General features: G+C 41.7%; 4 protein-coding genes across 4 annotated transcripts; 3 read left to right on the top strand and 1 right to left on the bottom strand.

Moving 5' to 3' along the window:
- Positions 1-19505: 19505 nt before the first annotated feature.
- On the bottom strand, positions 19506-31918 carry prodhb (proline dehydrogenase (oxidase) 1b). The gene is made up of 14 exons (XM_073467279.1): positions 31544-31918; positions 29644-29852; positions 27297-27331; positions 27055-27204; positions 26825-26889; positions 26606-26722; positions 26349-26422; positions 25870-25951; positions 25259-25351; positions 24129-24275; positions 22812-22987; positions 21809-21907; positions 21604-21692; positions 19506-20609 (listed from the first exon to the last, which is right to left on the bottom strand). The coding sequence occupies exons 1-14, from the start codon at positions 31916-31918 to the stop codon at positions 20419-20421; spliced, it is 1902 nt and encodes a 633-aa protein (XP_073323380.1). The 3' UTR covers positions 19506-20418.
- Positions 31919-35359: 3441 nt separating this feature from the next.
- On the top strand, positions 35360-54747 carry scarf2 (scavenger receptor class F, member 2). Its single transcript, XM_073467278.1, has 11 exons — positions 35360-35700; positions 37867-37925; positions 38025-38126; positions 39208-39727; positions 40240-40458; positions 40704-40832; positions 41171-41274; positions 42629-42743; positions 43074-43171; positions 49444-49599; positions 50968-54747. The coding sequence occupies exons 1-11, from the start codon at positions 35591-35593 to the stop codon at positions 52203-52205; spliced, it is 2850 nt and encodes a 949-aa protein (XP_073323379.1). The 5' UTR covers positions 35360-35590; the 3' UTR covers positions 52206-54747.
- Positions 54748-64959: 10212 nt separating this feature from the next.
- selenoe (selenoprotein e) lies at positions 64960-67412 on the top strand. Its single transcript, XM_073467145.1, has 4 exons — positions 64960-65127; positions 65760-65836; positions 66077-66155; positions 67053-67412. Exons 1-4 carry the CDS (start codon positions 65020-65022, stop codon positions 67194-67196), a joined length of 408 nt encoding a protein of 135 aa, XP_073323246.1. The 5' UTR covers positions 64960-65019; the 3' UTR covers positions 67197-67412.
- A 429-nt stretch (positions 67413-67841) lies between these two features.
- On the top strand, positions 67842-70469 carry LOC140995638 (transmembrane protein 17A). Its single transcript, XM_073465718.1, has 4 exons — positions 67842-68115; positions 68997-69103; positions 69756-69869; positions 70152-70469. The coding sequence occupies exons 1-4, from the start codon at positions 67989-67991 to the stop codon at positions 70467-70469; spliced, it is 666 nt and encodes a 221-aa protein (XP_073321819.1). The 5' UTR covers positions 67842-67988.
- Positions 70470-71905: the final 1436 nt, after the last annotated feature.

Genomic DNA, 71905 nt, shown 5'->3' with positions numbered 1-71905 from the left:
GCTTCCTTAGCTGCTACTGTAAATAGTAATGTGGTCGTTACCTAGTGGCTAACTTTGTCGTTCTGCTGTTTGGTGCTAAGCAGAAAGTATACAGCAAGTTAATGAGAGCTTTTCCGCTTGAAACAGATGCCTGTTTATTCTGGAAACAAGATTAATGAGAGCAGTCATTGAACTTAACCAATACAGTTGCTGGCTGCTGGAAGATGGCAAATTCTCTCCAAAGTTGGGTAGCTGGGTGATAATTATTTTTGGGTTTGTGACCCCTTTCACTTCACACAAAGATTTTTTAATTAATTGTTTTATAAACATTTTTGATTAGCACAGCTTTAATGGTGCACTATGCAATGTTTTTACGGGCCTTTAAACAACCAGAGACAGAGCTCTTGATACAAGGAATAGCAGTTTGCAAGAGCTAAGCCAGGCTCAGACTGCAGAAGTTCAATTACTATACAGATTATCTGGTAATGTGAAGGAGTTACAGATCAAGTCTTAAACCCTCGAAACGTTCCAAGAGTTCCTAGATGTACTTGAAAGTCATACATTCACATTGTATGTGTAAACATCAGAGAAAAACAGGCATGTATTTTACGTTTTGGTGAGGTTAGATCAAAAGAAGCCAACTGCCCATCTGGAGGTCGGACAGTTCAAGAATATAGGTCGATAAAAAGTTACAAAGTGCCCCTTTAAGGCAGTAACTTTAATATGTACTTATACTTATATACTTGCTTAAGTTTAGGAAATGATCATAACTTTAACTTAGTCAATGCTCACTTAAAGCTCGATGTAGTGTATGCACCTGACCTACCTCCTCCCAGTAACCTTTTATGCAGTAGATAAGGATAACACACTTCTATGATTGCAGAAAATATTGCCATTGACTGTAATTCAGGCTCCAATTATATAAACTACTTAATGAAAAAAGAAAATCATTAGCATTTTACCATGTTTTGCAGGATGTCAGGTTGTTTTGGGAATTATGACGTAATAATAAAGATGGACAAATGTGTGGAATTTGTATGAACAGGTAAATAGGTGACAGACCATTTGTGCTAAAACAGCTTGAAATGTCAAACACGTCTGCAGAACATCAGTGCCTCTGAACTATCAGCAGTAGGATCGACATCCATTAAGTCCTGGTGCGTGTAATTTTTTTTTTTTTTTCGATCACCATTTCGTTTGTCAATCAGGTACTTCATTTGCTGGCCACTGGTGGTGGCTGGGAGGCAGGGCACTGTGTGTTAATCAATCCGAAATGAACAAATCGTTGCTCTCAGGCTCCTGCCGCTGTCCCCTGGACCAGAGGAGCCCTTCTGCCTTGGCGTACTGATTCTTATTAGACAGAGAGAGGGGAGCTTGTGGGAGTCAGTTTGAGAAAGAAGTGGAGGAAGTAGAGGACGGAGGAGAGAGGAGATGTCTTCCAAGTGTTACAGAGGGGGGAAGGTAAATTCTACTGTTGAGAAAAGAGAGATGAAAAATACAGAAAAAGAAATAGAGGAAGGAGGATGATAATTATAATGAGACCAAGATGATGAAAGGAAGGAAAGCGAGGAATGACCACAGGGTGAAGTTTTGATAGAGCAGGAGAATATTGCAGCAGTGGCCACATGTAATCTGACTCACACTGATGCATATCAGATGGTGGTAAAGTGCAATTTAGTGGGTTAATCAGTTTGGTTATTATGTTGTAATGTGGTTGTAATATAGATAGATTTGATCACATTTTACAGGGTCAATTAAAGAGTCCCTGAGATTTTGCCCGCCTCATAGCAAAAGAAATGAACAATTTATCTGCAGGGGTGCAGCAGATTGCTGATCAGTGCCGATGACTCGACTACTTTATGAAATTACAATTATACTTAACATGGATAGCTTTTAAAACTCACTTTTAGCCTCTGTTGTGGTTAAGAAGAGAATGGCCTCCGAGCTAACTGTCCTCTCAGGCCAAAAAACACAAAAAAACTCAGCAATTGTGATGTGTTTCTGTTGGATTTTTTGCCCTAATTAGGCAGATGACTCATCTCGAGTTAAAACATGACTTTATCTTGCCAATGTTAAAACATGACTTAATTAAGGCTTAAAGGATCAATAGGATTTTGTAATGTAATCACCATTAGATTGGGCTTCACTATGGAACCCAGACAGCAACAGTAGAATAATCATAGTCTCATTCAGTGTCTAACTGTGATGAATTAAGACATTGCTAAATTAAAAGCAGCACTTACATTTGCATTTAAATAATGCATTAAAAACTAAAGGATATACAGTATGTAATTAAATCTGCCAACTAATTATTCATTTTAATCATTTTGTTTCTGAAATGATTAATTGATTTATTTTTAAAACATCATTGTTGAAATAATTAAAAAATGAATGTATATATATATATATATATATATATATATATATATATATATATATATATATATATATATATATATATACATATATATATATACATATATATATATATATACATACATATTATTATTATTCATTCATTTTGCTTTTGAATGCTCTAACTAATTGAATGCTTTTCCTTCCTCACAAAACATTTGCAAAGCCATTTTTACAATTACTTTGAAACCTGCATTGTTTACAGGGCCTACAGCAGGGCTATTCAATTACAAATCTAATTGCTACAAATGAGTTTACGAACTGAAAGCCTGGTGCATCAGATACAGACATTAAAGACTACCTTGTGTAACAAAAAGTCTGTATTGAATTGGGTCACATTTTTTTTTAAACCCAGGAGATGTAGATGAGCCACATATCTTCATGAGATTATTTAAAACGTTCTTGTTTGTTTTTTTTAAAGGCACATTTTAAACAAAGGCAAATCAAAACGTGAGATGCAGCCACTGTTTTTTGGGCGGTTTCTTAATACAGTGTCTCAAAAGTTACTGCAACTCAAATTAAACACATTTGGAGATGGCTGTAAAATAAGCAAGAACTTGCCGGTCCAGGCAGGGTTAAGCTGACAGTCTTCATTGTCTGTTTTGTGTTTCAGGGTTGACAGAGTTATGTTTTCAGTGGAGCTCTTCCCTGCGTGTGACTATCAATAGCCAGATGCTTTGAAAATCCACTAAGTGTTGTCAGAACCACTTCGCATGAGAAAACATTAATTTGTCAGATACCCAATCTGCACATCCGGCCTGATCGGTTCTGTGCGTCTGCAGTTCTCAGCAGAGACAGCTCACTCAGTAGCTCCTGCCATCATCAGCTCCAGAAATGACAATGGTTTTGATTACCTCCACTAATAAGATTTCGTTTTTGCCTTGGTCCATTTATTGGTTGGTTGGTTTGCCAGCAGGAATTCACAAAAACTACTCAATGGATTTCCACAAAACTTGGATGGAGGATGAGTTTTGGCCATCCATCCAGGGTTTTTTTCACTAACCTCTAACCCAAAGCCCTAACCCTTATCACTAACCCTAACATTGTGAGATAGGGTGTTACTAATGAGTGCAACTCTCGTTCAGAATGTTATTGATGAAGACTTCTTCTTGGTGCAGATGAGTATGGTGACTGTTATTTACATGACTTCAATAAAGCATATTTGTGTGAGGCATACATGGAAATGTGCACTCTACATGTTGATTACATATATTGTCATATATTGGATTTATGTATGCTGGGACACTCAAAGGGGCTGCCAATTGGCAGGGTTAGGAGGATTCTCTTTCTTCTTCTTCTTCTTCTTCTTCTTCTTCCTCTTCTTCTTGGAATCAAATATTGCCACCAACTGTTGATCATCAGAACAGCCAACCAGGTGCTCAGCGTACATGTGTGTTCACATCATGGATACAAAACGTGGGCCCACTCGTAAAGGTCAATGAAAGCTAAATGTGACATCTTAAATGTCGCCTGAACTAATCTAATGGAAGAAGCCCTTAATTTACAGCCGTCCCGCTACACATAGAAATCAGCTTAAGCCAGCTGAGCCATGGACTGCATCCAGAGACAGAGACAGTATTTCTCGCCATGACATTACTTCTGACTGTTAGAGCTGATTACAATCATACACCAGACATACTGAAAATGCCACCGATGTGTCAAGAACAGGCCACAGTAGAATACTTTTAAAACATGGAAGTAATGATGAAAATTGGCCCCAGGCTACCCTGTAGGCAGGGACATGAGAAGCTGCCTCTGTACAGTACTTCTCCCATCTCGTTTCTCTGTTGAGATGGGAGAAGGGCAGAATGGTGTCAGGAGGCTCTTGTTGGATCAACAGTGATTGACTTACTCATATTTGGTTGATTGATTGGATGGTTAATTTATGGGAAAATTAAATAATTGATTTGAGAAGTAATTGGTTCATACATTCATTAATGGCGTGAATTTTTTTCCCCCTGCCACCACTATGGAGTCAAGGATGTTATTCAAAACTACAGGGAAACGTGTTTTTGTGATGTTCACTCAGACATGAAGGAATAATGCTGAAATAGCTCCACTGTGTGTGATTTATGAGATGATATGAAAGCGAGGTTTGTCAGCAACATCGCACCTCGACACTCAACACCTCTGTTAGAAATAGCTACAATATCTGACAAACCCTTTTTTTCATCCTACACCTAACCCCTCTCCTCCACTGTGTGATGAGCAATGCAAGATGATGATACATGACTTTGACACCTCACAGCCTGTACTTTCACCAAGCTAAACTTTGCCACAAAACGTGGCCTGGCACTGTGCCATTTGTGCCATTTGTGCTGTATACATACAAATGTTCACAATTTAGCCCGAAGCTGGTAATGAGTTAGTAAGCAGCGGAATCCTCAATGGAGAGTGAGACAGAGATGGATTCCCGGACTTGAGCACGGCTGCTGGATAAACCTGGCCTTGCTGAGACTGAGAACACCCACTCACATCTGCACCATCTGCTGTGCAGCTCAGTGGAAATCCCTCCCACACCCCACACCACCACCACCACTGCCAGCCCACACAAACACTTGCACACCCTTTTCCTCCACCCTCCTCCACCTCCTCCTCCTCCTCCTCTCGCCCACACTTGCACACCCACACACTCCTGACACTCACTCACACACCAGTGATAGTGTCAAACGCTTAAATGCCAGACCACCTTCCACCTACCGGCTGCATCCCACATGCACAGAGGAAGTGAACGGGATACAGATATGCCATCGCTAAACACACATACACACACAAACATGCACACGTAGTCGTGCAGACAGACACGCACGGCAGCCTGCTGTCCTGGAGGAGAGGGTTAATCCCTTTTTCTCCCTCGCTGTCTCCGACTGTTCTCCGGCTCAGCTGCTTCTACTTCACTGAAGTTGAGGCAATGGATGACCTTTTAATCCATATTAACTTTTTGTAAGGTTACTCCGACATGCCACAGCTTGGTTATCTTTTTAGACCTGTTGTTAACATTTCACCAATGCTGGATTTTCATGAATGCTTTGGGCACTTTTTTTTGTATTTGCAAGGATGTTTTTAATTAGGGAGCTTCATCACTGCATAGTTTGAAGTTTTTGTTTTGGGTTGAGGTTAAAATCTCAGCAAATTCAGCGGAGCATCATCTGGAAAAATGGTGTCTACCCCATTTCCATATTTTGTTCCTTGTGGTCAGGCAGACCAACACATTCTCTTCCAAGGTCATTAAATACCAATGCCGCTTTGTCACACTCCTCTATTAACCCTATTAACCCTCCAAGGAACCCTTTAGTATTTGTGTGCAATGCACAAAGTCTTCCTCCCAGAAAGCTTTGTAACGTGGTTATCCTGGGGATATGGTGGCAGTCTGCTTAGATTTAGGAAAAATTCACTGACATTTGGATTCAGACAAGACTCAAACCACTGTCTCCTGGGTGAAGGCCCCATGTGTGACCTATAACTCTACCGCTGTTGGGACATTTGTCACGCTCTAACCTACATCAGGTGGAGCAGTTGCTCAGAACATGTCATCTTGATGCCGATGGGTTTCCATTGGCAGCCTAGTCGCCAGGATAAAATGTTAGCAGTTAAACTTTCTGCAAACCATTGATACGTCCACATTTGTGCATGTCATGGACGACATTCCGTATTGACACTGTTCAAAGTACATGATATGATATGTAGAAAGTAAGTTTATTACCTGACTTTTACATTGGGAGGTGGAGGGACAGTGGTTAAGTGACAGTACAGGCGACAAGGTGTGTGTTTCGGTGTGAAACCACTTGATATTTATAAGGAGGCCTAGGGCCATCTCCAGCCGTGTTTATGGCGACCAAAACAGGTATTTTTTAGCAAACATGATGTTATCGTAACCCTAACCAAGTGGTTTCTGAGCCTACACCTAATCAGAGCATGAGCACAGCGTTGTGACTAGATAAAACATGAAAATTTCACCAAAAGAACAGTAAAGTTGCAACATAACATGTATTTTGACAATGGGGTTGACATTGGACTTAGTTGAAAGCCTACCTTGTGCCTCTGTATGAACACTGATATCAAGTCAGCAGTTGAAGACCTAGGAGTGCAACTGGGTTGGACAGACCACTGGAAAAAAAATGTGATTATTTCCAAGAACTTAAAGCAACATTATGTAGAAATTGCCATTTTGTGCAATTTGGCGCCCCCCACAGTTTCTGAATAGATACAAATCCCAGGTATGTAAACTAACTACAAACAAAAGTCATTACGTCATAACAATGTTATGTGTTGAAAACTTGTATGTTGAAGTCAACATGTATGTAACGCTGTGATCCTACCCTCTAACTGAAGCTACATAGTGCGGAAACAAGTGATGGGGGGCCGAGTGGCTGAGACAGAGACACCATTCACCCTGTTACAAGACACTGTACCATTAACATGATCTTAAGCTGTTATTTTAAGGTGAACAAGTTACATAATCTTGCTTTAAATGCAAATAGGCATCAGCAACAAAACAGCTAAAACATTAATATTTATGTAAAACAAAGATGTTATTGTCTGTGCACAACTTAAAAGAATGAACGTTATGTAAATATACCAAAAATATGTGTTGTATGAATTTGCAGCAAACATTAATGAAACATCAATGTCCTTTTATGCATTTTACTGTATAGGAACGAGAGGGATCTGCAAATAAAAAGAGAACAAATGTGTGAATTTAAAACATACTGTGTGTAGGATGTCCTAGAAGTGAGACAAATAAATATTAAATACACATACGTATGAAAGGCAAACAGCTCAAAACTCTAATTTCTGCTGTTAAGTCCCTGTTACAACCTTTTCAAACATGGTGACATCTGTGAATTATGGAAGCAACGTATATTTTTTAGCATTGACGCACAAAAGAGAAATATGGGTTGCCATCTTTCGTTGGAATGAATGAGATCCATCTTGTTTCAGTACCCAGTTCTCATTACACATCCAGAGCTGTCAGATACCAAGGCCTGTTTGAGAAGCAGGTTTATTGAGGTATCTGAATAAATTTCCTGGCTGAAACCCAGAAAACCTTGTTGTACATCAGTCTACAGTATGTTCCGAATGTGACGGGTACTGTTTTCTTTTTTTCTTTATAAGTTAGACCCAGCTCCCAGGTGTACGGAGCAGAAAAGATATAAAAAACTATCCTGAACTGGGTTGAACCACTGTTATGCATATCAACTGACAATAGAGAGAAGCAAAATAACTGTTCATTTATAATCAAGAAACGTCTACCTGTAATAGATTCTGGTACATGTGGCAGCTGGTAATGGCAGGGAGGGACTCATTTCCGCTAGGTGTTACAATTGATGAGATTAGTCTGGTGTGTGTGTACGAGTGTGTGTGGCAGAGAGAGAGGGAGAGACGGCGGCATAAGAGGTGGACGGATTAGAGAAAACACTGTATGCTTTTATGTGCGACCGAGTTAAGAGAGTGAAATTGAAAAAGCAAGCAGGTGAGAGGAAGTGTGTGAGGATGTGTGTTTGAAAGGGAGAGGGCGGGGGGGGGGGGGGGGGGTGGCTTGCTGAGCCAGACATGCAGACAGCTTTCTATATCTCTAATACCACCTCAAGGTCGGCTCAGGTTGGGACTGCTGAGACTGGAATCTGCGTCGACTCTACTGCCTAGCCAATATCTTCTCTCTCACTATCTATTATTTCCCCCTCCTCTATCAGCTCTGTTTCCCACAATCCTCTGCAGTGATTAAACAACTGAAAGGTAGCGTGAATTGGGATGATGGGATAGAAAAAGGAGATGAATTTATGTGAGAGCGTGCGTGTCGGTAAATATTTTTGAAAAAAGACAGCGAGGCAGCTTGGCAGACAGAGACAGATGCGACTGGATGGTCGCGAATGCCTCTGTTTACATTTAGAAATAGTCTCTCGTGCACTTCGGCCACACCTCATCGCTCCTTTGCACTGGAGCTGCACCAGCATCGGGAGAGATTTCAAGCACAGGTTCTTTGTCAAGGAGAAGTACAAAAAAAGGGGGGGGCCAGCCAGAAAAGTGCTTAAACACATTCCTTTTAGGATTGTCTCTATATGTCATTGTCAAATGAACTGAGATAATAACCACTGTTGCCGCGTTCTTCATGCCCTTTGGGTTCTTTTCAATTCTTATGTGCCACACAACACAGCAAATCAGCATTTAAAGACCCAATAAGGCTTCTTTTTTTCTTTTTGTTTTTCCACATTTAAAAGGAGAGCAGGATTAGCTCCAAGAACGTATCCCCTGGAGCGTGTGTTTCTGTGCTGCTGTTATTGAATGAGTGATTGAAGTTCATCCATCAGATTCGGTGCATTACAGCACAAGGAGGTCTAAAAGTCCCATCGGCTATGGGCCCGGCTGTAAAAACAGTATGTTTAACAACTCGAGATCTCATTAAACTATGTTGAAAGCACATGAAAAGCAGTGGTAGTATTTCTCTGTCTTGGATCTGGGTCTTATTCTCCGGGCTTGCAGCAATAATCCGAACTTCAGCAGTTTGAGATGAAGTAATTCAATCATAACCCGCCACTTTTCCTCAGTCAACACTAAAATGTAGGTGAGATGTGATTGGATGTCACTCATGAATAATAATATAGTTGTACTCTTAAAGACTATATTTCAACTTGCAACGAGAACTAGATGACAGCTTTCAGCTTTTCAAGATTACTTTTTGACAAATAGAGAAAAAACGATGGGGGAAAAAAGGTTCACTTTGTCGGCGTGACAAAAGTCATGCTCTGCCACTGTGTGGCATATTTCATGATTTCATAGCATTTTTCCTCTTCAGTGCTTCCGATGTGAAACTTTCCAGTCTCAAACTGAACAGTAGGGAGGTTGTTTTTTTTTTTTTTAACAAAACTGAGCCTAAGAACTCGGTAATGGTGTGGTGGAAATAAAAATAGGAAGCAGATCACGACACTGGCATTAGTCATAGATAAAATTGGAAGATGATATGTGCACTGTAGCCTCACCAACACTGAGTTCATGCTTCAATGCATTTGTGCTACAGCAAAGTGAAGTTCTTCACACAAAACATCTTCATCCGACTTTCCGCCTGTAAACCTCTGAATCACTGTTGCAGAGGTTTCACTGCCAGAAATGCTTGACAATAATAAAGCTGAATTCACATTACCGTTATTAATATATATGTGCAGTCGATCCAGCACAGCATTTACATCACAAAGCAACAGTCGGGTAACAATGCATTCGATGCACGAGGTGAGAGATCACGGGGTGAGCTGGCTCTATTGCTCACATGGGAAACAGAAGACTGAGAACAATGGGTGTGAGGGAGGTCTGTGAAAGTGAAATTGTTTTCCAGAGACAGATTTGTAAACCGCTGGAGCAGCTTGTAAGCAGCTTTCACTCAGATGAAACAACAGCAGCATACGTCCGCCTGCTTTCGAGACTCGTGTTTTCTATGCTGAACATGTTTCACAGTTAATATTTTTGTGTCATCTTAAGCGAAGCATCCCTGCTAGTCAGCCTCATTTTATGTACAGTATGTGCCCTTTGCTGCTCTCTGCAGCCTACAGTGTGTCTCAGAGCATTGTGGGTATTAGGATTGAGTTACTGGAGGGAGGTGGAGGAGCCGTGCGGGGCTGGAGAGGCTACAATGATGATCTTCACCATGAGTGATAATGAGTGCCAAGGTAATCCTCGCCTGGGACCACGCACAAACACACCAACTAGCACACACATGGAACAAAATGCCACCACAACACCTCACACACACACACATATCGAGGAGCCCCCCCGCGCTTTCCCTGTGTCTTATCAGTCTGGGCACAGAGCATGCAGGGAAATCAGAGGAGCACAATCCTGCCCCCAGGAGCCAAACTTGTGGGCCCCCCCAAAAGGCTGTTATGATGATACCCCTACTCCACCTCCTCCTCTTCCTCTCCTAACAGCTTTATTCTTTTATCGCACAGGCAATCAGACAGATAGCGGGGCTCTGAAACCCTTCCTCCAGCTCGGTGATGGGGTGTGCGGACCGAGGACCTCGCTAATGCAACCCCCGAGCCCCGGGCTTGTTAGCTGGAGCCATCTCTGAAAGAAAAAGAAGGGGAGACAGAGGGAGAGTGGGGGGAGAGAGGAGAGATGAGTGCGTGTGTGTGTGTGTGTGTGTGTGTGTGTGTGTGTGTGTGTGTGTGTGTGTGTGTGTGTGTGTGTGTGTGTGTGTGTGTGTGTTGTGTGTGAAGAGCGAGAGGAGAGCAGAGTGAAAGGGTGTTTTTACAACCCTGTGTGTGTGTGTGTGCGTTGTGCGTGGAGAAGAGACACTGTAGTACTTCCGTAGATAAAAGGGAGGAAAAGCGAATCTCTCTCCCATGTGTCATAAGTCTGTCCCTTTGAATGAGAGTTAAATCCATCAAGTCAAAGTGGAAGAGCTCTCTCTCTCTCCCTCTCTCCCCTCCCCTCACTTATTCTCCCTCTTACTTCCTCTTCCTCTTTGATCTGATTGTTTCTCTCTTTCTCTCTCTCTCGCGCTGGACCAAATCAATCTGCCACCCACAGATCATGTCATCACGGAAAGAAGACCAGGACACGTGTGCTTGAGCCGGCCCGCATGACACTTAATGGTAATTCGCCCATGCCAGTCTGTGTGTGTGTGTGTGCGTGTGTGTGTGTGTCCTCAGAAGCACGACAGCAGTCTTCCTGCTATGCTTATGAATAAAGATGATATTAATCCTTAAAACATGGAGGAGGGGATTACTGTGTTTACTACGGTGCATGTCTGTGGAAATGGAGTGCTCTCACCCAGCGACGGTGGCATGTTTGGTCTTCCAAGAAGCTTTATGAAATGGCAGAGAAGACAGGGAAAAAGAAGAAAGAGAAAATAAGTGTTTCTCGCTGGCTGTGTGTGGGTGCACAGCTGCCATATGTTCTTTAGGTAATTCATGGAAAATAAAAGACATATCGAGCATTATGGCTCTATTTTTAGCGCCGACGGACGCAAACCATTGCCAGTGCCTCCACGTCTTTAAATCTGTCCCAGCAACTTGCCAATATTTCTTCTGTCTTCTCAAAATCCTCATCACGATAAGAGAGAATATAGGAGGGGTGGATTGGGGGGGGGGTGGAAAATTCAGAGAAGCAAAGCAACCAATCTCCCAAAATAGGTCAGTTTGAAAGCACGATTTTCATACAGCCTTTTAAAGGGCTTTTTAGGACTGAGGATTGTGGAGGAGAAGATGCTGCTGAGGATCTCTTTCTTACACACAGCTGGGTCGAGGTTCATGGAAGGGCCTTGAAGACTACTACTGCCCCCTGGTGTTTGCCACCAAAATAACATGTTTTTCTCCCCCCCTAACGTGGGCTTGCATCCAGAGGCTCTCCTGTGCTGAGCATTTGGCGAGGCAAAAACGTGTGGGTTCAGTTTCCTCATATAGGCATCATGATGGCGGCTTCAATGAAGATGTGGGTGTCCAGAAACGGTGAAGGAGAACGGATGAGATGTCCATTTTCTTACCCCCCTCTCCCTTCACACGCCCTCTTTCTGTATAGCTCTCAGAGTCGGAGCCTACACAAGCACAAGGGAGAGGGAGGAATCAATGAAGATTTGCCAGACTTGGCTCTCTTCTCCAGAAAATCCAGTGCTCTTATAGGCTGCCGCCTCACGTTCGAGCTTAGGTTGTGTAAGAATAGGGAGGTGCTCTCTGAGTCATCATCGTCCCGGAATAAAACAAGCAATTATTCATATCCTGTTGGAGAAGAATCAAATTAGATAATTCTGTTTCGTGGCTGTCAACTCACCTCCAACTGCTCTCCTTTTCAACTCTGTTTAATGTATCGAATCCATCTTCTACCATAGCGTGTTTCCTCATCCTTTAATCTGTTCACAATGGGAAAATGGACTTGTGATTGAGTGTCCTGTGTCAAATTAGTCCCATTCATTCAAGACAGCCATTTAATCAATTCATTTGTTCATCGTGTTCTGAAAAGAACTCTGTCCAATTGTATTTTTACTAAGCTATCCCTTTTTAAGCTATTTTGTTGAACAAGTCTGCCCAGTAAAGAATGTAGAGTGGAAAAATGTAAGAAAATGTGGGGAAACAACTGTTAGAGCAATTGTATCGTACAGTGGATTACATGGTCATCATGTTGTCATTATAAAATAATGTGTTGTATCACTTTAAGGTCCAGTGTGTAGGATTGAGTGGCATTTAACGATCAGGTTTCAGATCACCACCAGCTGAACACTCACTCTCCCTATAAAGGCAAAAAAAAAAGTGAACGATGAAACATAATTGCAGTTGTATTTAAGCAATGACTGAATAACAAGTAAATAAAAAAGCTGTCAACCGCAAACGCATATAGGCTTCCACCCAGGAGACCGCTGTTTGAGTCCTGTCTGAAACCAAAAGTCAACAATGACTTACTCTATCTTATAAAACATACTTACCTCACTTATGTAACATAATTTGGGTCATGTACGTAATGACGATGTGACGACCACGTGACGATGAAGATCCGTCTGGTACGCTTAACATCTGGTCCACCTGTTGTAGGTACTCTCCAATTGTCATTTACCGTAAGCTATGTCAATTGGTTATGTATGAGGATGAGTTGATATTTTTTTATTTACTTTCCTCTAGCGGCATCTAGCCATCCAGATTTCTTTCAGGTTTTGAGATATCTGCCTGAAAATTCTGCTGCCGTTTCCATGCTTTGAAAAGGAAAAATGAAATTATATTCACCTTCATTTTATCAAGCTGGAGGAAGAAATCACAGCATACATATCTCAAAATCTGGACAAATAAGTCCACAAATATGTTCATGGCCAGCTATACTGATATCTGAATATGATGTCTTTGTGATATGGGTGAACAAACCCTTTGAGAACAATAAAAATAAGGATATGTACATTTTGGAAGTGGGTCAGCTTTTGTGAAAAGCAGCAGCTTTTCACAAAAGCGCCTCCAACAAATCTCAACATCAATCTGGTCGATCGCTGTTTGTCTGCTCACCGCAGAGCAGCAACAAAACCAGTTTGGCTGCTCTTCTCTCTCTGCTTTCATCTCAGCATCACTGGTCGGGTGAAATTTCCTCCTACTGTTCTGGCATGACAATTGGATCCCCAAACCAAGGAGCATCATGCCGCGTTCGCCTGGTAGCACGCTGCTTTCTATAGGCACACACGCACATCTCCAATAACACAAATGCAAGGACCTGTATAGAAAGCCACAGGCACACATGTAGCCATAATCAAACAGACAAATGATCACCCACGCGCTACATAGCAGTGTGTAGGTGTTTATGTGTGTATGAACAGTGTCAGGATATTGAACAAAAGGATCATACAAATTCACATAGTTAATGACAACATGACAATTCATATGAGCGTTTCTAACCTGCTCTCTCTGTACTTGACATCTGATTTAAGTTAAGACAATTAATAATTTTTAAAAAAGGCGGTTGCTACAAAGTGGCTAAATGAGACTACAGAGGTTATCTGAGAGATTAAAAGTCATAATGACCAAAAAGGCACTACAGTGTGTGTGTAATATAGTGTAGCAGGAATCTTAGTGTTGGTACATGTGACCGTAGTGCAGTTTATCTATAGTCTAACATTAGCATTTCACTTCTGGCTTTACTTCTGGCATTTACGCTTCAAAAATCACAAAAGTTGTGTTCATTATTTTGCAGAACAAAATGTGTTAGTATCATAACTTTTGCTTGCCACACATCTTATTTTCTGCAATAATCCAAAATCCAGGCGAAATAATCCTGCTGGCGTTTCATCGATGGAAACATGTTGACGCTAGCTTCTGTTTTGGCCGACAACATCATCCCTGCAGCGCTCACGATCTGTGTGCCGCAGTTAATGGTGGTTAAAATCAGGGAAATGTTGTGGCCAAAGTAAACAACAGGTTTATCCATGAAAGCACTTGGTTAGGCTTCGGGAAAGAGGTTGTCGGGTTGTTTTCGGTCAAGTTATTGAATTTTGATCAGGAGATAGCTACATAAAGTTGTGATTCGCATTCAAATATAAATAAATCGGTAATTCGCTCAATTTCTGCAGCGTTCTCAATCTTAAAATGTGACAGACAACATCCACAGTGTTATTGCTAAATGTCTGAAGGTACCTGATAATCAAATTAAGTTAATAACATAATGTTCCAACTTAATTATAATTCACACATTTCTCACCAAGGCTAAAAATGTCTTCTCAGCTCCGACTCCTGCATGAAAGGTGGCTAATAAATAGCAGCTTGCACTCTCTGATATATTCACACATATCTACTGTGTGATCTTTACCCCGAGAAGATTTATGTGTTACCCTTATCCTAGCTCTCTATTGTGTATACAATATATCCACAGACACATATAGGCACAATTGAATTCAAATGTATACGCATGGAGGCACAAATAAACAGTCAACCGAGCGCATGCACACGTGCACGCACACCAACATGGTTTTCTTCCCCAGGCATCAGGTAGCCAATCCATCCTGTGATGGGAAATTGTTCCTTTTTCTTATTAAAAGAACAGGTGGCCATGAGATAGCAGTCTCATTTTTCACCGCTGCCGCACTCCATGAGTCCAAACTAATGATCAAAACATTGAGCCACTCCAAATCATCGTTCACCCAAGACTGATATATATGAAAAGTGATGTGGGGGGGGGAGTGTGTGGGTACAGGTGTGACTTTGTACGCATGTGTACCCCCACACTTACATGTTTTCTGTATGTTTGTGTGTGAGTGTTTGTGTTTGTGTTTGTGTGGGGGCAAAGGTGACAAATCTAGGCCTTCAGGGTAAGGTTTGGAACAAGGTTGCTCGGCCAACGGCTGTGACAGATCGCTTTCTCCGCTCATTTTCCACGCTGGTGCCATTCCCTAAGTAGTTTCCTCTTCAACAGCCCACCTCCTCACATGCACGCTCACGCGTACACAGAAACCTGCAGTCTTTTTTTTTTTTATCCAGCCGTGGCTCATTCATGCTGCACTGTGCTTATCGCTTTCAAAGGGAAAACGGCGTGCATCTCAAAGAGAGAAGATGAAAGCGGTTTAATGATCTATAATACATGGGCGCTATTCATTGGCACGGAACAAAAGGTTGAGGCGTTAGGGGGGAAACAGCAGAAGAAATCGAGACAAGATTCATTTTTTGTCACCCACCTTTACTTCTGACTTTGAGGGAGAGGACTGAGAGGCCGCTGTCATGGCCATTGTTTTATTTTTATTCTTTCTGGACAGCTTTTCCCGCCTCCAAATGAGATTACTAAAAGCACAAACCAGTCAGTGATGACAGACTGGAAGAAAAAAAAAAAAAGACAACCTAAAAATTAATTTCAGGGATGTGTGAGGCGTGTGATATGTTATTTGCATTTTTTTTCCCAGCCCTCCCTGTCACAAAACCTGTGATAAGTGACAACGCTCTGCCACACACATCCACTCAGGAGATTTGGCAGATGATTTCGGTGATTTGTGTTTGATAGCACCGTGATGACACCGACGGAGGCGGCACGATGTGGCGCTTTGGTGTGTGAAATAAAAGTGTTTTCCGTCACGCGCACTTGACAGCGCGCGGGACAGAAAACACAAACTTTCCATCCCCCTCCACTGCTCTCCCTCAGCTTTTGATCATTTGTGCTACGGCGTCCTGCCACTCCATTCAGCCCGATGAGATTCGTCATCGTCTGTCCCATCTGTTGTGTTTACGACTCATTTGTTTACTCGCTGGTTCACATCAGAGCTTACTGCAACCAGGGGGATTCCTTCAGCGCAGGACTGGCTCCAGGCTCAGAGGTCAACTTAGCTCAATGATTCATCACATTTCTCACTAAGTAGCGGTGATGAATAACACAGATTCCCTTCATTGCTGATCAAAATGAAAGGCAAAGTAATGGGAAAATGCCACTGAACAGAGACAAAAGGGGAAGTGCAGACAAAATGCAAGTTTTGGCAGGGCTAATTCTGTGGATCTACTATGTTGTTAACCTGGACTAACAAGTGTTGATTTACCCAGACAAGGCCGGCGTTTGGTTGCTTCGTACAATGGTGAACATGAACATTGCTATAGAGGACAGGTGGTGAAGCAGTAGTTTCACATTATGTTTATGGGCAGTAGGCCTAGAAACGCAGCTGGAGACATTCACGGTCATATAAAACTCTGCTGAAAACCAGAGTTGTCCGCCGTGATGTTTTAAATGTATGCCAGACTGGAAATGAGCTCTTCCTCAAAGCTGTTTTGCACAGGCTCATGATTCGTCTATCCATCGATGCATCCATTTTTTATAGCCGCTTGTAGTAATTCTGGATCACAAGCTCCTGATATTGATTCATTTTGTTATGCGAGACAATCTACACACATCAACTGCTCGAACAAGTTTTACAGCCTGAAACACTGTTATCAGAGAGCTATCAGTGGTCAGAGGTCACATTCTTCATGTGCAAAACAGTCGCAGCATCTTCAGCTTCGGGCTACAGTGGCTATTTCAGATAAAACCCCCTCGACAGTGAAGGTAAACTAGTCTACATGAACAAATAGCATAGCGCAAAGACTGGAAACGGGAAACAGATAGTTTTACTCTTACAGTATGTAACAAAATCTGAAGTATCTCTGAAGTACACAATTCAACAGGTTTTTTTAAATCATTATTTTATTTGTGTTTTTTTATCTTACCAGGAGCGATGTGCTGGACTGTTTCTTTGCTAGGCACAAGGACTTCCTGGAGTCTTGTTAAGCTAACACAGTGGTTCCCAAACTTTTTCTGCAGGGACATCATTTTGTAGATAACAAAAAAATAAAAAAGGAAAAGTCTCCTTACAAGTGCAGCATGCATCTTCTCAAGTTTTACTGTGTAATAGCATTTATTCCTTTCATAAAAATGACACTTCACTAGGAAAAAACAAAAGCCCGAGTATTTTGTGTGTAGTCTCCAAGTCGCATTTTAACTTACTGCCGGAAGCTAATATTTTGTGACCCACAACACACTATGGTCCCTCTTCATAACTCACCATTTGTTGGCTAAGCGGAGGGCGTGATATATTTTCTTGTCTTCGTCTCGGTAGTCGTCATGTTTGGTGCAGATTCATCATCAGCTTTATCCGGGAGTCCTGTCACAAACTTGTCCATGCTTTGCTATCAGCGCAGCACCATGCCTCATCCATTTTGCTTCGTCACGCCACCACTTTGGGAACCACTGAGCTAACTGGCTCCCGCTGTAGCAATCAATTTCTCATCTAACTCTTACCAAGAAAGCAAATAAGACCGTTTCCACAAATGTCGAACTACACCTAACTCTATGTAGACTATAGAATAGTACTTCCTGAATGAATTCGCACTTCTTTCTTTCCGGTTTGTTTATTGGTAATTACTTTGGAGAGTGTCGCAAATTATTATTATTATTATAAGTCACATGTCAGTTAATTGTAGAAAGTTAACAACTTTCTTCCTTGTTAGACATATGAGCCAAGTTAGCTTTAGATGTGTTAAAATACTGTGTTGTGTTAAAATACTGTCTTGCTGAATTTCACTGATGCCAATAGGATACTGAATTATACCGTGCTTGTCATTCTGACTGGCCATGTAGAAATGATGGTGCGATTGTGTTGCAATGTCAGGAAATACAGTTTATCTCTATTGTTCAAGTTCTCCTGTTTTTTTTTTGTGAGTACTGCTACCATTGCTACTTATCTGTGCTTCCAAAGTAAATGTTTAAGAGGTGAGAAAATCAAATCGCTGAGAAAAACGTTTAGGTGGGGCAACATACTGAACGTGACGAACGATAACTCCCTTTCTACTTCCCCAAGATGTTTTGTTATGACTCAGTCCTTCCACTGTATTTTGCACAATGATTTCTCACATCATTCACAGCCCCCCAGAGTGAAATAAAGTTTAAGCATCATCTCATTATTGAGGGTTTGATTACAGCTATTGAGCTAAATGTGCATGGGCCCTGTTTTTCTATTTTGTGCGCTTTGAGCCAGTAATCTCTCAGTTTGCTGTCAAAAGATAAAAAACGCACAATACTCCTGGGCGGCTCAAAGCCATCGTACTCCTTACTGTCAGCTCATCTATTGGCACGCAAGCGCTGATTAGAAATTGCCTGCTGGAATGCACAGCGAGCCAATCCAAGCATTGTGCTATGGGGAAACTAAATTCCCAAACCAGAAAAACAATGCGCAGTGTGTTTTCAAATCAGGGCCTGTCACACCACAGGAGCGCTGTGTGGTCCCACTGAAACCACAAAGCTAAGGGCACAGTCTAACAAGCAATCCGAGATGCCAGACCGTGTGGAACCGATGGCTGAGGAGCCCAAAGAAATCAGTTAAGTATGCCATCCTTCACGTCTTGCATAATACAAAGTCAACATTCATTACGTAAAGTAAATTAGCCCTGGCTGACTCCATTACATGCCTGTGTGCTTTAATGTAGGGAGAAGTGTTGATAAGTCCCAGTGCCGAAGAATATGCTGAGCCCATGCTGGCTTTGACTGACTCTGGACTTGTGTAGAATTTTTCACACTCTAATGTGTCCTCTAAATAGTCTGCGCTACTGAAGCTAACCAGGAACGCTTGAGTGTCCTGCGAGAAGGGATTTGTTGGCAAATGTATACCCAGAGGCGCATCTTACATCAAAAGTAGACTTGATTCTTAATTAAACCGATAGAATACAGCAGCAGTGACAGCTCTGTGGCGCTTTGCCTCAGTAAAACTTAACAGCCACTAAAGTTTCTTCTGAGTAATGATTAATGCATCCAATTTCTGTGATCTGTATTGAGCGTAGCATCATGGGTAATTAAATGATGGTCTACAGAGCGCTGACTGCTCTCATAAAATGACAAGGCCGTAATTATCATGAAGCTTGGTTACCCTCTGACTCAAATACTAATTGCGTATCAATAAGCGAGCGGAAGATGTCGCAGAATTGAAACCCAAAACAGCCCGAGCTGTACAAAATAGCTCACAGCTGCAATAATGCAGTCGATAACATTCAGTTCTCCTTTTCACAAAAATTGTGAAGCTATTCGTACAATGCATATTTATTTATTATTGGGCAGTTTCACAGGTTCACAGAGTGAGGCACGTACTGTAAAGCCAACGAATGGAATCACCTGCGTCAGACATACTTACATCGTCAAAGACAGAAATTGCACAGTGTAAATCCATCCTAAAACATTAGGACCAAACCCATCAAAATTTTTATTCCCTTGCATATTATCTTGTGCTATAAAAAAAAAAAAAAAACAACCTTGCCAGACTTGCAGGCGTCTGCATTACAAAGGAGATTCACTCACTGAATTCTGAATGCAGTGCGCTCTCTCGCAACACCTCAGTGACCGAGAATATAGCCTCCTCCGGTAACTACAATAACAAAAGCACCGCACTCTTAGTAGAAGAGGGATGTGCCGTGACAAACTGTTCATACTTTTCTCATTGATTCATAAACGGGTATCATTTTCAAACCGGCAGTACAACCTCAAACACAGCACACAAATATACAGTACAGAGAGGCCTCCGTGTGGGGGCTGTGCGGCTATCCAAGAGTCAAAAACACACAATATACCGTAGGAGGCGAATATATTGATGTTTCCTTTACTACCATTTAAATCAAGCCTGTTATTTTTATTATTGTTGTCCCCTCTCCAAGATAAATAGGGTGATAAAAAGAGACGCCCGCCCTGGTCTCGTTGACATTTTAGGGAGTCCTTTTGGAGCAGTAAAGATGCCCACTTGATGGATACCAGAGCTCTATAGACAACGGGGAAGACAACATGAGGGATGCTTATGGATGCAGAGGTGGATAAAGGAAAGTAATAGAGAGTACATGAACAGTGCGTGGAAGAAAGGATGGGGGAGGACAGAACGGAGAAAAACAACAGAAAAAGAGAGTGACACCCCGAAAAAGTCCATCAGCAAAAAGAAATCTCCAGGACAGGCTGGAACAGGAGATCTACATCCAGGGAGAGACAGAACAGACAGCCGCAGCAGCAGCCGTCAACCAGGGAAGATGAAAAAAAAAAATTTCAACACGTTGACACACTCTCGTCTTTGTCTCTTCTTCTGTGTTTTCAGTACGCTGGTCTGTAGAGAAGCTCCCCAGAGGCAAGTCTGCGTTTCAGCTCCTGCCACAGCAGCTCCCTCTCCTTCTGGGCTCCCCTCATGAAGCCTCGGTTCTCCTGGGCTCTCCGAGACAGGTAGGGCATCACCTCATTCACCGGCCCATAGGGGACGTACTTATAGACGGGGAAGCCTGCCTGGCCTGGGGTTGGAGTGGACGGGATGGGAGAAAACAACAGAGAAAGGTGGCATGATATGGATGAAGATGCTAAATGGAGATGAATTAGAATATTTGTCTTATGATCGACTAGCTCCCATTTCAGTTCTTACAATTTCAGGACAACAACATTTCTTTATTCTAGACAAACACCAGAGAGCACATCACAACTGGACGTCATGTCAACAGGCTTCCTTCACTCGGTGATTTCCACAAATCCTTCTAATCAGGCAGGTTTATAGCATTTGCACAGACACCCTCAGTTTGCAGCATTTGAATTAGAAGAGCTGCTACTGTCTGCCAGTCAGGCTCACACACTGTGACTGTTTTGCCTGGGCTCACTCTTCGAGTCCACTGAAATAAATGTCCCTTTTAACTAATCTACAATTGCTAGCAAAACATAAAATAATGATATGATTAAAAAAACGAAGTCCGGAGCTGTAGCTGAGCTGTATATCTGAAAACAAAATAAAAAAAAACTGGATATGGCAACTTTTTTAGGTCGAATAATAAAGATCTCAATATAACAACTTCTGTATTGTTTCAAATACCCAGCACTGACTGCTCTACCCCCCCGAGAAAACAGCAAAGAAACACATGTGTGTCTGTTTACATCAATACCGGTCAAGGTTTCAACTTGAGCCTCACGGTGATAGACAACCGCCTGCCGCCGCTCTGTCTGCCTTTGACTGACAAACAAAGTGGTGGGAGCCAGCAGCGGCTCTTTGTTAAGACAGCTTGTCAATACCGAGGTATCTCAGTTCATATGTCACGTTATGAGGCTGCAGACTGACTTCTGCATGTGCGCTTCATTCAGTCGTAGCAGTCAGTGGGGTATATATGCTCGGCTGAGACTCAGGTGAGAGTTACTGGGGAGGACGGCGGATAAAATCGCGCAGAGGGTGAACTTGTCAAATCATCCTGCGAGGTGCCTCATCATTGAGCTGCTGTAGAGTTTGTTTGTGTGTGCTTTTCTCACCCAATGGGAAGCTGATCTGGTCACACATTCCCAGCAGCTGACCAAAGTACACCTTGTTGTCTGTCGGTACGAGACCCAGCTCATTCATTCTGGTTAGGAGAACGAGAGAGAGACTTGAATAATTAATAACTTGGTTTATACGGATGCAAGGCTGTGTACAAAAATGTGTGGGTGTTCAGCGGCGTGTTTGGAGTTGAAACCGTACCTCCTCAAGGTGTGTTTCACCGTGTCCTCATTATGGGAAGCCACCATCACGTTGGCATTTCCGTTGAGCGCAATCTCATCCAGCACGTAGTCCAGACATCTGAGACGAATACACAAACACACACGAGGAAGTCATTTAACAGTGTTGTTGTCTTGACAAAACTGTGTAGTGGGAATTACCACAACGGTTTTCTACTAAACTATTCACCATAAAATATTAAAATATCATTTACTGAATGCATATTGTGGCTTACGGTGTTTTATAACTCACCCAAACAAATCTTCCCCATTAGCGTGTAAGATTTATAACGTGGCGCAGGACTATCTTTACACAACTAAACAGTAAAAATGACCCTAAACACTGAAATCCAAACTAATCCATCCTGCTTTCTTCTTCCCTGCTAGTGCAGCTGCGTTAATATGCATGCATTTTACCGCCATCTGCATATTCTTAAACCCTACCTCACGCTGTGCTGTAGCCCATCAGCCAAACTTTGTATCTGTCCTATGTTGATGTTTACCTCAAACTCTAACTGAAGGCTTGAGGGTGGCCTTTCCTCTTTTTTTTTTGCAAAACATATTGATCTCCATGGGGGGATTTTTTTTTTATCTCGCCTTAAACTAGGAATGCATGTAATTAGTTACAACACACCACCCCTGGAGCTTCTGCAACTTGCACAAGTCAACAGGGTGAAAGCTTGCTGACACGAGATGTTGAACCCAGTAATTCCAACTGAGGGACCACCTTGCTAAAAAATATAACCCCTGTGCTGTCCATTGCAGCGCATTTGTGCCTAGAAGGTGGCAAGCTTCAATCTGTGAACCACACGGGAAAAATGGAGTGGCGGAAGTTAATAAAGTGTGTGACATTTAACTTTAAACTCTCATAGTAAAAGGCTATGGTATTAGCAAACAGATTCAGACGAAACTTATACATATATTTGGCTACAAGGATTAAACTTAGTTCAGATTTCGCCAGTTAAACAAAGAAACGAGCCTCTTACCTGTGGTACATTCTGTTAGTAGACTCATAATCAGGGTTAATAGGGTCCTCATAACCAATCTCTTCAGCCCTCTCCCGCTCCTGATACATGTAGGCCCCTCGTACGAGCTTGGCAGCAAAATGCCAACCCTCACGTCGAGACAATTCTACGTCCATGGTTACATTGTCATAGGCCTCCTGCAGAGACAAAAAAAAAAAAAATGATTGATGATTCTGTCTATAGCAATGATTTATTGAAATACTTGCAGTCATTTTCAATATTATTACCCATTTACCTACCTACCCCCAGTTTATTTTCATTTAGCTTCCAGTGTGGGTTTTCTTGTTTCAGTTTAGTTTTTATTGTTTAAAAATGCTAAGTTTTACTTGGGGGCTGGGAAATTAAGATATTCAGATTAGATTTTACAATATTTATTGCAATATTAACAAACACAACACCTGGCAAATGACTCAGTCATGTCGACATCCCAGTCCCATAAACATATGCACGAATGCCTTCTCATGCTTGTTGTGTTGACAAGTTTGACCAAACTGAAAAATGCTAAAACATTTCCGGTGTTTCCTGCATTTTTTGTTTGTTTGTTTGTTTGTTTGTTTTTCTGGAGTCTCGCTTTTATTTTATGTAAATGAACTAAAACTCTTTCACACCTAGTTTTATTTTTTAGGTTAGTTTTAGTTCGCTTGAATACACTCGTAACCAACCAGACACCGTGATTGCCTGCCAATTAGAACTAGTGCAGACAGTAAGTTGGTACATCTCTGTATCACTTCCACAAACAGTGAATATAGGACATTTGCTCAAGAATCATGTTAATATTAATGCCAACAGCAAAGCAGTTGTTTATGATTACACACGGCAACTAACTGTGACAAAGTGGAACTCAAAATAAGGAGCAGAGTTTTATTTTGTCCGACAGGTAATAAGTGATATTCTTATTTCACAACACTGCATGTTTTAATATGGTGAGACTATGTTGTTTTGATAATAATCATAATAAGGTTGAAAAAAAGGATGTTAATCTCATAAATGACTTAAACAGCATCTCATTTGAAATGGTGTATTTAAAGAAAAATTAAATAAGGAACCAAAATTCCCTCCAACATTACCCGCTCCTTCGTGTTGCTGTTTCATCCTCACTTCAGCTGACTCATCGTAATGTTGACACATTGAAATCTGGTGTTAAATGATTTGTCACAGAGTATTATCCATCACGGGAATTATACTGCGACTGTTGTGTCTGCTTGCTTTGTGTGCATATACATAATTTACACTTTTGATGCCACATCTATGGTCTTTCTGCCAGCTGCGGATTCTGACCTTGAGGTAGCATTGGTACGTGTTGAAGATGACAGGCTTTTCTCTGTTGTAGATCCTTTGCATCTCTAATGTCAGTCTGCTGATAGCTGGCTGGAAGTAGGTTTGCTCTGCATCCACCATCAAGCGAACACCGTTCTCCATGGCATGCTGGAATACATAAAATGATCTAATTTATTTAGCATAACATCAGATAACAGTGTTTATTATGCTGTGGTTAAAACGTGCAGGGTGGGATTGTATATCTAGACGAATCATACTCATTCATGTAGCGTGTCAACCTTTTTTTTAATGCCCTGCCCCACGCAGGCTGTGATGGGTCAGTTCATGGAAAATGACAACGACTTTATGAAGAGAAAAATGTGTTTCAACAAAAGCCACACCCTGTAGCTGAATAGCCAGCCAGCCAAATCCAAACAAAATGCTATCCCTCTTGTCTTCTTTCTTACGCAGCTGCAAAACCCTGACTAACAGTAAAACTGGTTTAACTGGGCTCAATGGGCTGCTCTCTCTCCTCTATAGCACCACTGCCTTCAGGCTCACTCAGATCAGATGACTGACGGTTAACGGCACCAAATGAATAATTAGTTATTTTAAAACATTTAGCTGTAACAGCCTATGGGGACTTCAACCTAGTCTCCCTCATGTTTTCAGCACCAAGGTTTGTTTGTTCGTTTCCACTTCTGTTTGTTCATCCAGATGCTTTAAAACATATCTCCCTAATGGAGGTGGGAAAGAAGTGGGGCCCAGGTAAAGTAAAAATGGACTGAACAAAAGGTAAAGGTGTATTTGTACTGCCTATAAAACATATACTCATATTAGTGAGTGTATGTCTACCTTCTGTATAAGCATAACAAAAACCCAAAACAGTAGATTGAGAGTCGCTAAACAAGCTTTTACACAGCTGGCTGTAAATTATCACTACACTGCTGTGGTATGACTAACACCTGAACATGGCACAGCAGTGTAGTGATGATTTCCATAATAAACATCCATTTTACCAATAAGCGTTCCACATTTGCTTCAGCTACACACGCTTGTTCCTTGCAGATCAACAAAAAATGCAATTTGCTTCCAAATGTGTGTATATTTATGTACTGTGATCAGTCTTTGTAGTTTCTGTGTGCGTTTACCTTGACTAAGACGTCCATGCGCTGTAACATCCGCTTCATTTGCCCCTCCTCCTCTGTAGTGAATGTCTCCAACAGAGGTTCCAGCTTACCTAGCTGGGCAAACAACCCCAGAGAGTGTGCACTGTGAGATGCTAATGAACCAAATACCGCACAGCATGACACCTATTAGTGCTTCTTATCCACCTTTCAGCTGTCTTTAGTCCAAGGTCGACAGAAATGTTGAAAGTAACTTCCCCAAACACTGAATATTCAAAAGGGCTTCTTGACAGTGTGGATATCAGTTATTATAATAATTTAAGATACATTAGATTTTGCTTCACTTTCATTTTTTCTGATCGGTATTTATCATAAAAGTGTCAAAACGTGTTCACGTAAGATGGAAGAAACATCTTACATGACAGCTGGAGTGCTTTTCACTGAACTGCTTCCAATTCAAAGTCATTTAAAATCAGGTGCTGCTGATATTTACAATCTTCTGCCTGCTGTAAACTGTCAAATAGCAACTCAATTATTAATTTGGGTCTTGAATTATGTTTGAAGATTGTATTCTTTTAACTGCATTTATTCTTTTTATAACATTTCTCTCTCTCTCAGTGTTTTATGCTACTGACCTCCACATTTGGGACGACCAGCAGGTCTGATATCTTTGTTCTGTCATCTATTAGGCTGCTCCAGTCGAGCACATCAATGGTTCTGTCGAGGCAGAGGGTAGAAAAGTATTGTACAGTACGCTAAAATATTCTGATCACCTTGACCAATTTTTTTCATTTATGCCCTTTAATATTAATATTAAAATAGCTGTAATAGAATAGTTCCGCACTTTTCTCAGTGTGGTTTAAAAACTGGGTTTGATCTTATTCCATCTGTGTTGTCTTTATATATTATGCAGCCAAATTTGAAATGCAAACACATTTCAGCAGCAGATGTTTTGGGAAATCAGATAACCCATCATTTAAAACAAATCATTTGTAAATTTGCATTCAGGACACTTTTCATTGAATAAAGTAGCCTCTAAATTGCCTTGAATACACAGCAGTTATTGCTTTACAGATATCTCTTGTGTATTTTGGTTATCTGTGTTCATGCTTACCCTGAACATTCCTCTTTCCTTCCACTAAACCAGCCACTGAAGTCACCTTCCACACCCAGTTTGGTCAGGAATTCCTAGATAAAAACATACATAAAGAGCTAAAGTACTTTAAGGCACATAGTGTAGCAATACCCTCGCATTTGAAAAAGGAGTGTCAAGATGATCTATGTCTTTGGATGTAACATTCTGTGGAGATTACACATGTACCAGTATAATTAAAGTTAACCAGCGGGAGAACAGAAGAGCAAAAACTCCACCTGCACTTGTTTCAGCTCCAGCCTCTGCTCTAGGGCCTCCATGCCATCTTTGCCCTGCTGTGATGCCAAGAAGGTGAAAAATCGCCTCCATTTAACTAGGACCTCTGAGAACTGGAGCTTTAAATGAAAAAAGGCATGATATCAGTCGACCACACCCCTTCAGCATGAGTATCAGCTAAATTGGTGCATTGACCTTTTAATCACAATCTTAGCGTCTACCAGAAACTGAGGTCGTCCTAGAGCAGTCATTTTGACGGCAGAAAACCCATCCATTGAACTCCCACCTAGAGGTTGAACATATGTTTGAAATAAATCAAATGATGTAAAGACAAAAGATTAAATTAGTAAAATGGTAAAGTATTAGAGCTATTACAACTTTAATATAATTTGCCAAGAGGGTCATAGTGTAAAGTTGCATTAGTGCTGTAGTTTTACTTATGTTTACCTACCAGATGCCTTGATGCATTTGATGAAAGTCTCCATATGCTGATCACATTTGGCCTCATTGGCGTAGAAGTAAGTGCGGGCTCCAGTCACTCCCCCACGACGGTCCCCGAACTGTTTGTGCGCTTTATATTTTTTCTCTCTGTAGTCCTCGCCTGGGGGGTGAAAACAAATTTGCATGCCTATTATTACTTCAAATTACATCATATACTGTGTCCACAAATGAGAACAAAACGAGCCCGCTTACCTTTGCTCTCTTTCTCTGCAGCGGCGACACATGAGCTGAATTAGAAGCAAAACCAAATGATAAAATAAGTTCATTTGCCTTGTATTTGGGCAACATTTATAAAAAGTTTCATCACAGTCGCAGGCATTTTTTAATCTAATTTGGGAAGTTGCACTCTTTCTGTGAACATTGTGGCCTTTTAGCAATGGCGCGCCAGAAGCTGACATTGTGTTTAGTGACCCTATATGCTGAACTGTCCCGCTGTCAGCCGGCTGACCCTCCAGAGGGGGCAGTTGTAGCGTCAAATCACACTTGACCTACTCCCCCCTCAACTAGGGAGCTCATGTAACCGAACAGATGACTAAACACGAAGCATGCTGGACATCAGGGACGTCAATAGGATTCAGAGCCAGGAAACAACAGGGAGTGATCTAATTTTAATAGTACATTACTTTTCTTGTAGAAACATGGATTTGACTGCAATAGAATCCCTTTTACACTTGACTGAAATTGTTTTGTCTCACACAAATTGTTCAGTATTGTTCTCTTTATGTTAATTTTTAATTTAAATATATGAAAGCACACACTGTTAGTCGATTAATTGATTATTCAATCAACGGGAAATTCAGTTGGAACAAAAAAGCAGCCATTTATTTTAGTCAAAACAATTCAATGAGAGCAAAAATAATAGATGGAGTAATCTGTTATTAAATTAATCATTCAGTGCAGCCCTAAATCAATCTCAGCATTTAACAAAGCACTGAATAGCTGGGGCAAGTAACCCTACTATCACAACTTATCCGCACCATGATTTAAATTCTGTTTCAAATGCTTTCTGTGTCACACTGCCAAAAATTCAAATTGTCCTAGAAGCGCTGTTTTTTTTTTGGTAATCTTTTGGCATGAAATGGGACATTTTAATAGAATTTGACTACTGGCACACTTTGTATTGGTTTTTGGCAACTCGTACAGAACTGTCAGTACTCGCCTTCAAAATTAACCTGCAGTCTGCATTATTAAAATCCTATCTGTGAAATCCAGCGTATATATATTCTAAGTTTAAATGTCCTACACAAGTGAAGCTGCACAATGGAAGTATCATGCTCTCAACATCAAGCCAGGACTTGCCTCTCTGCTCTCTGTTCCTTATATCTTCTTTCTGTTGCGAGGTACTGACTGATGTTGTTGCTATCTTGACAGATCACTGGAGTGCCTGTCAAACCCTGCTGTCTGAGATCAAGCTGGCTTAATGTGCCTTGTCCTCCTGCTTTACGGTTTGAAGGTATATGTTCGCCAAACAAAAGCTTTCTAGGCTGAGGTGTGATACCTCTTTTGATGTTCCCGAGCAGGCATCCCCATCGCAAAGTATATCAAAGCTGTGCAGTGGTATCTTGTTACCAGTGATGTGGTGCAAAAAAAAAAAAAAAAACTGTGTATGTACACGTAAGGTCGAAAAAGTCACAGCAGAGGGCTTGCATGGGAGCTTTATCATCTTACAGCATGTGATAACATAATAAAACAGTAATAGAGGACATTCTGTCTAGCACACACTGACATTGGCGTGAAGCTGTCACTCAATGTCAACAGACTTGAACGGCAGACACTTAAATATACTGCCGAACAGCCTTGTTTATTCACTACATCTGACCTTTAAAATCCTTAGATCCAGATGTTATGTGAGATTAATAAAAAAAAAGGTCAATCTTTTTGGGGCTGAGTATCATACTATGCTAAGTAAATATGACAAGTGCAGTACTATGAAATGTGCATCAAATAATATTCACTTCAGTGATTTCATTCACTGGTTTAACTGTGAAGCAATTCCTAAATATTATTTTTGGATGACGAGATGTCCTAATTACTCATGCCGCGTGAACGCACAGATCTCACAACTTAGGTAACATTAGCTACTGCTGCTGCCTAGAGAGACTTCTTGCATAAACTTTCACTGTCATCCAGTTTACATCAGCTCACAGCTGAGATAGCCGCTGCCTTGTGCTACTCATGTGATGGGATTCCTAACACGGGAGAGATTCTCTGCTGCCAGCCAATCCAGAACAAGGGGCCATGGCCGAGCCAACAAGTCATGTTGCAGAGAGTGTTTAGTTCCTGGTTGTGAGGCACACTAAAATAAATCTATTTTTGACATCAAGCGAAGGAGGAACTTCTCTCCAAGGAAATGTAATCTGTCTAGAAATCATTCAACGTTTGATTATCAAAACAGGATAAAATCTATGAAGTTATAAGGTCAATGTTGATGTTAATATAACTGAAATGATTTATGTTTGTACACAATGATTCCTGCTAATTCTAACTGTTTGGTACGTGATATCTACTGAAATGTTTGGTAATACCGCAACTTGCATACTCCATCTCTTTCTGCTCAGCCTCCTCCTGGCTGATGTCTTCCTCCACACTGTAATCCAGGACAGAGCCGACGCCGAAGGCCTGATTTTTCTGGATCAGCGGCCTGATGGCCATGTGGTCCTCACCAGCTACAAACTGGCCATAAAATGTCATCTTCATGAACTGGTTGAAGGTTCTCGGGCCCAGGAGCTTCGTACCTATATCCATTATCTGAGCAGAAAGACACAGGGCATTAAAACCAGTTTTGTATTTTGACAGGTATATAATATCTATAAAATAAGACCTGTAATTTATGATTAATAATGCCATTTCATCTAGTTCATTAAACATAATGTCTCAGTCTAGGCAGGTTTTGAAGGCAACAGGTTTACTTGACAGGTTATGGGAAAAAAGACAAAAACAAGCAAGTTGATCTTTCATAAGCAAAAGAATTCAAATAATGTTCTCACCCCCGAGCTATAAACAGCACATGGCATGTAAGCCTGAAATAGGGACAAAGGATGAATCATTGCAGCTACACTCAAAATCATTCACATTGGGTGCAGCTTCTCGCGTTTTACAGCCACTGCCAAGTTTTCCATTGATTCCGCAAGGACGTGATAAGCGTGGAAAGTAAAGTCTATTAAAGCACTGTAACACTGTGCTTTGCAACATGTTCTGCGAGACATTTTGTGAATGGAAAGTGTGTCTTGTGGCCAATCCATTTATATTCTGTGTATTGACATTACCAGATGAACAAAACTGTAACATTAGCTGACATCCAGCCGAGGTTAGATAACACGGGTTGCCGAGACGTTCACTTGCATGCTTGGAAAAACAGGTTGTAATTTGAGAGGTGGGTGTTTACACATTGGGCCTGAGGCGCAGACAGTTAGGCTGAAAGGTTCAATTTTGAAATATAGCTGACATAGATTTTTTTTGTTAACTCACATACATGAGGCCTTTCAAGTTGCAGCATGTGCATAGCTTATTATCCATACATGTATTAATAAATAGACATTTTTATGTGGTACGACAGGGTGAACGATTTAAATGCGCTCATTTTGCATGTAGAGCTGCAACAATTGGTAAATTAGATGTCAACTATTACATTAATTGCCACTTATTTTGTAAGCTGATTAGTTAAAGTAATTTATTAGGGCAAACAAGTTCTTAAATGTGATTATTTTCTGGTTTCTGTACTCTAAAACTAAATATTTGCATTGTTGACAAAACGACACAATTCAGGAGTCGTTTTTTACCCATTTTCTGACATTTTGTAAACCTGACAACTAGGGAATCACTGACAAAAATAATCTAAACTTGCTTTATTTAGTGATAAGAACTATTAAGCTTGCAGTTTTCTGGGGTGTCCTGCTTTTTCCTACCTGCTCACGCCTGTTTTTGTCTCAGTGGTGACACTCCTTTTCCTGCCTGTTCTCGAGGAAACCGGCACATAGAAGTAAACAGTAATGCCAAATTTAAAGGTGCACTATGTAAATCTTAATCAGATAAGAAAGATCTTCATTGACTGGTATTTTGTTATGCCCAAACAAACTAAATAAACAAACTCTCTCTGTGTTCATGACCGAATAAACAGAATAAACAAACTGACCTTAAAGGACAACACAGTTTCATACTGCTTTACTTTGTTTATATTTGGCGGACCCTGCCACCTTTCTAGCTTCAATCAATGTTCTGTGGACCTTATTTTCCTCTGAGAACAGCTTGTTTATTTAGTTATGGGGGAAAAAAATCTGAGTTTGTATTATTCCCTCATTAATACTGTGAATAATAAAATTCTGAGTTTGAAGTTTTTCCAAACTACACAGTGCCCCTTTAAAGACGTCCACCCATGTCACCGGAAAAACAAAAAGGTTAATAGCCGAGCTTCACGTTAAGATGATGCAGCACTTCATTACCTCCTTATTCTTATCAACCAGGAAGTCATAGGAGCAGAGTTTAAAAACCACCAAACTTCTGAGCAGCTCTAATGAGTCTTTGCTCTTATAAGCCTCCTGTGTCTGGTCAAAGTCTACGGAGATCTCATTAGCGGCGGCGGTGGCGGTGGTGGTGCCGTCTCTCCCTCCTCTCCCCGGCTGTCCGGCGCACTCGGACCGCGCCGAGTCATGTCCAGCGCCGCCCCGGCTGCTGACATCGTCCTGCGGCTCCGCCTGGGTCGCGGAGGTGGAGGTGGAGGTGACGGTTGACCGGAGTCTTCGGCTGGAGAGTAAGCGTTTAAAGGGAAAGTCCGCCCCTGCCCGTGTCAGGGCTGGCACGGTTTTCGCATGAAACATCAGCCTTGAGGAGGTGGGTGCCAGCTGAGCGGTGGAGTTGAACCATCTGTCTGATGGCTGCGCACGCTACAGTGTAAACACATACTGTAAGAGAAGAAGCAGGTGACACCGGCTTCACCTGGTTGGTGGAGAACCTGTGACGTAAGAGATTTGCTAATGACTCCTAAACTTTTCCCACAGCAGGTGCACGCCCACTTTTAGTGGCAGTTCAGTTTTGACATGACCACAGTTTGTTTTTTGGCGTGGCTTCATTTATAAACAAACCCGTCCAGCCCTTTGCTTGGCTAGACTGGCACCAGCCAGTGTCTATAAAGGCTTAAAGGGGCACTGTGTCGTTTTGGAGAAGAAATTCAAACTCAGACTTTTAATATTCGCAATATTAATAAGGTAATGATACAAACTCAGGTATATTTATTTATTCTATAACTGAATAAACAAGCTGTCCTCAGGAAAAAAAGGTCCCCAGATCACTGTTGGATGCTAGAAAGTTGGCAGGGTCCGCCACATATAAACAAAGTCCTTTAAAGGTGCCCAACTTGTCAAATAATGGCGCTCTGGGTTTCCCAACGCGTCAAAAATTGATGCTTTGGGATGGCGGCCGACCCGTCCTGCAATCCCAAAGGTTCCGTTTTTGACGAGTTGGTAATGAGACTCAAAAGTCAGCTTTTCTTCCCAGTGTCACCTTTAAGGTCAGTTTGTTTATTCAGTCATGAATAAACAAACTGACCTTGTCATGAATGAATGAATAAACATGAAAATGGAGAGAGTTTCTTTACTGAGTTTGTTCAGGCGTTAAAAAAAAGAAAATCAGTCAAAGAAGATCTTTCTCTTCTGATTAAAATTTCTTCCCCAAAACTACGTACTGCACCTTTAAAGGTGACATTTTGCTAGCAAGTAGGTGAAGCTATTGTGATAGGAAAGAAATGAAGTAAGCTGTATGCAGTTTCCATTTATTTTATGTTAGAACAGATTTGTGGCAGTAAAGTACAGTGAATACTTGTACATTTGCTAAACCATAGTTACCAGTTACTTTGATTCAGGTTACCAATGGTGAAATGTAACTAAGTAAATGTACCTATGTACTGTACTTAATTACACATTTGAAGTACATGTACTGTACCTGACCCTATTTTCTTCTCTTGTCACTTTCTACTTGTAGCCTACTCAGATTGAAATACTTAACATCTTAGTCCACGACCTTTATCTGACAGCAACATAGCCTATGGAGAGTACAGCTGGAATACTGCTAATTCAATAAGCAATTAATTCAAGGAGAAAATGGTCAGCATTATGAAAACAATCATTAGTTGCAGTCTTATACAGAATTGTTAAAAGTCACCTTCACCCACAACAACAGTAAAATCCTGGCTCTGGATCTGAAACTTCCTCCACACTACATTACCATCTTAAAATATTAGATAGATAGATAGATAGATAGATAGATAGATAGATAGATAGATAGATAGATAGATAGATAGATAGATTAAAATCTTTATTTTACTAGGAAGTCTCATTTAGACTAAAATCTCCTTTACAAGTGAGACCTAGCCAAGACAGGGTCAAAATAGCAGCATGAATGACATAACAAGACAACAACATCAATATGAGAGAGGGCATAAAGCACATAATATACACTGTACAATATGCCCACACTGTACATCAGTAACTCAGTATGTTCTATAGACATACAGAATATGCTAATATAATAACATGCATTCATCCTGAAAGGGAACATTATGCATGATGAGTGCTCTTGTGAAGTACATTTTGCTGATTAGGTAACCTACTTCAGGTTCATTCTTTTACTTGTAATAGACTTTTTGTCCTTAGTGGCGATGCTACTATTACTTAAAGGACCGAATACTTCTCACACTGATTGTTTCCACGCAGTCATTTCAGAAACCTCTCTGACAAAAGACCTCTCCACTCCAGGATTGGCTGATACAATATTCATGTTAATCAGCCACATAATATGCCCTCACATGGTGGCCACAGGAACAAATTAAACTGAGGACTTTACCTTTCAGCTCCAGAAGGCCAGACAAGTAATCTTCTGACTGCATAATATCTGAGAAATAGTATTCACAGCTCACCCCTGGAACATATTTGTCCTGCACAACAATGCACGTGAATTGCTAAACACCCAATCTGTATTTCTTTTACAGCCATAACAGGAAGTATTATTTATCATACATTATAGATGTCTAGTGTTAAGCCATTCATAAAAGACCTGCCAAACAATTTGGGGTCAAAAGCAGTTTTCAGTTTTGAATCCTGGCAGTAGGGTTTTGTTGACATATGGATCATGGATGCCAGCAGAATTAAATTACAAACATGTCACAGCACTTTGTGAAGGAGGTAATGAATGACTGTATTTCAGACCTGAATCCGTTGGAAGCCAGCGGCTGGAATGAGATGCGGTCTTGAGAGACCCCAGGCACATCATTAGCAGAGAAACACATTGGACTGGATGTTATAATGAATCTGATGTAATGAATCAAAAACAGGAGATTTCTCTTGGCTCCATCCTGCAGCTGCAGTGGTTAGGAGGCCTTGCTTGCTTGTGCTTGCATTAATCCAATGCAGGGGGTGCCATATGCCAAAATTACTTCGTGTTAACAGATGGGGGAGCCATTGTCTAACATGTAGTCATCACACTGCTGCCCCCTCCATCCCCCCACACACAAAGCAACACACTCCTCATCCATCAATTAAAAAACACCTTAAATTAGTATTTTAGGTAGGTTACTGTTCTACAAATCTTATTTAACATCTATTTAAATCAGGAAACTGTAACTTAACCTGTGTTTGACTGTAGGAGATGCTTGAAATAAGCAACTATTAAGAATAATAATGATCATTTTCATGACACATAATAGCAAAAGGATATTGTTCCGTCCTTATCGTCCACATATAACATTTTGGGTTGATTTTAGTTTTTCACAAATCAGGCCACGAGCTATTTCTTTTTTAACCGCGGCCATTAAAACAGACCCTGTTGCACACAGGCCTCGGCTGTGTAAATGTGGTGGCGCACGCATGGCGCACAATGCCAAAGATAGAGTAACAAATCAGGAATTTCCCTCCTGCCACTCCTGAGAGCGCAAGAGAGGACAAAAGTTAGGGATTAAGCGCTTCTCCTCAGAGAGGAACAAGCGAAAGGCAGCTAATTTGTCGCAATCTTTTTGTCAAGATTATCACCAGTCTCCACGTTTCCAGACGCGTTGGGGACATTAAGTTGGAGAAGGAAAAAAAAGAAGTTGTTTTTATTTTTCATGATGAGTGTGGACCCATCAGCTTTGCACGATGACCTCTTTTAGAGGCTCTGATGGAATAAACTTCGCACTGCAGGAGAACTACGTTTACCAAGAATACTGTGACTTGCAAGTTTTGGTTTTATGACTTTTTTTTCCTCTTTTTTCTCAGCTGTTCGTTTGGGATTGCTGTCGCTGGTCACTTTTTCGCTCGATGGCGTAGGTGGTGGCAAGAGTTTTTAAAATCACCTTTTTTTGTGGACAAAGGATTTGGTATTTATTATGCTGACACATCTGGATTATGTGCGTAAAACCAATCGGAGGGTTTAAAATCCAGTGAGAAAGCCACCGTCGCCACTTTTGGAGAAGGGAAATGCGGAGAGAAAACGGCGTCTAGAAGGATGCTGCTGCTTGTACAATGGAAGTGAAGAACTTTTTTGCTGTTGTTGCGGTGGTTTGTGTCTTCTTTTGCGCCACTTTCAGCCAAGAACTCAACCCCAAAGGCAAGAATGTATGCAAAGCGCCTGGGTAAGCATCAGCGCAGAGGAAAAGTAGGAGTTAGTGGTCGCAGATCAATTTGTTTGGAAGTTTATTCTCGTGACTTCTTTGTATTTGCCTCATTCCTCTTTCACATTCTCACAAGTGGTATCAGCTCATTCCTTAAGCAGTGTTATTTGCTTGAAGGGTAATTGGGTTTTAAAACAGAGAACAAGACATTCAATTGTTGATAAGAAATGACATTTTTTGCAGCGTTGGCCTCAGGCACGAATAGCGGTTCTCACCAAAGTGGAAAAAGTCGTTGTTTACCGTAAGATCAGTGACTGACCTCATTTTTCTAAACCCTTCTTTCACTCTTCAACACGAATTCTCATTACAACTTTTATTTTCGATCATATTTCACCACTTTCTTTTCGACATATAACGTGTTCCCAGTCCGCTATAGCAGGAGGCGGAGCCCATTGAAGAAAGCAGCTATACAGATGTGTACATCTGGAGCAGGAGTGTTCTCACTGCTCTGTAGGGGGCGCTCTCATTGATCTATACAGCATTCGTGGCACCGTTTGATAACACACTGCGGGTGATATGCATTCTTTAAAAGCTTTGGGGGAAGTTTATACAATGTTTGAACTGATATTGTGTTAACAGTTTTTTGGGGTGATATTTCAAAATAGTAATAATTGTGTTTTTAGAATAATCAACATATCAACAAAGGTCAAAGTACCAAAAAAGCATTTGTTAGTGACCAATAGGATTACAGCTGAGCCTGTGGATGTCTGGTTGCTAGTGTACAAGAGACAAAAGAAACATCCAAGCCCATAATTGCTGACTGCAGCATCCAAACTTGTTGGACTAAAATTGTGGTAGGTAAGAAACAGCAAATGTAATCCAGGGCTCCCACTCTAACACACTATTCTGTGAAAGCTGAATACTTTCAACAACAACAAAAAATCATGTCATATGTTTAAGTGTCTCTTTTTTCTTGCAATTTCATCGTCAGCATGAAAACTAAGTAAGTGAAAATAAAAGTATTAGAGCAAAACAAAATAGATTTTCTGATAAGAATACACACTGCATTTGAATATAATGAAATGTAATCAAGAGCTAAAACGTTGTAGTCGTGCTGTCGTCTCTTAGTTTTTTGTTATTCTCAGCCAGCAAACGGCTTATTTTAGTGCTTTGTGGAGTTTTCAGTGTGATATATATAGTACCGGACTTCACTGCTCCACAAGTTTGACATTTTGTCCTCCTTCCAGCATTCAACATTCATTGCAGTGAACTCACCGCTCACTTGTTTTTCCCATCGTGCCCATTATGTTTTTATTTCCTCTGACTTGAATGCAATGCTTTCAGCGCTGATGCAGAAAAATGGGTTTTTGAATTGGCGAAAGAGCAGCTATTGAAATCCTCGCCAGAGGTAGCTGGTGCATTCTTTATGTTATAATCAAAGGTAAACAGCAGCGCAGGTACGCCTCGAACCACCAATTTAAATCTACACAACAGTGAATGCAATCTCTCTTCTTGAGTGCTGACATGGATTGGCTGCGGTTTAAAGATCAAAAGGGGTCAACTGCATGCATGTTCATTGGAATCCATCCAATCACGAGCAGCACAGTCACAGAAAAGTTGAACCCAGCTCCATATTATGTTTATGAAAAGATAAAAAGCTTATTTAAATCTAAAGATTTCAATCTGGAAAGCGTACAGAGGTTAAACGTGTGATCTCCACCACGCGCCTGTTTTGGCAGGATAAAAAACAGCGTCGCTCCCTGCTCATTGACTGAAAGCAAACTGCCATCTTCAAACACTTTAGGGGAAGCTGACGTGTTGCAGGGGGCCCCGCAGAGGTCACAGGCGTGGGAGGAAGAGGAGACACATCCGTTCTTTCCTGACAGGGCCGAAAACTTGGCTGCAAAATATTGTCTCTGAATATTCACATTCCTCCTTCAAAGACAAACTACACAGATTCAGGGGTTAAGGGCTTTTGAGTGTACAACCATGTGCAAGGCATATGTGTCATGTACAATGCCCTGCATACGTTTGCAGAATCAGCCACATCAATAAGCAGTGTGAGATCAAAGAGGCGTGAGTTGGGTGTGGATGCTGCCTCTTTGATATGTGTTTGTTTGGCTGTATTTTAGCCAGGTTCCTCATCGTCCCCCTCTCATTTTCAATCTCCACACTCATCTTTTCCAGATCATCAGGATTTGTATGCTGCAGTGGATGGGGGCAGCTAGGGGATGAATGCCCGACACGTATGTACCCTTACCGTGTGCCAACATTTATCAGTATGTGTCATGTAGCTCAGTGTGCAAGCCAGTTTGAATAATGTGGCCTGTTCTTGTTCACCCAAGCTCTCTGCGAAGGCAACTTCACCTGCAAGGAAAATGAGGTGTGTGTCAGGCCCAATGAATGTCGCTGTCGTCATGGATACTTTGGAGCTAGCTGTGACACCAGTAAGGGATTTTTTTTTTTTCTTTACATTTACTATCAGCAGTTTCTACCTTTTGCCTCCTGACATTGGTGTTTAAAGGTCAAATGAATAGAAATGATTTCACTTGTAAATACAAGTTTTTAGCTCTCGTTAAAACTTCTAAAACTATAACGTAAGCAGAATTCTCTGCTTCTGTTCCAGACTGATGTTTCTCAATCACTATTTGATAGACTGCACCTCAAATTTTGTACTGATGTTAATGGAGCCCAGATGATCACCCCTCATGACTCTGGTGATCCTGTGACTTTTCCTCTAGTGTGACTCAGGATGAATTGGGATGAAATTTACACACACACACACAAAATTCCCCTCAGGATAAATTGAAGGGGCTGGGTAATATATTGATATTATATGGTTGTCATGAAATGAGACTATGTATTGTGTTGGATTTTGAACGGTTTTGAAGAAGACTGTTCTACTTTTTCCACTTTCCACTTTACCCACTGAGTCATTATATCCACATTAACGATGATTATTTATCAAGAAGCTCACTGTGTTAAAATGTTGTGGAAGAAGGCCTACCAATAGACTTCTGTACATTATTGTTGCAATATCAATCTCAAGGTTTTTGGTCAAAAATATTGTGATATGTGATTCTGTCACCCAGTCCAAGTGCTTTTGAGGAGATTTCAAAATATCAAGATGTACAGTATACTGTGTATTGCGACATAGCCTAAAAATATTATATTATAGATATTATTTTGAGACCATATTGCCCAGTCCTAGCACCACTGGCAATCTCCTTCTCCGGGGACTATTATTAGGTCAACAGTTGCCCTCTACCCACATTCCCGAAAGCCTGAGCTGTATGCTGTGTTTAGTGTTAATTAGCAGTGTTAGTGAGCATGCTAAACTAAGATGGTGACCACAGTGAACATTGCACCAGCAAAACATCGTCGCCGTTGTGGGTATGTTTCCATGCTGGCGTTTAGCTCAAAGCACTGCTGCACCACTTACACCACTGTAGACATTTTAAGTCTAAGAATATTTGCCAAGTCACAGAATATTTCCCATCTCATGATCACTGCTCTGTATTTCCACAGAGTGCCCGACCCAGTTCTGGGGCCCCGACTGCAAAGGGAAATGTAATTGTTACCCCAACGGCCAGTGCGACGACTTGACCGGCGAGTGTACCTGCAACCACAATCGTTGGGGACCGAACTGCGAGAATGCTTGCTTATGCCAAAAGGGCAAGTGTGACCAAGAGACGGGCAAATGCACATGTCACCCTGGCGTCTGGGGTCCCCAGTGCAACAACAACTGCTACTGCAGCATCAACTCTGTCTGCGATGCAATGACAGGGCGATGCCTGTGCAATCCTGGTTGGACCGGGAGGAACTGTGCAATCCAGTGTAACTGCAACAATTCACCCTGCGACCAGTTCACAGGACGCTGCCAGTGCAGGGAGAGGCTATGGGGCCCGCGGTGCGAGCGATACTGCCAATGCATCCACGGCAAGTGCAACCAGGCAGACGGCTCATGTACCTGCACACCAGGGTACCGTGGGAAGTTCTGCAGGGAGCCATGTCCTGCTGGCTTCTATGGCCAAAACTGCAGGAACAGGTGAGGGAAATAACTCGGCAGGGTGCAAATGCAGCATTTCAAAAACACAGCAAGCATGTAGTTTTACATATATCTAATGTTCAGTTCCCTTGTCTGATCCATATTATGGTGCGGTTTTGTGGTTTTGATAGGAAATAACATTTGATATATGCTGCAGCTGATAACCGTTAAAATATCTGTAAATGTTACTTAATGGAGCAATAATAAAGTGAGATCTGGGAGTTGGTATTCACATTACCCCATACTCGTCAGCCAACATGTAAAAGCAATTCAGGTTAAGTGATTTACCTTCCATGGACTGTGCCTTTCTCACATGATACAAACCAGAGAGATCACAGTTAGCATTTAGTATTGTTTCCCTCTTTAAAAGATCATTACAGCAACGTCCAAATACAGGTTCTTTTTCATCATGTTTCCAGAACAGTTTCACTGCATTTAGATGAAATGGAGGACGTTTTGTGTAAACAAGATAAACAGAATTCTTTTTTTCTGTTTTTCTTGGCTGACCACAGGTGTGGGCACTGCAAGGGCCAGCAGCCCTGTAAGGTGACCGAGGGACGCTGCATCACCTGTGACAGAGGATGGAATGGGACTCGGTGTGACCAGCTGTGCTCCAAAGGCTTCTTTGGTGAAAACTGCCAAGAAGTGTGTCCCACCTGCAAAGACGGTCACCACTGCGATCCCATACATGGCAAGTGCTCTCACTGTAACCCTGGCTGGATTGGGGACAGGTAAGAAAACACACACAGTCCAACTTAGAAATGAGTAAAAGCAGCATGCAATGTTCATATTTTGTTGTTCAGTCAGACCTTTTTATCTCATAGAGCTTTGTCATTTCCAGAGTTAAAAACATAAGAGCAGTATCTTTAACTAGTAGCTACTGTAATATGCGTTTCCACGCAGTGATAACAACTATGACTCACACTGCTCAGCATGAAAATGGTTGTAATCACGGCATTCCTTTTGTGTGCGATAGGTGTGAGGTGCGCTGCCCCAATGGCACATACGGCGAGAACTGTGAGAACAACTGCAGTCACTGTTTTAACGGCATCTGTCATGTTGTCACCGGAGAGTGCCTGTGTGACCCGGGGTTTTATGGCACCTAGTAAGTCATGACTGAGACGCCTCACACCCGAAAAAAAACTCATGTTTATGCCCTCGGCAGCTTTACAGCACACATGCTTTTATATTATTTATGTTGCACGCTTATATTTCTTGGGAATTGAATGAGTGAGCTTGTGTTTTGAGGCATATTTTTTTTACAGATAATGATAAAAAGGACACTCTTGGAATAGTAAAGTGAAATACCCACAAACCTCCATCACGGGAAGAAAGAACCCGATCCCATTAGTCATTTTCTTCCTTTCTGTGTCCTATTTTTGCATCTGTCACTTGGAGGGAACATTAAACAGATGTTGTTTTTGTCTCTTCTCTGTACTCAAGCTGCAATATGACCTGTCAGCCTGGCCAGTATGGAGTGAACTGCAACCAAACCTGCTCTTGCCATGTCAAGAACTGTGATCCTGTGTCTGGTGCTTGCTATCTACGTAAGGAAATCTTCCTGTTTCTTCAGGAGCATGCTTTGATGTTTACGCAAACTAGCGTTTTTCTCAATAATGCGCCCTCTCGGAGACAGAAAAAACAGTTGTTTCTTACTCGGGCTACACAAACAGAAATAATTATAACCCTCTGAACTGTTTGTCCAATGAGCCAGATGCCACTAGTGCTGCCTGCGTATTAAATGTCTAATAGTTGGCTGTACACACCAAGCACCAACAAACACATCTATTCAGGTCAGTGTGTGTAGTGGGAGAGTTAACGTAGCGAGGCCTTGATAGTGTTTCCAGACCCAGACCGGTGTCCTTTTTATGGCTGTGTTTGTTGGCTCTGTTCCTGTCCAGCCGGAGAGAGAGAGAGAAAGAGAGAGAGAGAGAAAGCAGGAGAGAGAGGAAGGAAGACATAAAGAGAGGGGGATGGAGAAAATATGAGAGAAAAAGAGAAGTTGGAAGGGAGACAGAGGGAGAGGCAAATGTGGGCTGTTTGGAAAGAGGAGATGGTTGGAGGCAGGTGGGGGAGAATATTGTCGTAAAGAACACGAAGGCAGCAGGTAATATGGCCAGTGGGCATGATGGGCAGCGGCAGGTCGGTCCGTGATTTTATAAGACCTTGTCACTTTTACTTTAACCCCATTCCCAAACAGCTGTCCATTCTTTATCCATCTGCAAACGCAGAGCAATGACAACATGTCACGCCCACACTGCCCAACAATCCATCTCAGCCTTATGTGACAGTGTAAAGACCAGAGGGCCTCTTCTTCTTACCCCTTAACTGATGGCTTGCTCCTCTCTTGGTGTCATCTGTCCTTGCAAGCGCCAAAATGCCGTCCACACTTATGCAATGTGGCACTTATTATCTTTGGGGTGTGTTCCACTTGAAGAGGGAGGGGTGCTAATAAATCATCGATGAGTTATGGTGAGGGGGTAAAGGGGAGGAAGTCGCTTGCAGGAAATCAGCAATGAAAGGGTAAGTGGTCTCATGTCTTGAGGGAGATAAGATTAATAGTGAATAATTTGGAGTGAATCGCCGCCTGTTGCAATCTCATTTCCTCTGCGATGCTTCACGTCAAGCAGCGAATGAAAATCAATTGTTTATGCAACCCCATGCTTTATCTTTGTTATCAAAGCTTACTGTCACATCAATAAAGATTATACACAGTTAGCTCAAGCCTCTCCTCAAGTCATTAGAATGTACTCGTTCAGTAAATCACAATAATATGCTACACGCCGAGGTGTCTAGGGTTAGTGATGACAGAGAGAGAGATTTGTTGAAATTGGCATGGGGAGGTTTGCTCTGAATGTGGCAATGTGGCACACCCAGAATTCCCTGCGTCTCGTCTTTCAGAGCCCAACCAGCGGATGGGTGTGATTGCGGCTGGAACCCTGGTCTCCTTCTTACTGATTGTCCTGCTCTCGCTGCTCTGCTGCTGCTGCCTCTGTCGACACAAAGACGACCACAAGTGAGTGACAGATGGGTGTCTTTACCTTTACCGTCCACAATGGAGGCTCGAGTTCCTAGTAGGAGGCTCACCCCGGTTATGAAAATAGAGGAAAATATTTTCTTTTTACTTACTCTCACAGGTACCAGATTGTTAAATGAATAACTGCATATAAATTGTATTTCAAGTGCTTTTATGTATTGACATTACGGCGTGAGTAGCAATGTGAGCAGCCCAAGAGCCCTCAAAAGAGGCACGGGGCCAGGTTTAATATGCCTCCTTTGAATGATTCATTTGGATTTCCATGGCGTCATCCCTTTTCAATCCTAACCGAGACAACTCTACCAACAGCAAAAAAGCCAAGCGGATCCTGTGTGGACGATTCAGCCGAATCAGCACTAAACTTCCCCGTATTCCACTGAGGCGACAGAAACTGCCCAAAGTAGTCGGTAAGCCCTAAAACTCTTTCTCATATCCCGCTGCAGTGCTGCCAGAGGCTGCTGTATTTTATGTAATCATCCTCTCTGGTGCTTGTACAACACAGTCTGCTGACTCTCACTCTTAGCATCATTGATAGCTATAGTATAATTAGCTAAGGTCATGCATGCAATGATATCGATGGAAGTGGACTATGAAAACTGTGGTTTCACTGGTTATCAGAGATTTTATATGTTTCAGCTTAAAACATCCGAGACAGTGACAGCAGTGAATGTCAGTCGGTGAGCATTTTCCTTCAGTGCTACCTTAGTCTGCCTCTTAGATGATGAATAGGGTTGAAAAGTGTATGGTGGCTGCCAGGCGAGTATGGGGTTTCATTTGAAAGGAATGCACTGGTTTTAGAGCCCCTTATTATTCTTGGCACCCTCAAATGCCATGTGTTCATATTATTACAACCCTAAACTGGGGCTTTTTTCGCCCCATTTTCTTTTACTCGTTTCCATCGTCTTCTTCCCCAAGAAAATTTTTCTTGGGCTGAGGAGGAGGCTGTGTTATTAAAAGAAGGCCAGTGGTCGTCAGGGGGGCCCGGGTGGTGCTGAGTGACACACTATCAAAGGCCGCACTGTTTGGGTGGACGCTGCAGCTCTGCTGCTCCATGCGGAGGTCTCGTGGTCTGTGACAGATCTGTCTGTGACCCCGTGCTTTTTTTTATTATAGACAGAGGAGATATGCTGATCTTCTAAACCCCACCGCACACAGTTCAACATGACTGTTTTTGTTCTGAGCTCATAAATAGTTTTAATGGTTTAAAAATACACAATTATCTGAAAATATATATTATTATACAAATGATTATTCTTCATAGTCACAACACAAGCAAGTTGCAGGGCAGATTTATTGTCATGTGCTGCAGAATAGAACAGCAATATCTTTCTGTACTTTTCAAACTTCTATATCGAATTTTCAATATTTTCAAGACATGGACATATTCTTCTAAAGAGACCATTTGTATTAATTATGCAAATGTTTTTTTTTAATAGTTTGAAGAAGGAGATAAATAATGTTTAGCCAAGGACATTGCCAGAGTATCAGATGACATTTGCAACATTGCAAAAGCAATTAGTTGATTAAATAATTAGTCCACTGACAGGAAGTTAATGTATTTTTGTTATTTTTTATCATGAAAAAACATTCTATTGTTACAGCTTGTCAAATTATCTGCTTTTGGCCGATTTTTGTCACTCCAAACTTGAATCTTTGGACTGTTAGTCTGACAAAACAATGATTTTGGTTTTAGGCTCTGGGAAGTGGAAACTACTCTCTTTATTTTCTGATTTATAGATTAAGTCATTGATTGGTTGAAAAATATATATACAAAGTGTCGCACAACAGTCTCGAACTTTGCCTCAGCTTAAGCATCATTAGGAAACATTGTAATTTGATTCATTAACAGGGCTCCGCTGCAGTCAGTGTGCCGTGGAAGGAGTTAAAACATGATGACCTGGTTTCTTCTCTGCGTCTTAGCAGCATGTGCCTCCTCAGTTATCCAGCTGATTATTTAGGCTAGAATCTGTCTCCATTATGCCTCACAGCACTGGGACAGAGTTGCCTTTGTCATCGTATTGTGGGACATTAATGTGCTTGTTTGTGAAGAGTTTGACCATGTGAAGCATTTGAATGCCAGAGGCATTAAAAGCAACATCAAATAAACAAAAAAAAAATCATTTTCATTTTTTTGTTTGTGTTTAGAATCCAAGCACAGAAACAAAACAGCTTTTAGCCTTTTACAGTCAAGATTTCTACATTTTTAGACAACCAACACATAAGACTACCATGTAATGAAGTTTAAGACCAGTCCTCGATACCCAGTCAAACCTATTACAGCTATGTGTCTCTCCGCTGCTTTCTGTTGGGTTACCCACAGAAGCTTGGACTGCCAACACTTAGAAACTCAAACTCTGACTGGGGCTTCACAGTCCTGCACACACACACACACACACACATTCCAGAGGGGGCCCGATGGGGCTGGAAACAGGAAGTGGTCAAATTTACCCCAGCCCGTGTCAGAACTGTGATTTATCCACACCAGGGTCAGTTGCAACAGATGTGGCAAGACAAAATGAAAAAGGAACGGGGGGAAGTAGAGGAGGAAGACAACATTTATTCGTCCGTTAGCATAGTTAGCCTCAGAGAAACAGCTACATGAACACGCTGTCACTTATTTGCCTCTTGGCGCAACTAAAGCTGTTTGCTTGTAGTTTGGCATTCCATTCTAAGCATATTTGCTCCACGCCCTACAGATACACGTCTGTCAGCATTTCTGCATCCCCTGTGTCCAAATGCTTCCCCATCAGTGAGGGCTGAGAGCAGCGCCACCTGCTTTTTTCATCCTCATATATCGTGGGAAAGTTGGCTGGGACTGCAAGTGTTAAAGTCACTCTTAAAGGTCCAGTGTGAAGGACTAAGGGGGATCTATTGGCAGAAACTGAAATGTTTTCATTGGTGAAAAATCCTCTGAAAGTAACAATCATTGTTTTTGTTACCTTAGAAGAGCTCTTTATATCTACATAAAGAGTGGTTTCTCTTCCACAGAGTCAGCCATGTCGCATGTTGCATGTGCCTACATTAGCCAAGAACCAAACCAAATGCTGGCTACAGAGAGCGCCTTTTGCTTTTATTGCGTTTTTAGCGGCCAATGTAGGTTCTCTACACAGTTGGAGGGGGATGGTGAGGGGGAGGGTATTCAGTTCTCTACAGTCTGCAGCCTGACATGTAGATGCCACTAAATCCTACGCACCGGTCCTTTAAGTGCTTGAGAACATGAGAAACATGCTTCTGTCTTTACCAGATAATTTTACAAATACTTGTCATCGTTGATTAGTTAACAGGCTCTGAGTCGGCCGTGTCTGATGTCACTCAGTGTTCTGTAACCCTGACACAGGCTATTTCAGACTGAAATGTATTATTTCTTCTTATCATTGGCATATCATAATATCCAGCAGGCATTTGAACTAGCCACCTCCTTTCCCCAGGCCCAGCTCTCTAGCCTTAAGACTACCTCTGCCTCAGGTCTGTTAATGCCTCCCCCCACTGAGCAACTGTGGTGGTGAGGCTGTGCAGCTGGGACGTGTCAATAATGCCCTGTTGTGCGTTGGCCTCCATGTAGGGAGGGATCACAGTGGCGTCCAGTCTGAAGAGCAATCTGCCCCATTAGCCCCGCAAGTCTGGAGGGAACAGCTTTCAAGGGCAGCAGTTGTTCATCACGGCATACAAGTGATGTCGCGAAATGCCCCATGTGTTAGCTTGTTGACTTACTCATCTGAAGTCTTTGCATAGGTTAGCTGCATTACATTCCTCAGCCACTCAAAGAGTCTCTGCCTCTCTGCCTGCTGCTACACAGCGAAGACTGCACAAGGTCAGGAATTTGTGAAAAATATTGTTTGTCATCCACGCCTCCCCCCCTAAATATTTTCTGGGTTTTGTATACAGTATATATTGTTACTAATCTAGCACATCCACACCAAGTTGATTTATTTTTTATAGATAATCCACTCAAAATAGTAAGGCCATGGTAGAGTCATTTTTGTAGACACAACAGTCCAACACTGAGCACGCATGCAGAGAGAGCAGCGTGGCATTATTCTGCTAAAACAGGATATCCTTAAATAATCACATAAATGGGTGCCCTTGGGTGGAAGTCCCCTCTACATACATATCGAAATGCTTGTTATTCTTTGTCTTTGTTTTCCCCTTTTAACACACACATCTGTAGCTGCTTATTGTAGACATGTTGCACCTGTGTTGACATTATCCACCCTACGAGTCACCAGGGGCGACTCTAGGATCAGACCTTAGGGATGCTCAGCTCCCACACATTTAAAATTCTGTTAGTGAAATGTTTTTTCCCCCCTCAACTAAACAGTTAATGTTCTGCCACTATAACAATCTTCACCACCCGTGCACTTTCTTATCTGATTCTTCCTACTCGTCTCTCCCTTTTTGCACTGACAGTCACGCACAAACATACTGCATGCAGCTGGAAGATGACAGAATCTGATAATAAATACTATTTATGACATAAATGAATGTAGCAGGAGGTTCTACATTTGATAACAGGATATTGACATTGCTTATTCATGTGTTAAAAGCATTGTGGAGTCCACTGCATTGTAGTCAGGTAACAGCAAAGCCTTACTCTCGCCTGAACCTGGCTGTTTTGCAGAGAAATACAATTGTAGCCGATATTAACATGTAGGTCAGGTGTTTATGTGACTTGTTTTGGATAAATGTAAGAAAATCTTTTTAAAGAGCAATGGTTTTAGATCAGTGTATCAAATGAAGATTGACCCGATGGTCAAGTCTTATTTCTTAGAAAGAGATCTCCGATCTGAGGTATTGACTTACAGTTAAATCCTATGATTTGGCAAACTAGATAAAACTCAGCATCCTCGAGGAAAAAAACAAATCATTGTCAGTGAAAAAACTGCTTTGTTCAAACATGTCAGTATACAAAACAATTCTGTGGCACAAACACACGCACACATCCTCTGTGATTCTGAGTTGACCATGACTAAATCTGGTTGTTGTTTGAGAAAATGTTGAAGCAAGAAAAGCAGATGAGACAGAGAGTCACATGGTGAGAGGCAGACGGATTGACACGGGAAGCAAGAGAATAAACATCGGGCTGGTTTATGAGGAAAAATAAACCAGACATGTTTAGTTTACACCCTCTGGTGAGAGGAACATCTAAACAGGTCATCAAAGTTATATCTGTTTGAACGTTATTAAGATCAATATTTTCTTCTTTTGTAGTCTTTTATAATGTGCATGCATTTCATCACTTACAAGATGAGATGCAGTGAGAATTTAAGCAAAGCTGTGTGAAATCTGACTGACAGAGCTGCTTTCATACCTTGATATTACAGATGAAAGACAAAGTAAATGCAAAGTAAAGTGTTTCATCTGACAGCGCTTCTACAAGTCATCATGTCTGCAAAAATCCAGCTGTCAATCTCTTAAAGTAGTTCATCTTTTTAGTTACAGTCAAACAACAACAGCTAAGGAGCTAGGATTTGTTCCTGGCCAGGGTCCTGGTACAGTTAGGGGATTTCTTCTGCGCAGGGTTTATCTGAGGTCTAAACAAATGGACGGACCCGTGTGTCTCTGGGCATGTAAACAGGAGCATCTGATGTGGTCGGTCATGTCGAGTTAACGCCCAGCACAGTTTAGGCCCAAACTGCGCTCTTCACGCCAGATGGGACGATCAACCGCAAGTATCCCTCAGCAACCACAGCTGTCCTGAGACTGTAGGGTCAGCAGAATGCTGCAGTGTCTGAAGGGGAGGAAGGAAGAGGACGATTGAGAAAGAGAAGGAGGCAGACAGTGAGCGAGAAACATGACTTGATCTACATACAGTATGGTTGAGGGAAAGGTTTCAGTGGAAAGTGACCAACAAAGCGATTTTCTGACTCAGTTTGCTCATCACCGAAAAACCAGAAAAGACCAGAATACGAGACGCCATGATGCTAACAATGCAAAAGTTTAACTTAGGTTTAATAATTGATTACCTGACTGATTCTATACAAAACATTGCTGATGTTATCACAGATTCTCAATTAATACAGCTAAAAGGTTTACAGACTCGCTGTTTCTCCTTGTCTTTATGCTAAGCTAGGATAAGAATGTCCTTATAAGAGATTGGTATCAATCTTCTCATCACACTCTCAGACTATTTCCCTAAATGCTGAACCACCCCTTTAAAGATTTAATATGTAACATTTCCACATTAAAATGTCTAAAACCAACTAGACCTTTATTAAATATTTTGTCAAGTTGTCTACTTATAGTATCACAAATGTTCAAACCCAGAGAAATCTGTCATTTATTCCCTATTTATCCCTACATACTGCTCACCCACTAAATGTCAAAATCAACCAAGGCTGATTGAAAATCTGTGTCTCTTATGATGGTCGTAACACTGTTTCTTGTCTGTCTTTTAACCTGCTTAGGATAAAACTCTGGGGAAAACCTGAATCACTTCAGCTTTTGGCATCAACATATAAAAATACTTGACAGCTCATTCGCTTTTCATAATGTTGGAGCCTTTGTTAGCTCACATGCAAAGCCAATAAAACCCAGTTTTTCCGCAGACTCACCTAAACCAACACTTTCTACGACTCCGCAGCAGTTGTGAGAGTGAGTGAGAACAGACTGTTGTTCTTGTAACACGGTACAATACCCTCTTGCTGACCTTTTGGCTTCTGCATTTGTTTTCTGTTCTCAGTAGCCCACCACGACCCAGAGAACACCTTCAACTGCAGCTTCATCGAGCCCCCCTCAGTGGCTGAGCAGCCCTCCCCCTCCTCCTGGTCGTCCCAGGAGTCTTTCTCTTCCTTTGAGAGTGGAGACGAGGGGCCAGTTTACTGTGTGCCCCATGAAGGTGAGTCATCGTAAGAATAAACAAACAGTTTAGTTATCTGGAATGACGCACATAAATCCCTAATTTGTCTTTGGCATGAAGGAGCCTTTTCACACACACACTCACACACACACACACACATGATGATAGACACACAGAGAGAAGTGTGACCGTGCAGTGACTCACCAGCTTCTGTAAATCTCATTATGGAGATAGTTCCTTTATCATATGCCATCTAGGCCCAGGTTCTGCTTCGAGAACAAGGAGTGCATAAACAGGAAATGGAATGGTCAAGTCAGCATATGGCACAAATCCAAACAATGACTAACTCCTTGAAGTTTGGTGGAAAACACCCGTTCCATCGGTTTCTATTTTGGAAGTGTGACGGTGCAAATCGCTGGATTTTTAGTGCTCATTTGGTTCAGCTCTCATTCTGCGCATGAGTGGTTCAAGGGCTTGAAAACAATTGTTTTGACTGAAACGCCTTGAGCACAAAAGAATTACTGCAAACATCAGGAAAGGGTTTTGAATTGGAGTTGCACCAAGCTGCTCCAGTCTCAAGTATGTGTATACAAATTAGCAAATGAATGGTACAGATATTAGTCTTTAAATAACATGTGTTGTTGCTTTTCTAATGGGGAAGAGGTATTTTTACAGGCTGTTTTCTACTTAACCATCTACAACAATAAATTCTTAACTGATTGTCTTGATTGTATTGCTCAGTTTTATACATGAAGCTCATTATCTAGCTTGGCTTTACAATCTGTATACCAACAGCACGCTCTACCCTCAGCCCCTCGATTCAAATGAAAATATACACCACAAAACAAAGCATCCAGAAGCATTGAGATTGTAATTAGCTAACATCAGCAAACATTAGCCACCACCATTACCAAGTAAAGCCACAGTTCGTTTTAGGTTGCACACATACTTGCTTTTAACAACGCGTTCGCATTCATGTAATGACTGCCTTGCGTATCCTGCATTCGTTTGGAGCGTCAGTTCTGCACGTCCTCAGAAATTAACGCTACGTATCCACTAGATTCATTACACACACATACCGTAGGGGCAGTGTAGCATCAGTATGGCGATGTAACAGAGTCAGGAGTCAGCAAGCATGTCAGTAGCAGCAGGGACAACAATGCCAACACACATAGTATATAGGCAAGTACATACACGAAGCAACCGATTGTCTATGCAGATGCCTGATTAAAAAGCAAGTACATCTCTGACCATACTGATCATGAATTGCATTATCTTGCTTAAATGTATTATGTGAATGGAGTTTATATTATGTCTTAATTTAAAAAAGTAAAATAAAAACTGTGCCTTAGTTATAAATATTGAAGAGATAATCATTGACTAATACCACCTTCCATTGATCCACAGAATCTGTGAACGAAAGCAAAGAGAAGCACAGTCCCTCCCCGACAACAGAGAAGTCAGAAGCTGTCCTTGATGAAGACGATGCTGGGGAGTACACCTCCCTGAAAGACACCAGTGTCACAAAACCAGAAGGCAGTGAGCAGCCCCTGCTCAAATCCTCTGACAGCGAAGGTTCCACCAGTGGCTCCGAGTCCACTACTGCAGCCCTCTACGCCCGAATCGCCCGCCTCTCCAAGCAGTCCAAGGAGGACGATGGCAGCGGCAGGGATGGAGATGGTACTCCCACACCAGAGGCAAAGCGCAATGGAAAGCCACCACCTTCACCTGGCAAGCCCAAACCACGCCCACCAGACCCATCCACCAAGCCCAAAGTATCGTGGATACATGGAAATACTACAGGCTCTCCCCAGGTAGAGCAGCAGGGGCAGGGTGGAATGAAGTCACTTGTAGTGCCAAAGGAGAAAAAGAGAAGCTCCAGCGATGGCTCAGCCAAGAGCGAGGAGCGGCAGAAAATGAAGGAGAAGGGCCGTGAGCAACAGAAGAAACAGGAGGGGAAGGAGGCAGAAGTCAATGGCTCCCCCAGCAAACACAAACCTCTGCGAGGTAAGAAGTCTGGGGACGAGCACAGCAGTCCCAGTCACATGGAGCACATAAACGGCGTGGTTCAAAATGCCCTCAAGAAGATAAGTAACTTCCATAGCTCCTCATCTGAGAAGAAAAGTGCTGACAGTCCAAAGGAGACCGCCAAGGAGCCACCCAAGAGCCCCAAGGTCATCCACCCTCATATGAACTCTGAGGCGGCCACGCTCCTCGCTGCTCAGCTCAAGGAGAAAACCCAAAGCATCAACAGGAACGAGGGGACAGGTCTGACAAAAACCAATGGTCTCTCCACACCCAAGGGAAACAGGGAGAAGCCAACACCTCCACAGAAAGCCAAGAGGACCCCCTCAGGTGGATTGAGTCAGCAGGGCTCCAACAAGCCCCTGCTGCCTACCTCGAGCAGCCTCCAGAAGATGGTGGCACCCGTCACCACCGACCTCGGGACCCCTGACGCCAAGAGCCCGGAGAAGCAGGACTTGAACGACTCAAGGGCAGCGGACCCAAAGTTGGATCCTACACCAAAGAAGACTCCCATAAAAAAGCCACCCAGGAAGAAAGGCAAGGAGGGTACTTTGGATACGTCGGAGGTTAAAACACCTCAGCAAAAGACAGCCATTATGCCACCACAGGTAGTGAAATAAGTGTTTTTTTGAAAGATGGCCAAAGATGGATTCCAAAGAGGCTTAAATGGATTTGGTGGAAGGTGAACCACATAGTTTTTTAATCAAGGAATTTGAACATTTTTCTGAGTGTGCTGTGACTCCAGGACCATTCAAGAGTGAGAAATGCTTTAAAATCGAGGGCGCAGGCGAGTCAGATTGGTGAGTTGTATTATAATGACCTCTATACACCATTGTATTTCATTTCAAGAATCCTTTTTTTTGTATAACAACTACGTATCAATCTCACACCACAACCTGTGGCTAAGCCGGACACAACTGTGAGGACAGTGGTGCACAGACATAATCCATAGTTCATTCATCTCTATTCCTCTGCAGTATGTCCACCACTATATTTATGTATGGATTGCTTTTGAGTTTTCATATGCAGGTGTCGCAAAAGTAGCTATTTTTTATGTATGCTCTCCAAAGGTACAAAAGGTACTAAGAATAACAAGAAAATTAGATCCTCTGAGGATTGCAAGCTATTTTTTTTTGTTTGTTTTTTCTCATTTCGAAGGACCAACTTGCACAAATTTTATATCTAAAGCAACCCTCAAATAGATGTAACCTTTATTACTGACGTCAAGGCTTTTCTTTACAGATAATGGTCAACTTAAGTGTTAATTAAAAGCAACACTTTCACAGTTTCAGCGTGATTTGCTGGAGAACTTTCTTTAGCAAAGAAAGCACCTTTTTTTATTTTCCTCTATTTTGCTACGAGAGCAACTTTCAGGTTGATACACCATGTTATTAGCAAGTTCCCCTTTAATCAACTCAATCTGACACCCCGCAGTACACAAGTTATGCTACATTTAGGACTTAATTGTCTTCTTTGCTTGTGTGAGTCACGTTTAATTCCACACTGAGCTTCAGAGTTGGTTTCGAGGCTTTTTCTCTACAGAAATGTTACATTTTGGGATTTAAAGTCTTAGCTCTCTTTTGTCCAACTCTGTCAGACATGGTTTGCTGGAACCCAAACAAGCTCTTTGATCCTTCTGCAAAAAGGGCTGTTTGAAACCTCTTTCATACTTCTGCTAACACCAAATCACCAGAATGTGCTCTTACTGTAAGTTTTATTCAGTCAGCGAAACCACTAAACCAAAAATGAAATCCCAGGCTATCCTATGTCCTCACTTTATGTCATGCTTATAAATCACTTTAAACACACTTGCTTTTTCTGTAATACAGCAACATCTGTAGTTTCCCTATGCTGTACTTAAGAAAACATACTTCAGGACATAATTCCCCTCTGTAAAGCAGATTTTTTTCAAGCAATGGCTGTTAGTAGCCTTCTCTTCAGAGCAGGAGGAGACTGCCATGTGTCTTTATTTGCTCTTTCAGTTTAGTCGAGAAACTAGGTCAATAACGCCACTCGAGCTATTCTCATTTTACATTAAGTTGTTTATGCCATCGGGGTATTGTGTGAAAAAACAATCTGTTCATAGATGTTTTGTCCCTTAAGGATCATTTTATCTTAAGCTAGTAGATGAATGCTGAAGTAACGGGGTGCTTTCATTTAATTGTTTTAGGGTGAGACTATAAGGCTAAATGGTACCATGCCTGAAGTGTGCAAATGTGCCTCAACTGTGGATCAGTTTAAGCCAAACAAGCTATGTTTGCCTAAATGTTGTTGCCAAGTTTTATTTCAGCTAAGCCAAAAAAGAAAGTGGTGGGGTGGAATACTTAAACTGGACTCATTCAGTATGTCAAGAGAAAAACCTTTTATTTCTGGTAATGGTGGATAGCTATTTTGAAAATAGCACTCCAAACATGAGCTATGACCAGTGGATGATAGGTATGTATGCAACACGTTAATGTGCTATTGGTTATTTTACATTTACAGGTAATTTGAAAAATCGTCCTGGTTTTATGTGTTTTTTATCAAGGTACAACACATTTCTTTGGTTATTTTTTCAACATTTTCTACTTGTATACATTGTGTACTTTTTATTATCTTTGTAAGCTGTGCTTATATGACCTTTTTAGTTCTTCTGTTTTCCTTGGTGTCAATGAACTGGCTTTCATGTTGTATTTGCTTTTTTTTTTGGTATGTTGCTTATTTTTGGCTCTGAACCAAATCTACAGTATGAGTACTCTCCTCCTGTAAAGTTTACATTGGCTTTGTAATTGTTCTCTGTTGATGTTATTGTTTGTGTAACACTTAACTGCATGACGCAGAGTGTAATTATATGGCATTAATAGCTGCACAGGATATCTGTAACCTTCTCGTCCCGCCCGGTTGTTATTATTGCCTCCCATAAAAATAACTCATGCAGAAAGGATTGTACAGTACTATGATACCACTGTTGAAACTTATACTTAAAACAATAACATTGTGTAATTATGAAGTGGCAATTTCTTATCTGACTGGCCCGTGCCTGTTTTTACAGGCTTACAGTGCATTTTTGTAAAGAAGGGCCTGAAAAGCTGCAAAATCATTACCAACTGTAAGGTATATTTTGTCTTTTGTGGTTTGTTTTTAGCATCTTTGATTTCCATTTGTGTATGGTCATTAAATTGGTGTTTCCTCATTTACTTCTTTGGAATAAAAAAAAGCAATACATGTAGCTCTAGTCAAACCGGAACCTAAAAATCAGTCCTCATTTAATCAATTCACAATGACAGTCATCCTAATTGATCACCCCACTCGTTCTCATGGGGGCATCATGGCATCTTCTCTCAGCGTTCAATCAACTAGAACAACAAAAAGGTAAAAAGGAATGTATTGGGTAATACACCACATAAATCTGGCTTTGTATTCTTCAAACAGATTCCCTCAAATGCTTATTGATATTTGACCCTTTCCTGTGACTCTGGGCTAAAGGAGTCCTCCGGAGTCATTCGGTCACAGTGGCTCTTCAAAGAGCCGGAGGAAACCAGGGACCTGTTCATTTGGCTCCTTCAGGATGGGGGGACAAGAGCTCCTTTCATGGGGGAAAAACAGTGGAAAGTCTGTGCTAAGGAGTTAATCACGCGCTGCATATGTGTCCTCTTTGGCGGGGAGGAGAGGGATATGGCAGGACTGGGGCACAAGGCAATGAAGGAGGAAGAATGGATGGATATGAGGATGGATGGATAGGTCATGTGATGGGTAATTGGAACCAGAAGGCAAGGCTGCTGTGTTTGGATTCCACTCTTTTGGTGTCAACTTACTTACTATGTACATGTGTGTTATTCATACACAAGTGTCAAGTTCTGCAGTCCTGAAAAGTCTTATAACACTTTTAGTCTGATTTATAATTCACTTTTGGACTCGTCATGGACTTGCTTATTTTGAATATACCTTATAATGACCTTGACAACAAATGGATGTGCATCTGATGAAAGGTTTGCTCAACATGAAATGCCTTACCTTTTTTCTCTAGAGTAGATCAACATTGAACAATATTTCAGAAACTATTGGATGGATTGCTATGAATTGTTGCATAGACATTCCTGTTCCCCAGAGGATGAACCATGGTCACTTTTGGAATGCCCTTTTCCTCTAGCTTCACACTGAGCTTGACCTTTATTTTCATGAAATGTCCAAACAAATATTGGATGGATTGGCACAATATTTTATCCAGCCATCCACTTTTCCTCTTGGTCCACCTTGAAGTTGATGTATGTGGTTGAAATGTCAATACCTACAAAACTAATGACATTCCCATTAGCCCTAGGCTTATTAAATGCTAACATGCTTACGAACTTCCTTGCCCTCAGAAGATGAACCTTGATTACTTTCGGAAGGCCCCTTTTCCTCTAGCTTCCCCATGAGCTTGACCGTCTTAACACAACATTTGGTACAGACATTCATGGTCCCCAGACTATATTTACTTTACTTTTTTGATCCCTGACTTTTCCTCTTGGGCCACCTTGAAGTTGATGTTTGTGGCTAAAATGTCTCAAAAGCTATAGAACGGACTGATATGAAATTTGGTTGTGGCATTCATGGTCCCCACAGGCTAAATTATAATAACTTTTTTGATACCTTAGAGGTCCAATATTCACCACCAGTTGACCTCAGAGTAGCACGACTGGCTGTAGACTTAGTCTTTAATAGGTCACAGCTTGATCTGGTTTAGGTCTTTCTTTTTTTGGCCCAGCTTTGGACCTGGTCTTATGCCTGGTTCAACTATCACAACCTCGATGTCTCCAAATCAATCTTCCTTATAACTTGATTTACAGACTATCAGCCAAACCCCGTACTGGAGTCTTAAAATCATCCCATTTTTCATGTGACAATGGCTCAAAGTCTGATTCACCGCCAGCATGGAGAGGAATGTTGATACAACTGTCTCCATCTGCCCGTCCTTAGCCTGCAGATGGAGAAGACGCTCAGCTGAGCATACCAACACATGTTCTCTGACTTTTCATCCTTGACATGTTGTGGTGAAGTCACAGCCTGGAAATGTGCGTTGCGTGTCACCACTGTGCAGCATTTGAGGAGAAACTGTGTTGATTGAGCATATGTGTGACTTGTGATGGATTTCTGTGCCTGTTGCCTTTTAATGAATTTAAGTGGGAGAGGCCTGTGTATGACTGTGGAGCCTGGCCTTTTTTATATTCCCTCTGCAGTTAGCTAAGAGTAATATTTTGCTTGTTTTATTGACTTGGTATTGAAGGTTGACGCGTGAAACATAAATTCGCTTTGGCGCTGCAACACAAGTGAATACAAAGGGGCGACTATACAGGATAACGCAAAGCTTGGTCAAAAAGTCAGGGTTAGGAGTGTGGGAAGGGGGTTCAATGACATGTCGACTGCCAGTCTAAACATGACTTGGAGCTTGGGCGTCCACGGTGTGCCAAGTCTATAGAAACGGCGAGGCTTTAAGACTCAGGCACTATGAGTCAGCCAAAAGCCCTGGACTCAGAAAACCTATTCCAGTCTCTGTGTTTCCACGGCAACGGGAACAGATTGGAACCACATCTGGTAGCCATTTCAGTCCCTGCAAGGAGAGGAAGAAAGAAATTTATGAGTGAGGGGGAAAAAGACAAATATTTTCTGCAATGCAAAGCAGAAAGAAAGTGGAGTCGAGTTACACTTAAAAGGGGTTGAAAATATTAATTCGACCGTGGTTTTTTCGGTGCCCATGGAAGTTCAGGATAATGGATTAAGCTTTATTTGAGCTGAAATTGTGTAAGAGGCCTACAGTGGAAAGCAACTTGTATTAGCATGCATGTGCTCAAGAAACAAAGGCAAGATTTCATGTGGCCATAGAAAGACATTTTCTGTGTAAATCCCCTTATTTGTTTTGAAAATCCTATTGTTGAAATATTTGCAGTGTTCATTATTTCTTGAAAAACCTCACAGTAACAGAGAGTCCGCGGTTTTTGACGTTCACAATGGAAAAAGTAGCTTTTGTTCCCGCGTTCAAACCGCCGTAAATGTGTCTGTTGCAGCGAGATTTCCTCAAATGCACTAATTTCCCGGGTGGATTCATTGCATCAGACGTGGCCAGAGGAGATTTGAGAATGCTGTTTTGTCTCTTATCCCTGTCGACGCGCTGTCTGCGAGAAACTCTGTCTAATTGCAGTCCTCCTTACACGTTAAATGTTGTTTCTCAGCCCCGTGGAAATGCAGTAACTATGAAATGACATTTACTGGAAACGGAGCTGGTTGCTTTTCTTGAGCCAAAACCGCTGAGAACTGAGGTCAGCTCGCAACCAGGATGGGGAGGGAGAAACAGCGCCAGCGCCGAATGTGTGTTTATAGATTTCCAGTGACATCTACTCACTCTGCGATTTAAGACTGTCATTATAATAGGCCCGAAACTCCCTTTTGCAGTGGCACCGATCGAAAAAAAGGGCCGCTCTTAATGCAGAAATTAAGAGCAACCGCACAACACGCCGACCTCCCAAATAGACACTCAGACAAGCTGTTGAAGTGCTGAAACTAGGTCAGAAAAGTCTCAGCATCAGTATTCCGCTTCAAGTCAATGTATGAGACGGGAAACTACTATTTACTTTACTTCAACCCACTTTGCTGCATCCGTGACATCTCAAACTACTGATGCATCATTATTCTCGCTCCTGGAAGACACACACACACAGTTTTCGTCCTGACAAGTACTGCTAATGTGGAAATACAAATGAATATGAATAGCCATAAATGTAATTAAGCCACAGTTACTCTCTCAATCCAGATGGAGACTTTTCTTTCTCTTTTTTTCCCCCTTTTCTTTCACATGGAGGGGTGTGCAAACAGTTGTCTGGGACTTCAAATTGCCCTGGATTTTTCCCCCTTTGTCAGCATAATTCTGCGGAACGAGTGTATCAGGGGAGAAGATTTGGATGGCTAATAGAAAGCAGATCAGTCAGATGCTTCTTTCTTCCTCTTTCTTTCTTTTAAAACCCTCTCTCCTTCTCTCATGTTTTTTTCCTCCGTTAGCCTATTTTCCCTCTCCCTCATTCACTCCTTCCTCCTCCTCCTCCCTCCCCCCCCCCCCCTCCCCCCCCCGTCCTTTATTCCCTCACACACCCGTCCATCCGCTATCTGTGCAGTAAAGTGGGACTCGAGACTTCATAATGTGGCTTGAGGTTTCAGCTTTCAAATAATTCCACAGGCTGACCCAAAGTTTTTTTTTTTTTGTTTTTTTTCCCTTACTGCTTCTCACTCACTCCAACAGAGAGCAGAGAAAGAGAGAGAAAGCTGCTGCCTGATTCCAGATATTGGGACGGAAAATGATCACAAGACTGAATATGTCTGCCCAGGCCCAAGGAAAATAAGCAGATGGCTTATGTTTTTATGCACTGAACCCCAACTGTCCCACAATCAGTCTGTGACCGACGAACTGTAGCTTACAACAGCTTTGTTGTTTGAGACGCAAACTTTCACTCCAATTTCTTTTTTCAGTCTTCTTCCAAAACCAGTCAAACACATGTCGATGCAGAGTTACTCGTCTTTGCCTGCAGTGAACATTTCCCCCTTTTTCCAACAGATTTTCTTGATCATGACTCCGAGGACAGGTTGGGATTATTCACACCCTTGTTCCCCACAGCCTGTTTGGTTGGACACACTTTGATAGCTAAGCCGGAGAAGTTGCCTTTACTTGCACATGGATGCCAGGATATATTTACTGCATGTGGTTGCAGTGCACTGGCACGTGAAGGGAAGTGTTAGCTGTGTATTTACCGTCACCGTGGCTGTGTGTGCTGGTGTGTACGCAACCCTCACAGCCCCGCTCTGCCTCGCAGGACAACACTGGAGCCATTATGGGGAGCCATGTGTTTCTGATTTACCCAGGCACAGATTAGAGGGAGGCGAGCAGCAGTTGCTGTCTGCTTGCCCCCAGGCTCGTCTGATGTGGCCAGAAACTGGACATCCATCAGTGCTAGATCCCTCCACCGCCTTCGCCCCCTTCCCACCTCACATCCGCCTTGATGACACTCAAAAAATGTAAACACTGGGATTTTTGTCAGTGAAATTGTTCCTCCTTGACCTACATATGGTGCCAAAAACACCAAGCTGTCACTCTGTAATTCTTGAAAATGTGCGCTCGTTTGCTTAATCATAAACACTGTTGTGTGTTTGTTGCTGCTTCAGTAGTGTGATACTTCTGACCTCCACAGGGGAATTCTCTCATGACTTGCCTCCTTCTGGAGAGGTCAGAGGTGAGCAACAAGACAGTATGCCGTGTGAGTGTGAGGAAACCATGAATTGCCCAAGGACACTTTGACAGCTATGTGTCACCAAAGCAGCCCAACCCAGACTGACTAAAAGGACTCTTAGTGGTCAACAGGCCGCCCAAAAAAGCACAAACATTTTTTTCACATCATTCATGTCCAAGAATTGCTTACAGCATACTTTTTAACTGTAACAACCCAAAAATCAGATCGACTGAAATCCAAATTTGCCAGTCAGACACTGTTTACTCGAAAAATCCTCTGTTTTGGGGTCATTCTATTAGAATTTTCTGCAGGTTTGTTTTTTTTTTGTTTTTTTTTTCTGTCCAGAAGTGGTCATTATCATTGTTGCTGCAGCCAGCTTTTCATCAGTTTTTCATCATCCTTTCTAATGAGCCAGATGGTGTTTAAAACAACAATGTAAAAGCTTTATTCCCTCAGCCGGGTGGATGCAAATTGCATCATGATACTGTGTTCATGAAAGGCATCCTGAAGTCTGCATAAAAACCACTCACATGCCAAGTACCCTAAAGAACGGCCTCCAGTTCAAGAGATCAAACTTCTTGGTGCAAGTTGAGAAACCATGGTGTAATTTAAAACGGCAAATAGAAAGTAGGTCATTGCTTAGACAACAAAACAACTTAGGTCTGATTATTGGGATGGTGAATTGACTATTCAGATCTTTTACCCAAAGGAATAGTTAAACATTTCCATCGTCTTGCCTGGGGTTAGATAAGCAAGATACCATTTTCACATCGGATAAATATCAAGTTGGAGCCAGCAGCCTGTTAGCTTAGCATAAAGACCGGAAACAGAGGGAAACAGCTAGCCTGGCTCACTTTATGCCCATCGGCACATCCAAAGCTCACAAATAGACACATTATGTCTCCTTTTTTAATCGATAAAAACACCAAAGTGTAAAAATTCACAGTTTGACGTGGGTTAATATTCAGGACTTTTTCTGACCAGTGCAGTGACGTCCAATTCATATCAATCTTCTCATCTAACTCTTGGCAAGAAGTGCATTTCCCACAGTTCTGCATGTAAAAGTAAAAGCACAAGGTAACAAGGTTTTACCTGCAAAATGCACTGAAAGTGTCGAAAATAAGTTGTTGTAGCTGGTAGAAGAGGAGGTACTTTTAACTATAGCTTACTTTATTTTAGGTTGCTGAATAATAATAATTTAATTTTGCATGTAAAACCTTAATCTGCAGAGTACGTCATGACTGCAGCAGTCAAATGGATATAGTGGAGTAAAATAATTAATTTAGCACAGCTCCTCTGTTGTTGTTAGCGGTGCTGGTTCAGGCATGTGTGAGCTGACCAATCAGAGGGGACTGGGTGTTCGGGAGGGGCGGCCATAAAGAGACAGGAGCCAAAACAGAGTGTTTCAGACAGAGGGGGGACACAGTGAAGATAACTGATGTGTTTTTGAGCACCAATCACATAAATCTTTTCTAGTAGTGACCCAAGATAAAATGATGAACCTGAAAATGAGCAAAATATGCGTCCTTTAAATATGAAGTATGGTAGAATTATAAAGTGGCATAAAATTCAAATATTCAAAGCATCTCCTGTGCTTGATGTAGGATTTTAAAATTGTACTTCAGCATTGTACCTGAATAAATGAAGCAAGTTACGGCCTTCCACCAAGGAGAGATGTCAAATACTGTATTAAATACCATTCCACAAAATCTGACTAAATAGGCCATAATGCTGATAAAAAGCAGCAACCGTCTCTCACCTTCACCATCAACATTACAAAGACACTGCAAAAAAAAAAAGGTCACTGGCAGCAAACCATCCTCGTCATCCATGCCTGTGCAACACACATCGTCTGCCAAGGCCAGCAGCGTCGCACAGCCTTCTGCGGCCTCCCTGCGTGGGGAAAATTGGAGCCACTTATTTTAGGTCGTAGGTTCAAGCCAACCACAAGGCTAAATCAAACTCGGTGACGTTCTCGTTTACTCTGGAGCTGTAAATTTGCTTACAGTTGCTGTCACGCACAGACATCTCACTCCATTAGGACTCATTACCAGAGTCGCAGCCAAGAGAGACAAATCTTGACGGTCAAATGCTGCAAATTAACATAAAAAACAGTTTATCTTTCTGAGTAGAAGCTCTACATGAGATAATAATACAAAGAAAACACTGGGACTTGTTGTTTTGTGCTGGGCAAACTAATTTTCCAAGTAGAGGAAATAGTTTTGAACCTCCACAAGGTTATGTCCACTTACTGTACAGTACACAGCGGAGCACACTCATTAGCATTGTGTTCTTATTGAATGAAGCCCTCCACATGGCCTTCACTTCTTTCAACACTGCCTCTCTTCTTTATGAGCAGACCGGAGCGCAGCATGCAGACAGGCACCAGGCCCCCCCCCCCCCCAGTTGCCCCGAGGCTCCAGACAGATAACACACACACATATGGACACACTGATTACTGTTTGTACTCAAACTCATATTTTTATTTATCTCCCCTCTTAAACATACTAATACATTTCCAGACGAAAGCACAGAGAAATAGACACTGGAGCCACACATCTTAAGAGAGCAGACACACAAACTTAGCATCCCGCTGGCCAGTCGGCAGCATCCGGTGCTTTGGAGAAACAGGAAGTGTGTGTGTCTTTATGAGAAGCTCTCTGAGGGAGGCAGGATTACAGTGAGGTGTTTTAGCTTTTGATCTTTTGCCAGCTGCAAGTGTTGCATTTTGCTAAACTCCTACTGGAAAAAGTTGCTCAGTTTCGAAAATTTTGTAAACGTTTTCATCATCTACTTCTCCATCCCGGTTGTAAACGACTGCGTTTTCCCCTTTGTCAGCAGATTACTAATAACAACATCCCCCTTTTTGGCACGCACTATGTGATGTAAGCTGAATTGTAATTGTGAACACATATGGTATGCATCCACACGTATAGAAAGAGGAGTCAGCCACAGCGAGATCACCCCACCCCCACTGCTCATTGTGCTTTCTCTCGTCTTTTTTAAGTTCTGTAGAAGCAAACATACAGTGCATTGTACGAAATGCAAACATGCAAAAGTGAAGCAGAAGTGTTCAAGCCTGCAGATTTATGATGGCTGCCAAAGGGGAAGAAACCCTTTTAAAAGGGGAACTGTTTTACTGCCATTTGACACATAATCTCAAACAGAACGAGCGCAGGACTCTGAGCTGCAGACGTCCATGTCTGGAAAAGATAGAGACAGAGAGATGGTTTCTCTTCAGCATTCCAGGCAGGAATGGTTTATTTTTGTTGGAAACATAATTGTCTGTGGCTAGGATTTGGAAGTACACTTTACCCGCCAAACTGCCAGAGAGTTTGCATGCGGGCGTGACCGCCCTCTTGTGGTGACCTGACGTACTTGTTTTTTCACAACACAGAGGAACAAACTTGGAGGGGAGAGATGTTTTCCTCCTCCAGGGTGTTAACACAGTGCAAATGTGCTGTGCTGTCATGAGGTCTGATTTCATACACAGTATGAGTACACAATGGAATTAAACATGGCTTCTCATGCAACTGCAACACGGCGAGTAAAGGAAGAAAGAAAGAGAGAGAGAAAGAAACTGGAAGTTTGTGATGTTATCACAGTGTGTATGCGCCTGATGGTTTGGTCTGCTAAACTACTTTAGGATGTAATAATACAATGGTGAAAGCTAAACAAATATGTTCTAGGACAAACCTTTCCTTGACCAAATCCCAAACTATGCAGGGCACAGGAGTTATAATTAGATTAAATTCTGCATTAGGATTAAATGAATAATTGGTACTAAAGCCATTTTAAGTCTTTATAGGATTAACATTATTATGTGTTAGGACTATACAAGTCTTAATTCAACAGCCAGCTGTCTAATTCATACTCCAAACAAATAGGGGGCAGCATATCACCACAGTAACCGCTAACTGCTGCAAATTGTAGCTGTTGTCAGCTAGTTAGCAGCTAGTGGTCCAGAGCTCAGAACATCAGGGATGCGTTAGTATTTACACTGCTAGCACATGAGCTTTGGACCGGACAGGCCAGGGCTAACTGAAGTTAGCATGTTAATCTCAACAACACAATATGTAGATGTCATGAAGTCATGTCAAAATTGCCCTTTTCTCACATTCTGTTTGTAGTTTTAGTTATTTTGAAATGTTTTCAACTCAAACTCATATACAAACTACTTATTGCATCTTTAACAGAAGTGTTTTGCAGCTACAGAATCTAAAGTGAGAACAATAGGGTTAATAAATCCTTTGTTATACACATACTAACTTATTTATAACAATATATAACAATTGTTTTATAATCTACATAAACATGTCGATGAGTCTATTACATAAACACTTATATAGTCTTATTAACACATGGCTGTCATCAGTTTTAAAATACACTTACCATCACTTCTAGGGCCTACAAATCATGGTGGCTCTGATCAATATATTTACATTTACAACGGATCACATGTCTACTTGTATGTAAATGGGCTCACACAGAATTATCAGCATCCTGCACTCTATCCCCACAGATTTAGCTATGTAGTATCTTTCAGCCCAGTGTTTTGTTTAACATACCGTAAGTTTATGCCTTTTTATGTTAGAAATTTTCCCTCAGTTAATACGGACATATGAGGAATCCAGTGAGATTCAAAATTGATTTCTTTTAGTGCACAAGTTTCTTCATATTTTTTATGAGAAAAGGGAAGTCCCTCTTTTTTTCTTTTAAGGACACCTGTACAAATCCACTTCAGGTAAAATTTGCTTTTCAGCAGCTACGAGAGCGTGGACGTCTCTCAGTGGCCATCAACCACCTGCGATTGAACTGTGTGGGAAAAAGTGATAACAGCACAGATGCTATGGTTTTTGTGGACCCCCAGTGACATCTGATGTGGAAGAAACTATAAACTACAAAACCAGGGGCTGTTGAAAAAAACAAAACAGCCTAATAGCTAAGAATAAAACAGAGTTATAATTTACATGTGGACAAGTTGGTTAACCAGTGACCTACTTCTCAGATTATAAAGAATTTTTGATAGGAAAACAGCAAGAAACAGTAAGAAAACTCTGACACAGGAGGGCACTGCTCCCCTGTAGGGGTGGCCATGGTCTTGTCCAGCTTGAGAAAAACCATCCAAGTGGATTAAAGGGTTACATATTGTTGGTGATAACTTAGGCGAAAGCACTCAAAGGTCTTAATTTGTCATAGAAAAATGTGGGCCTTCTTGGTGCTCACTCTTGCCCTTTCTGTTAGAGCATCAGACTCTACCAACGACACAGCGGCTGAAGAAGAGCTTGTTATAGCCAGAGGTAAACTGCTGGTGAGTACAGACAGAAATATGTACAACATGGATGACTTTCACATGTTATCTTCATATCTTGTCATGACCATAAAATGTTTGGAAAAAGGGATTGCGCATGTAATGTAATTTTTTTTAATTTGGAAATTCATATATGAAAAAAGCCAGTTACGTGAGAAAATGTCCAGTTCCCACGGGAAATTACTTTATCTGTAGTTCTCATCTGAAATTGCGTGTGAAACTGTCAGAAAATGTCGAAATTCATTCATTTCATGTTATTAAATGTATTAACATTGACTTGTTTTTTTGGCATATATGAAAAAAGCCAATCACTTGTGACGTAATTATATTTTCACATGATGACATTTTAGTTCACATGTGAAAATAACCAATCACATGTCACATGTGACAGTTTGGTGAGGGATTGGTGCAGAGTCTGAAATGAGATACACACATGAAGAGACGACAGGGGACGCGGTGACAGCACACAGGAAGCAAATTGGAAAATGATTACGATGATAAGCCAAGTGTTGTCATGTCAGTATGTATTCTGCGGAACCTATTTCTGGCACCTTTAATCAGACGTAAGAACGAAGCGTGCACAACGCTATTTGTCATGCTGTTTTAACAACTGTCTGTCGTCATCCCTGCAGGCTCCCAGTTTGGTCGGATGAGGCATAAAGAAAATGCCCGAGCTCCAACATTTTCTCATGGAGCGCTGGGCTTTATAGTATCCTTGTGCTGGAAAAGAAATGAATTCCCCCCCCAAAAAACACCCCAGATTTTCTCATGACCTCTTTCATAAACAAAACAAGTTGCCAAGGCCAGTGCCAGCCCTGTGAGCTTTCCAAAACTCTTCCTCTTCCAAGTCAGAATCATGTTGAGCGAGTCTAAAAATATCAAAACTGATGTAATGCTCTTTATTTCTGCCTACCTGTTGTTTCCCTTGATCCGTTGCTTCCCTGTGTAGCCACAACTTGGAATATGATTCATCGGAGGAGAAGAATCCGCGCCTGATATTCTATAACGAAAAGGACGAGGTTGTAAAGGTGAGATGTGAGCTCAGGGATCTTTCACTCCTCCGCCTTGTGATGGAGCTTATCCGGGGTGAATGTCAAGACGCATTCATGTAGGGAGGTTTTAAGACTGCTGCATCCGATATCAGATCCTCTGTCAGATACCAAGTCGAGAGCGATTGTGTTTGAAAGAGCGAGGCAGAGTTACAAAAAAATAACAGATGGCAAGAGAGATAGAGAGTCAGAGAGCATTTAAATTAGGGGTTTTCTGACAGCTGAGTAATATTTTTTGTCGTGAAACAGAAGAGTTGGTATGAACGCTGATATGATTTTGAACAGTTGTATGCCCTGGAATTACAACTGTTCAGCGTTTCCCACACTATTTTATTTTTGTCAGTGTGGAAAAGCCCCTGAACCTTCATTTAGGCCAGAATGGGACAATAAAACTCTCCACTGAAACCAATAAATTTCTTCAGTGTTAGCCTCCTCGAAAAATGCACAAAACATCCACTGCTGTAAACTTCTCACAGACTTCACTGCTTTCATGAGGTTTTTTCACCTTTGGATTTTCCCTCATAAAGCTCATGTAGGAGTCACATTCAGGGTCTAATATTGTTTTCGTTTAGTGTTTCACAATGTGGGCGCCCTTTGAGACTGTGAGTATTATTGAACGAATTATTGAGCAAATGAATGAAAACAAATGTGGAGGAGGAAGCTCCGTATCAGCAGAGACTAGAGAAGTTTAATAAAAATCCAATTTTAGGAGACCAAATGAATGCATCAGTCCAAATGGGACTCAGAAAACACTGTAAGTCTGCAAACACATACTCCTCTGCACATTTTACACTGCATCACTGCTTTTAAGCCTTTAACCCTGTGTCCAAATGCGTGTGTGTGTGTGTGTGTGTGTGCTCCTTCCCAACACGTCAGACTGTTCCCGTGAAGAAGATGAAGGCAGACGAGATCAGCAGCCTGTTAGACTCGCACGGTTTCTACAAGAGGTCCAAGAAAGGGGAAGAGGTGCCAGAGGAGTTCCAGCACTTCCCCCTGCGCGCCCCAAGGGACGAGCTGTGATGACACCTTGTGGCCAAGCTCTGCCGCTGCACCCCGGCAAGCATGAATGACGAGTGGGGCCCCAAGGCCAAAACGATAAGCCAGGCACCATTCTGAGGAGTCGCTGGTCGGGAGCGGCGCGCAGTGCGTTAGTCATATCTGTGTCAGTGTGTTCATATGCTGAATACATTAAAAAAGGCTGTAAAACACCACAATAAATTATTGAGTGGATCAGTGCATTTAATGTGTTGTCTACATTTACTAGGCTACTATTTATACTTGGAGGGGTAAATAAAATGAAAAAATAGCTGAGTACACAATTTGTGCACACACTTAAAATAGAAATCTGAATGTTTTATTTCTGTGGGAGAACAATAAATATATGTATCTGTGTATGTGTGTGAAATGAAGGAGGGTTTTGTTGCTACTGACTATGCATTGTTCTTGCTTTCATTCTGGTCCCTGTTGTGTCCCTGCAGAGCTTAAACAACTGTTAAATTCTCTAATTTGATCAGCAAATTTACTGAGCGTCACAAATGGCCACTAACTTACTCACAAACCGCCACGCTGCTGTCTCAGCCTAATCCTCTGCCCGCCTCCCTTCACTCTAATCTGATTAGCAGTGGTGTCTGCCAGCACGCGTTCGAGTGTGTGTGTGTCCATTTGTATCTGTGCCTTCATGCATTCGTGTACCTGTGCGACTGAAACACAACAAGGATTAGCAGCAGACGCGAGGGACACAAACAAACACAGTTTTGGACTGTTACACTTCCTGACTCCTTGGCTTGGTCATGGTCACCAGCTCTACCCACAATGCCTGTGTTTTACTCACCTGTTCCCGAGAACCTGCAGATGGGTCTGGCCTATATGGGAGGCTCTGTGTTCACCAACAACAGGACGGCAGACAGCGACTACAGCAGGGAGCAGGAGGACGCCGCTGGTTGGTTTATTGCTTCCAAACGCTGTTTGTATAATCGGAGACAGCATTGTAGAGTACATAGTATTATGATTACACGTGGGCAATATGTGTAACTGAAACAAATTATGATATTTTACAGCTGACTACAAGGGGTAGACAAAATAATGTGAACACTCCAGATAAACTACTTTAAATCTAATCAAATGAATTATATTTTATTGAATTATGCTCCTGCAGTTATTAATGTCTGTTTTGGCCTTTTTGAAGATTTTCGTTTTAATTGTTGTATGCAGCATTAAATGTGTGATGAACCTTAAATGTGATTATGTTAAATTAAGTATTTTTTCACAAAACCAATTTTTGTTCTAATGTATGTCATTATCAAATTTGCGGCCGAGTTAGCCTGAAGATTAGAGAACTGAGCTTGTGACTGGACAGGCAGCCCCTCCACCGTTAGCACCACTGACGTGCCCTGGAGTAAGGCACTTAAAGGATAAATTCACCCCAAAAGGCAAATTCAGTCATTGCCTACTCACCCCCATGCCGATGTAAAGTCAGATGAAGTGTATTAGTCCACAAAACTTTTCTGGAACTACGCAATAAAACAGCGTTGCAGCATTCTACCAAACAACTGATGTAGATGGGGACTTGTTTTAAAACGCAGACTGTGGTTGAACAAGGCAGCATCCAGGTGTGAAAGTTAAAGTGTGTGAATTATATCAGAGCATTCCTGAAAAAGACACTATTGCTCTCAGTGAAAGGTGAAAAAGAAAATCACAGACAACAAGTGTCTGCTATGATGGTTATTGTGCAAAGAAAAGATTAATTTTGATTGTGAGGCTGTTCATAATAGTATTGGATGTGATGAATTTGAGTCTTGACATAAGTCATTTGTCTTGCAGTGGTCAACGAGCTGGTTTCCCACCTCCCCCTGCAGATGCTGCTGTACTTCAACATGTTTTATTTCCCCTGCTGGTGGTTCTCTGCTGTTTTCATGTTGGAAATAAAGGTTAGTTGGTGGTTTACAAGTCAGTTTTCAGGTCTGTTCTCTCGGTCGGTCTGCTGTGGGTTCACCGAGACATATTATACAGGAACCGAGTGTAAGAAGGAATTCACAATGATTCATTCGCAAGGAGCTCATTTATTGGACAGTGACCGCCTGTCATGTTGCATCATTGGTGTCATTAAGACAAAATAGCACAATCAGAAGGTTTAATCTGGTGGCTGAGAACAATTCATGCTGCATTCCACTGCATTTAAAGGCTGTAAAAGTATACTAAAGCGTATAAAAAATAGTATTTACTTTTTATATGTTCAGAAGTAGCAGAAGTTGTGCTAAATCTATTTTATTAAATCCACTATTTGAAAGCCTTTGACTTTGGTGCCGTCTAGTGGTAGCAGAAAAAAGACCCTGTTGGAACCTCTCACCTAACCAGGAAATGAATAGAGTTAAAGTATCACATATAGGAGCCCAATTCACTGAGGTTATCTCATCCTTCTGCAAAGCCATGACACCATTAAAATCATTTGAAAGGCTCACAGCTTTCTTTTATCTGTGTCTTTAGGTATGTCCGTCCACTAAATAAATCACAGTTTGAAGAGGAAAAAGTGTTTTCATACCGTCCTGACATCCTGACATTCCAGCTCTGCTTTATTTCCAGTTCTATTATCTACCCGGGTACTACCAGGCTCTGCTCATAACCGGGATGATCCTCCTCACAGTCATTGAAGTGGTCCGACTTTATCTGGGCTACATTGGCAACCTTAAAGAAAAGGTAATTCAAACCAACATCCGCTCTGTGGAGGGTTCTTTTGTGGGCCGTCTCCTGAATAACACAGCAGAGGAAGTGGCTGCTTAAGTATTCTGCCTGCGTGTGTAAACAATCAGCTCTTGGCTACAACTGTCTATTGAGTTTGTGTGTATGTTTTGGACGGGCAGGTGTGTCTGCGCTTTCATGTGGATACAAGTGAAGCACTTGATGCCTGACTGCTCTATCTCTGCATCGCCTCCATCCACCAACCCAATTTCTCCTTCCTCCTTCTCTCCCTGTCATCAGGTGCCAGAGCTGGCAGCCTTCTGGCTCCTGTCTTTCATGTTCCAGCTGCCAGTGCTGCTGTTCTTCCTGACCGATGAAGGAATTATCATCCTGCCTCTAGAGAGGGCGGTCCACTCCCTCTACCTCCTCTTCCTGCTCGCCCAGATCCTGGCCTCCTTCCTGGCGCTCAGGAAAATGACCCGAAAGCTCACCCTGCTCTTCCATTTGCGCCAGTTTGGCAAGGTGGAGAGCCTCCATCATGCGGGAATGAGCCCTGTCTTTGGGCTGCCCTATCACCACAGCGTGCTGCCCGTGTCACCCAATGATATGTACCATTAAAGTCAAAGTCCTTAAAATAATTTTACGATTTTTGATACTTAGATTTGGGGTGTCTGGGCGTCCTAATTTATGGTACTTTTGTTTACGCACTATTTCTGAAACCGCATCGTGAGTTTTAAAGGGAAATTAAAACACATTTTCCTCTTACCTATAGTGCTGTTCATACATCTAAAATAATTTTAGAGAAGGTTGCTGAGTTTAGAAGATATCCGCTGTTAGCTTAGTTAACTAAGCTAGCTAAAATTCAGCTCAGCATTAATGTTTCCATCCTGTGCGGTAACATGCAAGAGCCTCTCGTCCATGGGTAGACGCGTCCTTCTGCTTGGTGTTAAGCAAAAAGAAAATAGTTCCCACATGAAACTGCTGGATGGATAAATAGCACTTTTCTTGATTTAGAGGTGAAGTGTCCCTTTAAGTTGCCTGTGCCAACTGCATGAGAATAAATGTGAGTTTGTTCTTCTCAATCAGTTGTGGCATTGAGTGCAGTTAAATAAAACTATCATACTATTTTGTTAAAAAAAAATTGCGTCTTTCTACTTGTATGGCAAGAGCATTGCAATCAGGTCTTTTCAAGATACAAAACCAATCCATTAGTCATTAGGTAACACAGGGTTGTACAACGAAATGTCAGTTGTAGTCCCTTTGTGTGACACACAAAATAAAACTACATAAATGCATTTATAAATAATAAGTTATAAAATATGTAATTAAACATGTTTTATTTTAGGTAGAATGTGGAGGAAGGATGAATTGAATGAATTGACGCCAGTGCAGAAATGTGTGCCCTGCATGACCTATTTGATATAATAGAAACACTGATGCCAAATCCAGACATTCAGCGCTTTTGTTTTGAAAAAGATGAAAAAACATCACTTTACCCCCACTCTAAATGTCAGAACCTACAGCCATGTCAGCCAAACTGTCATGGATTGATGTGCCTTTACAGGGTAATAGAGCAAAATACACCATCAAACAACAAAATGGGCTCCAAAATACGCAGCAGGGCATTGCCAGCAGCTGCTTTTATCAAACAGTGTTAAAGGTGTTTCATTTTTTCCTCTTCTTTAATGGTGATGGATGATGCAGGCTGCAGTGTTGGTGCAACAGAATTGTTTTTGCAGAAGTAGATTCAATTTTTTGCCCTTGAAAGCAGATTAGTGTTTGCCAGGTACGAAGCAACCTGTTCTTTTGTTTCTGGAAGGAACAATGTGAGACTAACATTCAATCTATCAAATTTATCCTTAAGCCATTCTACAGTATATAATATTACCATCGCTGTTTGATAAGTGGGATGCACCAACAAAATTGCTTGAGGCTTGTGGAGTGATAGATATTAAACCAAACTGCAGCAGAAATGTGTTAAATATTTATGACCACACAGTGGCAGTCAGTGACCAGAAGAGGGATGGGGAGCATTTGACAGTGCTGCAAAGCCC

Source organism: Pagrus major, chromosome 5 (genome assembly GCF_040436345.1).
Source record: "Pagrus major chromosome 5, Pma_NU_1.0".
Taxonomy (NCBI): domain Eukaryota; kingdom Metazoa; phylum Chordata; class Actinopteri; order Spariformes; family Sparidae; genus Pagrus; species Pagrus major.
Note: the sequence above shows the minus strand (reverse complement) of the source record. Positions and strands in the feature narration are given on the sequence as shown.

Coding starts and splice junctions, on each gene's coding strand:
- prodhb (XM_073467279.1), bottom strand. CDS start 31,918: ATGTTTCATGCGAAAACCGTGCCAGCCCTGACACGGGCAGGGGCGGAC. Junction 26,423..26,605: donor TGGAGCTGAAACAAGTGCAG/GTGGAGTTTTTG, acceptor GTTTTTATCTAG/GAATTCCTGACCAAACTGGG. Junction 22,988..24,128: donor CGTACCAATGCTACCTCAAG/GTCAGAATCCGC, acceptor TTGTCTCTGCAG/GAGGCCTATGACAATGTAAC.
- LOC140995638 (XM_073465718.1), top strand. CDS start 67,989: ATGCCTGTGTTTTACTCACCTGTTCCCGAGAACCTGCAGATGGGTCTG. Junction 68,116..68,996: donor GGAGCAGGAGGACGCCGCTG/GTTGGTTTATTG, acceptor TTTGTCTTGCAG/TGGTCAACGAGCTGGTTTCC. Junction 69,870..70,151: donor TTGGCAACCTTAAAGAAAAG/GTAATTCAAACC, acceptor CCCTGTCATCAG/GTGCCAGAGCTGGCAGCCTT.
- scarf2 (XM_073467278.1), top strand. CDS start 35,591: ATGGAAGTGAAGAACTTTTTTGCTGTTGTTGCGGTGGTTTGTGTCTTC. Junction 38,127..39,207: donor TGGAGCTAGCTGTGACACCA/GTAAGGGATTTT, acceptor GTATTTCCACAG/AGTGCCCGACCCAGTTCTGG. Junction 40,833..41,170: donor CCGGGGTTTTATGGCACCTA/GTAAGTCATGAC, acceptor TCTGTACTCAAG/CTGCAATATGACCTGTCAGC.